Source organism: Lotus japonicus, chromosome 5, assembly GCF_012489685.1.
Source record: "Lotus japonicus ecotype B-129 chromosome 5, LjGifu_v1.2".
Taxonomy (NCBI): domain Eukaryota; kingdom Viridiplantae; phylum Streptophyta; class Magnoliopsida; order Fabales; family Fabaceae; genus Lotus; species Lotus japonicus.
Window position 1 is genome coordinate 16,609,360 of NC_080045.1, and position 72,089 is coordinate 16,681,448.

Sequence of the window (72,089 nt, forward strand, 5' to 3'; positions counted from 1 at the left end):
ATGCTATTGTTACTTAATATTTATAACCATATTTATATGGCACTGACATAGTCTTTGTTTTTTATTTCTAAGAAAAAAAACCATTGCCAGCAAGTACGAGAGAATAAATGTATGGTAATTTTCCGCCTGCCATAATAAAAGATCTCATTGAAGCGGCTAATCTCATGCATAAAAGATTTTTTAAAATATTTATTTCAGCTTTTGAAAAAAATCATTATTTAAAAAAATGAAAAAAGATTATTTAGAAAATCTACTTGGTTAACTTATAAGATAAATATATTATAATAGATGAGAGAGAAAATAAAAAAGTTGACTTTAATTAGTGTTGGGAAACACAAATTAGGTTTTTCTTTTCTTAAAATCTCTAAAACATAATATATTTTTTAATCAAGTGAGAAACACTATTATTTTAATCTAAAACAAACACATTCAATATTCATAATATGGGCTTTCTTGGAAATTTAAGTACGAGATTAGAGTTTTACATTTGTTAAGTTACTACAAGAATGTGCTCATTTAGCATCCAAACCTAGTGTTGGCCACGACATTGACGCTAACTTTGGCTAATTTGCATTGGTTCCAACAACACAATGTCAACGTAAAGAGAGAAAAAAACTACTTAAAGATTGAATCAGTCAAGCCAACACAACATTGCATCAACTTAATGATCATTAGTGCCAGTTAACGTCGTTGCTAAGTTCACCGACCAACTTAGTATTGACATTTTGACACGGCGGCGAATTAAATGTGAGACTACTTTTGCAAGTGAATTATGCATTGGCCGCGTAAGTGTACGGTTTCATTGGACGATGCTTGAGGTTTAGCTTCGGCTTTGACCAGCTTTAATGTGACGTCGTGCTCTAAGCAACACATCTTTATGGTTACCGTCGGCTAGGCCGAGGCTACCTGCTATTGGTTTCTCAACCGCCCCACCCCTATTATAAGCCTTCCTACTTCTTCTCTCCGCTATCTCTCAAACCCTACTTTTAACTTTTGAGCTATCTTCCTCCACGACCCAAACCTCGTGTTTTTTTCATCGGCCGCATCTTCAGCCCCACACCGCCCTCACCCTCTTCCATCACCATCATGCTTTGCCCCTCCATCCATATTTTCTCCCATCCTAACCATCTTCCCTCTAATGTTGATCCATTTGCCGCCCTCACCCTCTTCTATCACCCTCTGACGACCCCTCCATCGTTTCCCCTCCGTCCTCCACCTCCCTGACTTTCATCCACCACCTTCTCACTTCGCCTCTTTGTCATTCACCATCAGTTCCATCATCTCTCTGTTGCTTCTTTTATCGCAACCGCTTTTTTACGCTACTTCCGCCCATTGCTATCGTCGCTGCTGTTGTTGCCACCCAAGTACCATTAATATTTTTCATTTATGTAAGTCACTTATAATATAATATTTGTTGTTGTTTTAGTTTAAATGTGTAATACTCACTGTATAGTGTTAGATGTTATAATATGTTAAGATTGTGATTATGTATGATATAATTATTTGTTATTAGTAACTTAGGCATACGTTATTAGATTGTCCGCAGAGTAATGGAAGGACCTAATAGAGACAATGTTTTTTGAGGACCTGAAATTCAATGAGCAGAAGAAACTTCCCAAACTGCCTTTACCCTTGAGAAACAGATTGCAAATTTGGAGAAAATTATTAATAGGCTTAAAAGTGTTAGAGCTGCAAAAAACAAAAGATGTGGGTATTGGTACAAGATATCTTTATAACACATTTTCATAATTTTGTATGGATACATAAATATTATATTAAGTTTTAGGCTTAATTGCACTTTTGGTCCCCCACGATTACAAAATTCACGATTCTAGTCCCCAACAAAATTTTATTGCATGGAAGGTCCCACGTTATGCTCCGTTAGCAACTTTAGTCCGGAGCGTCTATTCCGTTAGTTTTCTAACGTTTCTCTCTCCTAGTGGCCATTAACTCATGACATGGAAATTTTAAAACCCAGACATCTATCATCTTCATCTTCTCCCCATGATCTTCATCTTCTTCTTCATTGTATTCAACCAAAAACCCTGGAAAAAAATAAAAATAAAAAACACACACACTCGGACAAGAAGAAAAGTTTTGTAAATGAAAATAAATAAATTTAAAAAGCACAAATTCTACAATTAATGAAGCAATCATTACCAAAAAAATTGAAACAACAAAATTCAATAACAAATTTGGATCTGGGCATTGGGCCAGTAAATCCATGGGAAGCCATCTCAACATTCAAAAGTCAAAACCCCACTTACTCAATTTCCTTGCCTTAATTTCTCAGATTAGAACTATCAAGAAACAACATATATAGTAGCAAAGTAGCGATACTGCTGATGAAAAAACCCCATAAGGATTTCTGGCCAGCTTCGTCACTTGCGGCCATAACCGGTGAAACTTTAAGCTTGAAATCTGGTGTCACTTGGTCCAAATACATGGGTCGATGCGCCTTCGAAGCAGATCGAAGCTTGCTGGGTTGGGTTCCCATAGATCGAAGCAGATCGGAGCTTACTTGGTTGGGTTCCCATAGATCAAAGCAGAGCAACCTCTACCTCGAAGCAGATCCCTTTGTTCCTTTGCATCTTCTTCCCCAAAGCGCTAACCTTTCCCCCTTCCCAGTCGCACCTATTTGTTCCACCGTGTCTCTTTACCCTTATTCTCTCAGAAAACCCCAAAGCTGAAGCTCGTCATCGAAATTGAAGCTCCATCTCCCTCAAAGTTCCTTCCTTTCTGTTGTGGGTTTTATTTTTTTTGGGTTTCTAAGTCTGTGTAGGGATTTCTGAGTGTGTGTTCCGTGGTTGAGAGAGAGTGAGAGAGTTTGTGTTCTAGGTTTTTGGATTTGGGGTTTTTGGGTTTGAGGTGTGAATTCTTTAATGGTGGATAAAGAAGTGGAAAAATCAGAGGCTGGAGGAAGTGACTCATAGACATCTGGAACTCCTTTTGTTGCACTTGTAATGGTTCTTCTGGGAAACCATGTGGCTGTTCTTTCAGGGATAACCTTCTCACGTGTTGTGTTTATTTTTAGAATCCTGGAACAATGAGTATAATTTAATTAGTGTGAATGGTTGAGCTAAAGGGTAGCCAACATGTTTGAAAAACTTGATAGTGCAGTGGAGGAAATGAATAAAGCCATGAATAAGAGAAATGTCAATAGTTGGAAAGGAGGACCAAAGGTTTCGTAAAGAAGGAGTAAAGGTCTGATTAAATTTAATTAATTTATGAATTAGATTGTTTAATTTATGGGTTAAGAATTGCAATGATGAAGAAGAGAGAAAAATTCTGGGTTTTTAAATTTTAAGGGTTGAAGATGAAAGAAGATGATGATGAACATGTTTGAAGAAGATGAAGATCTGGGTTTTTAAATTTATTTTCATTTACAAAACTTTTCTTCTTGTCTGAGTGTGGGTGTGTTTTTTATTTTTATTTTTTTCCTGGGTTTTTGGTTGTATGCAATGAAGAAGAAGATGAAGATCATGGGGAGAAGATGAAGATGATAGATTTCTGGGTTTTAAAATTTCCATGTCATGAGTTAATGGCCACTAGGAGAGAGAAACGTTAGAAAACTAATGGAATAGACGCTCCGGACTAAAGTTGCTAACGGAGCATAACGTGGGGACCTTCCAATGCAATAAAATTTTGTTGGGGACCAGAATCGTGGCTTTTGTAATCGTGGGGGACCAAAAGTACAATTAAGCCTAAGTTTTATGAAATAGAAAATAAATTTAGATTATTTAATAATGCTCGGATGTCGGATGAAATTCATTTAATAATAAAAATATATGAAAAAAGTTTTAAATTTCCAACAATTTTTTTAGACTCTAACCAACTCAATCTATTTACTTACATTTTGTTTGGTTGAGGAGGAAAAAAAAAGAGAGAAAGACAGAAGAGTGAAAATGAGTGGAGAGAAAGATGTAAGACATAATATATTTTGTAAGTTGTTTAGTATGATATCAATGCAAAAGAAAGAGAGGAAAAAGAATGAGGTAAAATCTCTCTCAGTTTCCTTGGTTGAGTAGAGAGTGGAATAAAAGTTTCTTTATATATGAAAAAATAATTTTACCCTCAACTAAGTTATTAATATTATTACAGAAATTACAAAGGGAAAAAATGACAAAGGCAAAACATATTTTCAAGTCTTTCGAGTTTCTTCCTAACTTAGCTTTGAGCAGATTATTGATTTTATAGTGTAAGTGGTTTAGATTTTAATTCCAACCCATATTGGTTCTGTTGGTAAAAATAAATTACTTCACCTCAAAATATTAAGTGTCCATTTTTTGCTATTAATGTTAGAGTTGTGTAAGTAAACTATTTATATGCACCTCTGTAATTAACTAGTAATCATGTAGGCATGCTTTGACCTGTGATCGTGACCGAAGCCGAAGCACCCAAACATTGTATTAAAAACAAAAATTCAAATTGTAATTGGGTAGATGAATGTGTATAGCCGTTAAGGATGAAACAATAATTTCCCCAATAGCTAGGCAATCGATTGTGTCCCCATAATTAGACAAAACAGATTGATGCAAGCAAATTCCTACACAGGGGATTGAAATGGAGGAGCCCGGGGGGGACACTCATGAACTGGTTGACAATTTCACTCAGAGAAGCAAATTAGACACATCCAAATTACCCTCTGTCAACCATCATGTTTCACGTTATGCCACTTATAATCCATGAGGGAATTCAGAGTTTCGCTGGCCCCAACTCTCATCCAACCCCTATTCTCCCCCAACAATTCGTCCAAACCTCATCTCCTGAATTTGGCAAGAAAAAGTCTTTTTTTAAGAAAAATCATAATTTTGTGCAAACTGGATAGAATCGCTAAGAGCAATGAAAAAAGTATTTTTAAAAATCAACACATGCTTCTAGCTTAGGTGAAGATTTGGATTCACGAACGTGTGTTGTGATAAAAAGGGCGATCAGCCAATCGACCCAAAGAGGAAAATATTTTTCATAGAATATTTAAATGTTATATTTGTCTCTCGAACATATTTTATATATTGTTTCCTTCTATTAACAAAACATTAATTTTACTTAATAGGTTAAATTTTCGTCTTTCTCAAATCAATTTCCATTGATGGTTAAAAACATGTTGATCTTTAGTTAGCTCATTAGTCACAAGCTAAAGGTGAGTACTGAGATTAGTCACTTTGGATAAATGGAAACCCCCATTAGGAGTAAAAGTAGATTCCCATAAGGAGCTTGTGCTAATTGCTAAAACAAGCTTGCATCAGTATAATGACAATAATGCATAACACTCTCCACATCTTTTTTTTCTTTTTTACCCTTTTTGTGGAACCCTTTTAATGATTTCCCATTTGGTTTGTTAAAAAGCACTCTCCTTAGCATATGGAAAAACAAAGATGAGCAAGCTCTCCAGCTAAGATAAAGCGACTTATGGCATCCAACGCAATAACTCATATGAATCATATATCCTACTACTACACACAAGAACGAAATTTCGTATCAATTATCATCACAAAAATGCAAAATGAGAGATTATTTATTAGAGGAAACCATGATGAACACAAGTAATTAATAAAAGAGCAGTGTCGTGTAGTGGAGACAAGTAGTCCACAAACAAACACTCTCAAAACTCAGGTCTCAATGCACAAAAGTTGCCATCTTCAATATAACATTACGGCAAGGAGAATGATTACAGCCAACACTTCCCAACACATGAAAATTACAAAAAACTGAAAGTGAGAATTATGGAGGCCTAAAAATAGAAGAACCACCACCACAGCATAAATAAAAACAAAAGAGTAATTGATGATAGATGGGAGAGGGTAAGGAGAAGATGGTGGTTTTGGACCCAATCCAAACCATCATTGCAAATCTTGGGACGGCCTAGCCCATCATCATTTGAGAGAAAACCCTAACTGAAACCTCCATTATGCCCATTTTAATTAATTCCCACTGTGCCCTCATTTTTTCCGATGAATAAAAGTTTAAATGAGTTCAGTTCCAGTCATCATCATGCGAGACAAAGCATGTTTTTAGTACCACAAGTAAGGTACTTACATATCTGCTATCAACACAGTCTCACATCCACAACGAAAATCGAACACACGATTTTCTCATGGTCAGGAAGTGATAAGTCATTACCAACAAACCTAACATGTATTTATCTATTGTGTAGGCTAAATTAATACATGTTGGCTCAATGAGTATCGACAAATCCTCACCACACAAGAGAAGAACCACTATTAACATTTATATATGAAAGTAACTTGTTTGAAACTTTATGTACATGCTTTTAGGTATCATCCCTCGACAAGTGAAGTCTTAAAACAGAGTATATGAGAAAATGGAAAAAAAGAAAAGGTGAAGGAAGTAAGCATCATGATTCACATGACGCCATAAGAGCCATCATGGAACCGAAACATAAAATCTTTTAGGCTACTAACCGGCCGCCTTCCATGCTTACACATGCATGATTGTTGTGTCAGAGAGGGGCACCCTCTTTTCATCATCCTTCATTTGTGTCTCTCTTCTCTCTTTTCTTCTCCTGCTTCTTCTATAAATTCACACCTTCTTTGTTCCCTTTGATCCTCACTTCTCTTCTCTAATTCTCCTTCTTCTATATACATTCCAGAGTACTTTGCTGCTCCATTTCCACCAAATTAAGTCTCTCTTCAAAAGGTGATCTTTTTTTAAAAGTTCAAGAGTACCCCACCTCTCTTTTTCTTCATCTTTATATATCTCTTGTATTGCTTGGTTTAATTCCCCCCTTACATTCACATAGAAATGTGGATTATGGTCATGGTATTGTAGTTGGTTTTATCTTGATTCCAGATTCTCTAGCTTTCTTCTTCATAATGTTTACATAGTTTCATATATACCAACTTTTTCTGTTGGGAATTTTGGGATGTCCACTCTTTTTTCATAATGGATTTTTTATTTCCAATTTTTTATTATAATTTTAGAAAGACACCCGCTCAATGGTTTCTTTGTCTTTCTCTAGCAATAACCTTCCTTTCTTTATGAGTCATGGATTTTATGTTTATTTAATTTATTTATTCATTTTCTCCATTTTACTTTTGGCTCTACTAGTGGCATAAAAAATTGTTCTTATTATATGCATCTAGAACTGAGTTTATACACATAGACATACAACAAACACAGAGAAGATCTTTGGTACGAAGCTTGTTTGTCTCTTTTACTACCTAGGAAGGACCTTTATCCTTTTCTTCCTTCTCGGGATAGCCAAAAGAAAGAAACTTGTATTTTTCTTCTTTCTTTTTTTTTTCTCTGCTTTCAAGTGAGTGCAACTGTTATTCCCCCTCTGTTTCTTCCCCTTGTTTAGTTGTTGAGACAACCCCATATGCTCTATTTATTTGATAGGGTGGTCCTAATAACTCAATTGTTCTGTTCTGCCCTCCACCCACCATGCTTATTGCCATCTCATCATTATATCTACCAAAACAATTCATAAAGCAGGAATAGTATAATTTTTTTTTCCCATTTGGTTTTCACTCATTTATTAAGGTGGTTATGTTTCTTCATTTATTTTCATGGTCACATTTTTTTTATCATATGGTATTTCAATCATATAATATACAATATTGTTTTGTGGTTTCAGGGTTAAGAGTGAAAGTGATCATGGAAAGGTTGAACTCAAAGCTGTACTTGCAGAACTGTTACATAATGAAGGAAAATGAGAGGCTGAGGAAGAAAGCACAGCTTCTGAACCAAGAGAATCAAGCACTCTTGTCTGAGCTCAAACAGAAACTCTCTTCCAAGGGAAATCAGAAACCCAATAATAATAATGCTCCAAATACTATGCTTGACCTCAGTCTCAGCTCAAGTGCCACTCATCAAAACCCTTCCACTTCTAGCAATTAATCTGCTTAGTCATGAATGATATGAAGAAGCATCTTGATGACCCCACTAGCTAGTGACTGTGTTTCTTTTTTCCTTCTTTTGTGTAAAATCAATGTGGGAACCAGTAGTTGTAGGTTCTGTTCCATAGGACAGAAAATACTAGCAATTAATCCTCTCCTCTCTACTATGACTTCTATTTCCATGTTTAAATTAATCAATCTTCTTTTTTTTATGGGTTTTAGTCTTTTAGATATCAATTTCTGAACTACAAGGTTGTATGGTGTATCAGGCCTATCTTCTAGAAATGAATATATAACTAGTTATTATATGTTTAGTCTCATTGCTATCTCTCTCTGGTTGATTATGAAATTTTATATACTAATATAACATAATTTCTTGTGGGGGTTATGTAAATCACCTATGTGGGTAATTTTCACGTCTAATGGACCAATAACATTATTTATAAAAAAAAAATTTAAAATTTAAAATTCACTTATCTTAAATATCATGAATCTATTATGTTTGGATAAAAGTACCCATATGAGTGATTTAGACAATCTCATTTCTTGTTCAACTTAATTTGAGCTCAAGATTCGGATGATCTAAAAAAATAAATATGTAAGTGGTGCATGTTATGAACCAAGCTGCTCATGTTTTTTGTTTTTTGATCACATGAAGCAGAGCAATGATGATCCCAACGAGTTGATTAACAACATTAAGTTCATGAAACAAGCTGCTCATGTTTTTTTTTTATAATAGTTTGAACATTTTATATGTAATAGGACTCATAAGTTGAATGCCTTTAAGTTTTGGTGTCCAATACGTGTTGTTTTTCAATGGTTATATTTATAATTTTGATTTGATGAAAAACAAAATTGAATACGAAGGATGACGGAGAGGGCTTATCATTCAGCTTCTGTTGGGACTTAGAAGAGAGAACCTAATCAGAATAAAAGTGAAGTCAATGAGGATTCATTAGAGTTGGTGAAGAAGAGACAAAGAGGTAAAACTTTATTTGAATGTGTGTGTCTAACGTTTGCAGGAACGTGTGACACCGTTTAAGTATTGGAACTTTGCTGCTTCTTTCTTTCAATTAAATTAATTAAGGCTAAAATGCATTTTGTGCCCCTGATGTTTCAGGGGCGTGCAAATGATACCCCTCTTCTAATTTTGTCAACGTTTGTACCTTCCATGAAACAAAAGAGTGTAGTGTTTACCCTTCCGTCAATTCAACGTTAGTAAACTAACGGAGGGGCTGACGTGGTTTTTTTTTTTTCTTTTTTCTGGCATGCCACGTGGATAATAGTAAAACAAATGGAAAAAAGAGATGAGGGGGATTTGAACTCGGGACCTAGAAGTAGCAAAACACCGATTTAACCAGTTGAGCTACATACATAATTAATATATGTTGTACGAAAATTAAATTTATATCATCTCCTTCATCATCATCAATTTTATATCCTCTTCTCCTTCCTCCTCCTTCTCCATCACAACACACACAGACTCTTTACATTCCTCACCTGGAATGTCACTCCAGTCTTCTTCTTCTCTTTACATTCCTCACAAGCAACATGCTGCGATTCTACACCGATGACGCTCCCGGCCTGAAGATCTCGCTGACGGTGGTGCCGCCTCTCCCCCTTTCGTTCTCTCTGGCCAGCCGCGAGCACCACCGCGCCTTCATCACCATCAAACGACCCTGAACGCGCCCCATGGCCACCACAACAGAGAAACTTTGAAACCCTAACCACCGCACCTTCAAGCTTCGATCTCCGGCGAACCCCTTAGCTTTTGGAGAAACGAATACTACCACTGAACTCCCCTCATCATCAGCTGCAAAACCCATAAAGAAATTCTCCATTCCAACAACCTCCGCCGTAAACCGCCGCCAGCCGCCGCCATCCACCGTCTTCTCCGGCCAACCCTCGCCGGAGGACTCACTGAGCTCAGAACCGTGGAGCTCTCCTTCCCCTCTTGTCAAATTGATAATCAATTTTTGGTAAGGAACTCTAATTTCTTCCAATTTTGGTTTGCCCCTTCCTAAACCCTAACTTTACTAGCTAATCATGTTTTAAAAGCCTAATTTATCATGTAGAAGGAGGAATGTAAAGAGTCTGTGTGTGTTGTGATGGAGAAGGAGGAGGAAGGAGAAGAGGATATAAAATTGATGATGATGAAGGAGATGATATAAATTTAATTTTCGTACAACATATATTAATTATGTATGTAGCTCAACTGGTTAAATCGGTGTTTTGCTACTTCTAGGTCCCGAGTTCAAATCCCCCTCATCTCTTTTTTCCATTTGTTTTACTATTATCCACGTGGCATGCCAGAAAAAAGAAAAAAAAAAAGCCACGTCAGCCCCTCCGTTAGTTTACTAACGTTGAACTGACGGAAGGGTAAACACTACACTCTTTTGTTTCATGGAGGGTACAAACGTTGACAAAATTAGAAGAGGGGTATCATTTGCACGCCCCTGAAACATCAGGGGCACAAAATGCATTTAAGCCATTAATTAAATAGTGTCTAATCAAAATTTGAATGGAAGTTCTAAAAAATTTCTCTCTGTAACCCTGCATCGAACTGAAACTGACTTCTTAAGGTCACCAAACCAAGTCAGAAGCTCAGAATGTCAATTTTGATATAGAATTAAGACCAGGGTATGATGACTGAGATTCCCTTTCAAGACCCACAAGTCAGCAAAAATCTAAAATTAATAATGGGACAAATAATGACCAAAGATACCGAATAATTATATATACCTCATGTATGTACATATATATATATGCAAAACAATGAATAATTTAACAAATAGTAATGTGGAGTTGGAGTATAACATAACCATATGGGTGAACAAAGAGGTGCCTCACATGAGGACCCAACATGTCCCAGCAATTTTACCACTGCTCCTCTTGGATTTAACTCACTTGTATTAAATGTTTGTTGAAAATATATTCTCTTTGTTACAGAGTATCTGCACCCTGGAGATTTGGCCATCATAACCATATCTAATACTAAATACTATGAAGAAAATTAGAAACAACGGCAATGAATATATAAGTGTTTCTAGATAAATATTAAGTTTTTATTGTCAAACATTTTATAATATGATCTTATATGGAAAATCACACCTACTTCATTACCTTTTATAGACAAAATTACATAACTTAAGTTAGATGTGATTGTCAATTATACATCTTTTAGCTTTCCTTAAAATAATTGTTAGGCGCAAAGTTGGAAATTACCTAAAATGGAATTTCAAGAACACAAAAAGTTGAATTTTGGGTATCTAAAATGGATTTGTCCTAGGTCACAATGTGATTAGTTTGACATGAATAAGGTTAACTCTAACCACCAAAGAAGATTGATGACATGTGATTCGAGGTTTGTTTTTAGAAGGTCAAATTGTACTTAAGGGTCCTTAAAAAAAACAATTGTACTTAAGGGATCCACCATGATACGTATTACGTGGATTTGAATAATGTGAAGCGATGAGTTATTTTCGATGCTTATGCCATCAGAGCCGTTAATTAAAAAATTAAACGTTAGCATTGTGATTATATATTTTTATATGTATGATAAATTATGGTAAATTATAACTATTATAGGATCCATAATAAAGTGGACTTAATGTTGGGTAACCAACACGATCGGAAGCGAGTTTCATCTCGTCCAACTTACAGTTGGGCGGACTCAAGATAACACATTCAAAGATTACTTACAGACAATTTTTATCTCGGAAGACTTATACAACTTAAGCAGTGACGGATTTATGTGTAAGGGTATGAGGGCAAATGCCCTCACTTACTTTTAGAAAAAACATTAGAAAAAAAAAATTAGTGGTAAAAGTATGTGATTTTTTATGACACCTTTGATAAAAAAAATGTCCTCACTTATGTTTCACATTGCTCACTTGTGTCCCACATTGTTAAATGTCCTCACTTGAGTAGTAAAAGTATGTGGTTTTTGATAGCTCATTTGGTCAAAAAAGTCTTCACTTGTGTTCCATTTGGTAAAAAATGTATTCACTCATAATAATATATCTTAATTCTTTTTGTTCGAATTTATATGTATATATTGCCCCCACTAAATCAAATTTCTGGATCCGTCACTGAACTTAAGTATCTTCGCAGGTACTTCTCCCCGTTGTGTCAAGGCATCACCACCGTATTGGAAGATCTTCCAGGACCGTACACCACTATAAGAGATCCAAAGCATTTTGCAACTCAAATTTTGGTAGAATATTTTGGTGCGTATGTAGGAAATAATTCAATTCCAATCGCAAATGGAAAAGTCACATTCCAAACAATTTGCGTTTTTTGACAATTACCAAAAGTTTGCTAGACAATATCTACACTCCATTTTCAGAGGACAATCGTACTTTGAATCTTCCACCAAGCTTTTTGGAACAAATGAACAATTGAATGTGGAGTCATTTTTTGGGAAAACTGATCCTACATAACACTTACATAAATTTGCCATGTATAAGGGGCTCATGGATGCCTCAAGTATCTTAGCTAGCAAAGTCTTCTTATCAGCCTTAAAAAGGGATGGTTTGTTCTGGTTCAAATATCTTATTCAAAACTTTACCATGCACCGACATCCAAGTGGTAATGAACATTTGGAAATTCATGTAATAGCAAGAAGACGAATCACTGCAGGATTTTCTTCCAAGATTTCATAAAGAGATTATAAAAATTCCAAACTAGGAAATAAAAGAGATAATAGAACTGATGTGATGTCGTGCTTCATGGAACTTCATTCCATCGATCATTGTTGGATTCACCACGAATCAATCTCCTCTGTTTTGGAGGCAAGTTATTCAGCTAGATTGATTCGTGTTATTCTTCAAGTTATTCTTCACATAACTTGACTATACTAGTACATGCTTTTACCAGTAGAAATCTACCTATTGAGAAGTAGTTATTATTATTCTCAAGCATGTTAAGAATCCATACTACAATTGATTATAAGAGCTAAGAGCATGTTTGTAAACTACAATCAATTCTATAGAATATAAATGATATTTGGATGCACCACTAAAACAACATAATCAATTCTACTTGACACAACAAATAGTTAGTTTTGCGTTAAAAACAATTGAGATTTCCAACTAAATTTCATAACATTACTATACAAAACCACTTTTTTCATAATGGTATCTAAGCATAAACTACATCAATTTAACTCACTTTTACTCTACGCAATTTTAGTAGAATCAATTTTGTCCAGAAAAAATTCTGCTAACGCCAAGCCAAACACACTCAATAACCATAATTAAGTTTGTGAAAAAATTTACGTTAGTAGCTTATGAGTTTCAAAATTAATTATTAAAAAAATAAATTGATCCATATATGATATAAATAACTTTCATTTATCAATCAAATCCTCAACTTAAAGTTCTTTAATCAAGGATAGCTCAAGTGGTAAGAGCTTGAGACATATGGGTTGGAAGGCGCTTCAGGGATCAATCCTTGGAGGATGTAATTTATCTTTAAGATGTACCAAAAAAATGTGACTTCAAATTTTAATTTTTTTTATCTAATTCATAAAATAATGTCAAGGTAACATATAATATACTTTCTAAAATACACGTACATTCGATTAAAATTACCTTCTTAATAATATTCAATTCTACAAAATGTAAGAGCAGCTTATGCAGTAGGTAGATCTAGGAATCTTGTATTCTTTCTTTCCATGAGCAGTACCCCTGCCAACAATTGCAGTTATCTATTCTATCATTGTACAAATCTGGGCCCGTCACCGGGTAAAGAAGCCACAAGAAGCCCAGGAATCCCATTATGAATCCTATACTTACAATCCCTGAAACACAAACAGAAACCAATGAGTATGAGTAAGTCCAAAAAGACATTTACATGGAAATGAATGCGAAAATCCCACAGCCACAGTTTCATGACAAAAAATGAGCAGACAGTGAGTACCAGCTAATCATACTATCAAAACTCCCCCTCAAAGCTTTCACCTTGTCTTCAAGGTGAAAACCAAGTAAACTCTCTGAAACTAAGTAAATTGCCCCCATGAATTCTCTCAAGCTGGAAATCCCCTTGCAATTTGATCAACAACTCAGCTTCTCCTCTGTCATTGTACCCCATGTCTAAAACACGTGGTGGTTTAGCTTGCAACTCCCGTTCTTTGGTCCACTACGGTGGTAAAGGTTGTGGTTGAATGCACCTGAAACAGTCCTTTACAAGAGACATTAAACATAGGATGCACTCTACTACGTAGGGTAGCGCTAAATGACAAGCATCCTATCACAACCTTTCTACAATAGGGTCCATTTAATTGTGGAGCCAACTTCTCTTTCCATTTCTTAGCTAATGATTTCAATCTATTAGGTTGAATCTTCAGATACACCCATTACCCAACTTTATATTCTAAATCTCAACTTTTTGAGTTTCATGTGTTGGTGGGCTCTTTCCAATTTCATTTTTAGCTGCTAAAGCATACCACCCGGGTCATTGGTCAACAGATGTCCCAGTCCTTTGTCAACTGATTTATCTCCTCCACTTTAGAAGGAAAAGTTTCCACATGATAAATACTAGGTGGATCGTGGCCATATAGAGCCTGAATGGGGTCATCTTGATTGAGCTGTTGAAAATTGGTGTTAAACCAAAATTCAGCCTAGATTAACTAAAGGGGCACTGCTTAGGATTATGATAAGCATCATACTAACTTACTCGGTTAGTTAGTTTGGGTGAGTTAGTTAGAGAGTGAGAGAAAATATTGTTTCTAAGAGAGGGCTAGAGAGAATTAGCATCTTTTGGATCATTTGTAATTGAGAACTTGGCAGTGACCTAGATCTTTAGAGTATTCACGAGTTCTATCCAATATTCATCAATTAACTCACTTTTCCTTTCTTCCTTAGTGCTGGTTCTCATCAAATGGTATCAAAGCTGTATCCAAGAGCTATGGATACCAATTGAGAGCAGATGGCTGGCGAGTGGCGAGAAAAAGGAAGGATTCATGAGCTTTACATTGTCACCAGAAGTGAGGAAGGAATTCGTACCTTCTTGGAGAAATGAAGAAAGAGAAGACAGATTGGAGGAAAGATATAGAGAAGAACAAATGGAAGCATAAAGTTTCATTAGGCAGGGAAGCGATCTAGTAGAAATGATCAAGGGGGGTGTAGAAAGTAATGGGTCGAGTCTCAAATAACCAACCACCAACACAAAACGTGAAGATGGAAGGCCGACATGGTGGAAATGTTGGACATCGCCAAGTTAGGTGGCCACGTGACTACGAGCAGAAGATCTAATATATCTCTAACATCCAACTCATTCTTGCATTCCCTCTGCCCTCTCCAGCCTCTCTTCATCGATAAAAAGCCCTAATTGCAGCCTTCTTCCACTCTGTTTTCTGCATTTTGTTTCCGACTTGTGGTTCTTCCTTGCGGTAGAGTGTGCAATAGAGAACCCTTTACCTCATGCCACTTACCACCTGAAGCTACGTCCTCTTCATTCTGTTCTTGTTCGAACAAGGCCTGATAACATCCATTGTCACACTTGACCAATTTCTCCATCATCTCCTTTAATAGCTCTATGTTCTGTTCCATTGCATCCATTGGCGTTTCCATGGACTACATATGCTCCTGTATATATTCCATGCGTGTTTCCAGCTCCGTGTTCAACACCATCTTCGTAGCACAACCAAGTTCAGTATTGCTCACCTTCAAGAATTTCGCAAACCCACAGCTCAAAGACCAGAGCTCTGATACCAATTGATACAACTGGTTCAGAAAATAGAAGAGAATCTATTATCTTCATTGCAGAAAAGAAAAAATCACTCAACTCTGATCCCGGGCAGGTGCAGACTAAGATGATTACAAGAATGATGAAATTGACACTTCACTAGGCCTGGACTCTCCTAACAAGCAAGCACTTTCTGTGGTAACTTGGGCCTTATCACAAGCTAGCCCAGCAAAGAAACCTAACTGATACCCATTTCGCCTAATATAGTTACAGCTAATTACTTATAGTAACAGCCCTCCAACAAACCTAACTACGTTCTGTGCTAACTTGGGCCTTATCACAAGCTGGCCCAGTGTCTCTCCTATAAACTCTTTTATCACTGGTCTACTATCATTTTTCACATTTGGAATTCATTTCATAGGAAACTTACCACTTCTCTCTGAATACAATACAGGCAGTCCCATAAAATTACAATATATATGAGCAACTAATGGAGCGGCAAGATGTCCTGCAAAGTACAAGCAGAAAAAAAATATAAGGGACAGAAAACAAAGACCAGGCCACCAAACACAGAGCGGACTACGCTGAATTGACATTAGAACTAAGCCAATCCCCAAAAATCACTTTTGAAAGTTATCAATTTGCTAACTACAGCCATATAGATCAAAGAAAAATAGGGTTAAATGAAGAGTGAGGAGAACGATACCATGCCATGATATCATACTTACCCCTCTTTCCTATCTTTTCAACCTATGTAACAGATAAACTTTCTGCACATGCATGGGAACTATTTTGATCCACCAAATGATAAATTAATAATTTAGTTTTATTATAGTTTTTTTGTAAAAGTCACTTCAAAAGAGAAAGGGAAGTTATACTAATTTTTATATTTAATACTTATCTTCTTGATTTCAACATAGTTGGCAAGCATATAAGTGTAGAAAAACCAGTTGTCTTTAATACTTAAGATTAAATTTACTTTCCGGCCTAAAGTCTAAAATGCAGTGGCACTTTAACTTTCAACTTCTACTATGTCAACATATGACACCATTGTCCAATCATTATTCTTATGCAATGTTGTATGTATCTTAATTTGTATTTAAGAAGCACATTCCATCATTATGAATAGAAGTCAGACCAAATACATCATAGCCATGACCTATAACATAAAACAAGGATTACACATCACATACCAGTTCGAATGAAAAGAAAAGAGGCATATGACCCGAAGATAACAGTGTAGCCAAGCTGGAGACCTGTAGACATAATTCATTTTGTGGTGAGATTATTATCCAACAATACTAAGTTTAGAATTTTTGAAATACCAAAACTCTCACATTCTCAGTAAAAGGGACAGCAACCTTGCAGTCAAAACTTTGACAAAACAAAATCCAGGAACTTGATAAATAACGTTAGCATTGACTATACCTATAATCATAACAGCCTTCTTTATTCTGTAGTTTTGCTTGATGTAAATCTCCATGAAATGATTTAGATGTGCTGCAAACCAATCATGCGGTAAAACATCTCAATAAACCTTGCATTTGAAAAGGAAAATAAAATTTGCTCATTATTTTCTTTAGTCTGCAGCCAAACAGAAGCTTATTGAATATTTTAGGGGATTTGGGGCCCGTTTGAAAGAGCTTATTTGAGCTTATCTTAAAGTATAAACACTTATGCATGTGTTTGGGAGAGCTTATGTAAATAACTTATGGCCTACCTATAAGCTGCTTTGAGCTTATTTTCATAAACTATTTAGATTACGTTGTAAGCTTCTCCATAACCTATTTTCAGGTTATTTCAATAAGTTTCTGAAACTAGCTTATGAATAAGTGCTTATGCGATAAGCACTTATTGCTATAAGTTCTTAATTAAGCTATTTACGCAAATTCACCCTTAGTTCACAATCACAAATATTACCTTACATATTTTCTATGCAAAACTACCATGATTATCAATCTCTAGTTATACCTCGACTCGTAATCTCGTCAGGTAGCAAAATCGTGATATGTAGGGTGTGATCTCATTTTTTATCAATCTCGGATGATCTTGAGCAATCTCCCTCAGTCTTACGAGATTTTCAGAGAGATGGCAAGATTACAAGATGTGGTCCGATGATAAAAAAATGTTTGGCGCAGGGACATTATGGACATTTTGCGCACCCTATTAGGGTTTTCAATTCACTCTTATCACTTCACTTCTATGATTCTCTCTGTCAAAGACCACTAGCCCCCTCTTCTCACTCTCGAAGACCACCACCACAAGGTTGATTCTTCGTGAGTCTCCGACGAGTCTCTGGCGTAGCGCTCCTGCTCTTCATTTGAGGAAGAAGAACTTGATGATGATTCTAGGGGTGATGAACTTGATAATGTTGGTGGAAGGGAAATTTGAAGATTATGACTTACTTGTTCTTGTGTTAAATTTAGCATAACTTGTGTTTGTCTCGTTATGACTTATGAACCTTAGATTTGGATATTTGGTAATTTTATGCATGCTTTTAATTGTTATTGTTGGATGATTTGGATAATTTTGAATATTATTAGTGTGTCTTTATCATTATTATGGTTTTTTAAATATTATTTTTGCATGAGGTAATCTCTTACAAGATTACGATACGAGATTACCTACCCTCCACGAGATTAGGTAAATTCTCAAGATTTACAACCTTCAAACGTACGATAAATTCATCTACCCAAAATATGCAATAATTTTATATAAGTGTATAGAACTACCAAACCCCACCTAATTGGAAAAGGCTTTGTAGCTGTTGTAAGGAACTACGAAGCCGTGCAGCAGTTTACAAACTTTATATAATTACATCTTAAGACACACCATTGAAAAGGAGTATGTGTGTGGAGATTTCTCTTGACTTTTTTCATGATGTACCGGTACCCTTACCAATGAGTAGTTAATATTTATTGAATTCATTGTCTCACTTGTTCAAAATATAAATGCAGCAAGATATTTTTGTTCATAAATATTTTAGCTCAATTAGCCCAGTATTAAATGTTGGCAACCAATCGCTCATATTACAGATACACTCATATATACTAAAGGTTCCAAAGTAGTCTCCTACATCCTGTTGAATGACAAGAAAAAGACGAGGAATTTGGTGAATTTGATGAGAACCAAAATACAGAAATAGAGAACAAGGTATGAGAATAAGGAAACACTTTGATTAATACTGAAATAGAAGAAACAGAAATGCAATAGCTACTGCTATTGCCCCAGAGTAAGACTCCTGTAGAAGAAGAGACTCTCTTCACTCTACTCTTAACAACCTATTTCTCATCATAGTCCTTCTCATTCTAACAGAAAGCTTATATGAGAATCTCCACTCAGCCTTACGCACCTCTCACACCCTTCCTACCCGCAAAGGCCGTAACTAACTTGTGCCAGCTCACCCTCCTAAGATTCCCCTCTCTTATTCTTTCTCACATATACTTTCCATCCTTTGGGCCTGGTCTCATTGGCTGTGGCCCCACCCTCACTAAGAGCTCTATCAATTCCACCGGCTTGAGGAACAACCTTGTCCTCAAGGTTGAAGGCGGGAAACTGATTTAAAATAGTCAACTCATCTTCCCAAGTGGCTTCATCTGCAGACTTGCCATTCCACTGAACGAGATATTGCTTCACAGTTTCCCCTTGTTGTTGGATGGTGCGGGCAGCGAGCACCGTGCTGGGTTCCACTGATGGTGGCAATTCTCCCGCAAGGCCCTCTGGAAGTTCTTTCTCAACCTGATAATTCCCGATTGCTTTCTTTAGAAGAGACACATGAAACACGGGATGGATGCGAGATGTTTGGGGAAGGCGAAGCTTGTAAGCCACAGCTCCTATGCGCTCAAGCACTTCAAAAGGGCCATAATACCGTGGGGATAGCTTTGGGTTGATGCGTTGTGCCACAGATTGTTGGCGGTGGGGTCGAAGTTTCACAAAGACCCACTCACCCACGTCGAAGTGCTTCTCTGTGCGCTTCTTATCAGCCTGAGATTTCATATATCCTTGAGCTCGAAGGAGGTGACTTTTCAATTGACGCAGTGCCTCATCTCTGTCCAACAGCTCTCGAGCTACAGCTTCCACTTTCGTTTCCCCAACAGTAAAACGGAGCAAGGTGGGAGGGGCACGACCATAGACTACCTCGAAAGGAGTCACTCCCGTGGACGCATGGTAGGTGGTATTGTACCAATACTCCGCCCAGGGTAGCCAGTAGAGCCATGTGCGCGGTTGGTCCGCGATGAAACAACGAAGATACGTCTCTAAGCAACGATTAATGACTTCAGTTTGTCCATCCGTCTCAGGATGGTACGCGGTACTCATAGTCAGATGTGTCCCTTGTAACTTAGAAAGCTCAACCCAGAAGTTGCTGACAAAGATGGGGTCCCGGTCGCTTACTATGGATCGAGGAACTCCATGTAAATGCACGACCTCTTTGGCAAAAGCTTCTGCCACACCTCTGGCAGAGAAAGGGTGGCGCAAAGGAATGAAATGTGCATACTTGGACAGTCGATCAACCACCACAAACACTGTATCAGTTCCTCTGACCTTGGGCAAACCTGTTATGAAATCCATGGAAAGCTCCTCCCATATCTTCTCCGGAATTGGTAGCGGTTGGAGCAGACCCCCTGGTGAGGTAGCTAAGTATTTTTGCCTTTGACACACATCACAGGCCTTGACAAACTGTTGAACCCTCCCCTTCATGCCAATCCAATACATATTTGCAGCAATCCTGCGATATGTGCGGTAGAAACCCGAATGCCCACCCTGCGGTGTGGCATGAAATTCGCTGAGGAGTTGAGGGATCCAGCGAGATGAAGCAGAGATTACAAGGCGATTTTCATAATACAAAACCCCCTGATCATAAGTATAGCCAGGTTTACTGGAAGGATCCAATTGTATCGCAGCAATGATCGAGGCCAACTTAGCATCTTGATGGGCCTCTTGAACCAATTCTTTGCCTTCTGACCATTGAGGATAGGAGACAATGGACTGGAATTCACCGTCTTCAAATCTACGAGACAAAGCATCTGCTCCCTTATTCGTTGGGCCGGGTTTGTACACAATGTCAAAACGATATCCTAGGAGCTTGGCGGCCCAATTCTGCTGGTCTACGGTTGTGATTCTTTGGTGGAGCAATTGGCGTAGACTCTTTTGATCAGTATATACAGTAAACTGTCTCCCCAACAAATATGGTCGCCAATGTTGCACTGCTAGAACGATGGCCATCAATTCTTTCTCATAAGCAGATTTGGACAGATTGCGAGCACTCAAGGCTTTACTAAAGTAGGCTATGGGTCTGCCTTGCTGGAGAAGTATGGCTCCTACCTCATTCCCGGAAGCATCACTCTCTATAGTGAAAGGTTGAGAGAAATTTGGTAATGCAAGTACAGGTTCAGTCACCATTCGTGCTTTGAGTGTGTCAAATGCCTGCTGAGCTTGTGAAGTCCATTTGAAACCTTCTTTTTTTGTAAGTTCAGTCAGTGGCCTAGCGATCTTACCATAATCTCGCACAAACTTGCGATAGTATCCAGTCAACCCGAGAAAACCACGTACCCCTTTTACATTCTTAGGTACTGGCCATGAGGTGATGCTTTGCACCTTGCTAGGGTCCATTGCCACTCCCTCCTGTGAAACCACATGACCCAGATACTCTACAGAATTCTGGGCAAAAGTGCACTTTTTACGATTCGCCACCAAACGCTGTGCACGTAGTCTCTCAAATACCATGGTCAAATGTTGCAAGTGCAGATCCCAATCCGAGCTGTACACGAGGATGTCATCGAAGAAAACAAGTACACTCCGACGCAAAAGGTCACGGAAGACTTCATTCATCAACGCTTGAAAGGTGGAAGGGGCATTCATCAAACCGAAGGGCATCACAAGGTATTCATAGTGCCCTTCATGGGTACGGAATGCAGTTTTGTGTACATCTTCCTCTTTCACCAACACTTGGTGATAACCCGACTTGAGGTCAAGCTTGGAGAAGTAGCGAGCCCCATGAAGTTCATCCAATAACTCGTCTATCACTGGAATTGGGAATTTGTCAGGGATCGTTGCCTTGTTCAACTCGCGGTAGTCCACACACATGCGCCATGACCCATCCTTTTTCTTCACTAAGATGACGGGGCTGGAGAAGGCGCTTTGACTGTGTCTAATGATTCCTGATTTCAACATGTCCCTGACTTGTTTTTCTATCTCGTCCTTATGGTGATGGGAGTACCTGTATGGCCTCACATTCACCGGCCCTTGTCCTGCTACAAGATTAATCTGGTGATCTTTCTGCCGCCTTGGAGGTAATCCCATGGTCTCCATAAAAATGTCCTCAAAACGACTGAGGAGTGATTCCAACTGATGAAGCTGTTTCTCAGAGAGTCCTGAAACTTCTTTGGTGTTCTTAGTAGTATGCGCTGCTTGCAGCTCTTTGCTCTCACCTTCGTGCTCCTCATTTTGGCCAAAAATGCTCTGCAAAGCCCACTGTTTATGCTGTATTCCCTTCTGTCCTTGCAAAAAGAACCACTTCCCAGCAAGCTGAAATTTCATGGTTTGTCTCCCCCAATTGACTAGCATGTCTCCAAGGGTAATCAGCCACGTTACTCCCAAAACCAAGTCAATACCATCCAAATCAAATAGGATTGTCTCTACCGTGGTTGTGTAATCACCAATTTCCACTCCCACATGTTCAACCTTACCGCTGGCCATCACCTTGCTTCCATCTCCCAACAGAATTCGCATCTCTGGTGTGGCTTGAATTTCCCACCCCATCGCTGTTGCTACTCGTTTGGACAAGAAATTGTGCGTTGCCCCGCTATCAACCAAGATGAGGATTGGAACGCCCTGGACTGTTCCCTGCAGCTTCATCGTGTGGGCTTGAAGTGGCTCGGCTCCCAATTTCATGATGCTTAGCTCACCGTCCACAGCCGCCGCGTCGTCCTCTTCTGCTTCCAGCGACATATTCCCCTCTTCTCCTCCGTCGTCTCCTTCCTCTATCAACATGATGCGGAGCTGCTTGTCGGGGCACTGGTGAAGTGGGTGGTACTTGCCGCTGCATTTGAAGCAGAGCCCCTTCTGACGCCGGTCAAGGAGCTCTTGATATGGCAGATGCCTTATCCCTTTGTCGCGATGGGTGGGACGCTTGTCTTCATGTCGATCTCCTTTGTCATCTCGGTTCTTCACCATTACCCAACCTTGGGTTGAGTCACGACCCGCTAGAACTGGGCCTGATGCTGTTTGGTGGGCCGGTCGGTTATATGACCCCGATCCATATCCATATCGTGGGCCTCCGTTTTTTGACCCGGTTGAGCTGCGACCCGCTCCGTGGAGCTCCGTCTCTATTGCCCGAGCTAGAGGAATCAATCGTGAACGAGGTAGCGTCGTCAGAGCCCGCATACTGCGAACCCGTGCTCGATGTCCTCACGCAACCCATGGATGAAGTACCCAAAGTACTGTTCATCGGGCAGATTTGGCGTCTGCGAGAGCAAACGCTCGAAATCAACCACATAATCGTCAACGGTCCCCTGTTGCTGGAGATCCGAGAGCTGTTCGAAGACGTCACCCTTGTTGGCGGTGCCATAGCGCTCCAACAACTCGTTGGTGAGTCGTTCCCAGGTTAATCCGGGGTCCAAGTGCAGCAAAGAGTTGAAATAATGGATCGTGGATCCTTCCATGCATAAGTGAGCCAAGTTCACCTTGACTTCTGGGCTTGTACCCATGACATGGAAGTAGACCTCAGCACGGGCAATCCAACCCGCCGGGTCTTCTCCATTGAAAAGAGGAAGCTCTACCTTCTTGGCAGACTTGCGGAATTCATCCAACTGTCCTCCATCGAGCTTAGTCCAACCAGATACACCAGATGGACTTCCCTTCTCAGCTCCAGATCTTGCTGGTGTGTCTAGATTTCGCACACTCCCCGAATCATCTTGCTCCTGAGTCTGCTTGGATAATTTCTGGGTTAAAAGATCAATCAAGCGAGCCTGATTGTTCTCCGCTTGCTCCTGCATAGTGACAAGAGTTGATCGGAGATTTGCCACTTCAGTTTCCAGTGCTGCTACCTTCGCTTCCATCTTCTTCGCTGGTGGCATTCGTTGTCAGATTCAACGAAGATGAACGCTGGCTTCCGTCTCGTAAATGATCCGGTAGGTCGGACCAATTTGATGAGAACCAAAATACAGAAATAGAGAACAAGGTATGAAAATAAGGAAACACTTTGATTAATACTGAAATAGAAGAAACAGAAATGCAATAGCTACTGCTATTGCCCCAGAGTAAGACTCCTGTAGAAGAAGAGACTCTCTTCACTCTACTCTTAACAACCTATTTCTCATCATAGTCCTTCTCATTCTAACAGAAAGCTTATATGAGAATCTCCACTCAGCCTTACGCACCTCTCACACCCTTCCTACCCGCAAAGGCCGTAACTAACTTGTGCCAGCTCACCCTCCTAAGATTCCCCTCTCTTATTCTTTCTCACATATACTTTCCATCCTTTGGGCCTGGTCTCATTGGCTGTGGCCCCACCCTCACTAAGAGCTCTATCAGAATCTGTGTGTTTCAACTACACAGCGGAGTTCATTATATATAATAGGTACCAATGTACCATAAATGAACAATAAATACAAAAATATCCTATTTCCCTAATTACATGATTATGCTACCTATTTACAATTTTAATAAAAGATATCCTACTTATTTACAAGATATCTAACACGTCCAAAAAATGAATTTATTATGTACCCTTCTGCTTGGTCTAAAAACAGTTTATTGACAGTCTATTATCAAAAGTAGCACTTCAAAAGGACAACGAATTTGAGCTTTAAGAAAAATTGTTAGAACGCCATTGTTCAAATCACTAACAATGGTCTGTATTACTATGGATGTTTGATGACTTCTCTTGAAATTTTTTGAATTAAATGCCAAAATGAAAAAGATTCTCATTTACACATAAGAATGGAAAATTCTACTCTATAACCATAGAAAACAGATGCATCGTCTAGAATTGAAGAACTTACCCAGGCTGAAGAAAATGGGGCAAAGAAGCATAACATTGTATGGTTTAAATCCTCCACAGAGAAGTAAAGGTATCATGCACGCCCTAAACACCAACTCCTCCGTAAGGGGTGCCTGTTCAATTTATCGTAACAAAGAATTCCCATATTTCGTGTGAGATATGAAAATAAACACATAAAACAGACATCACCTAAACTGCATTTACAACTCAGCAAATAGTTTTTATTTCTACGATTTCAGTTCCCCTTATAAGCACAGGAGAAAAATAAGGCACAAGCTCAGTGGCATGCCTTCAGAAGAATGTCCACAAACACGCACGGTGGTGAAAATGGTACTAACCACAACATAGAATCGCCACGTCAAAACATCTGATGAAATTGCAGCCAACCAGCCAAGAAACCTCGTCAAGGCACATTTACATGAATGAAATGAAAGGCCACCACCAGAAGCTGTGTGTTCCATCCAAGAATCAAAGAGCAAAAGAAACTTGTTGAACATAGAGCCAGCATACATTAGAGAGGTCAAGGAAAGAGGAAGGACCACAGCCTGCCACTGTTTCATACAGAAAATCGTATTTCAGCAAAGGGAAATTTAGGATCCCAGTGACCCGGTTTTCCCAATCTGCATACCAATAACAAGAGCACAATTTGACATCACATACACAAGACAAAAATGTTCTTCTACTCTATCCCTCAATTGGACATGTAAATGTAGTAGTGATACTGATACTCACAATGTGATCCCCTCGGATGCCATAAGCACCAAAAATGTATGGCAGCTCCTTCGTCACCTGCCCCACATGGTAAAACAAACATGATGACGATGATTATTCTGATTATTAACATCACACATGACATGAGAGTACAAATTAAAATGGGTGGTTGCATACATTTTTTTTTGTTTACCCAAGAGTGCGTCTCCTGAGGAGAGAACTCTCGACCTCAGGGTTCAAACAATCACTTTTAACCACTGCGACCAGCACACATTGGGTAAAATATTATTTTTTATCTAAATATTGTGGTATATCAAAAGAATAAAAAACATAAATTAATATATATATATAAATATATGAGCACAGATACCATACAACTGGACTACTGATATTTCTCAAGAACTTAAAAATTGTGATAATTAAACCTAAATATGCTAATTTTTTCCAAAATGCGCAAAAATCAAAAAACAAAAATGGGAGAGGGAGCGTACATACAGGGAGGATGAGAGCGGAGAGGAAGAGGGAGAGAACGGTTGAGACGGCGGCGCATAGGAAGCGGCGGATCATGAAGCTGTTGAGAGAAGAAGGAGGTGGAAGACGGAAGAGCACGGTGGGAGCGTATAAGGAAGCAACGTAGAGCAACGCCATGGCTACGCAAGCGGAAACCGCGACCGGTTTGGAAACGACACCGTCTTGCAGGTCCATTGCTGAAGCTTGTTGTTGCAGTAGTGGAAACCCTAGGGAGGAAGAGGGAGAGAAGGACATAATAAGAGAAATAGAATAGAAACTCAATTTGGAATCTGAATTTGGGGAGTTGGTTTTGGCACCCCACCTATGGGGCTTGGCACCCCACTTTATCAAATACGGAATTTAAAGTTCCGTATTCTTCATATTGAATACGGAACTTAAAATTCCGTACTGTATTTAAGCATGCGTGTCACATTTTCAACCACTCATTATATACTAAAACAGATACGGAATTTTATTTTCCGTATTGATACGGAAATTTAAATTCCGTATCTGTTTTAATGGGGTGCAAAGCTTAAGGGGTGGGGCTCCATACCCAACTCCCTGAATTTGGTATTGGGAATTTAGGTGGACTCCTTCAGTACAATTGTGATCTTTCTCTCCATACTATTTCAAGAGTAAGGAAGCAATCAGACTTGAATAATTTTCTGTAAGTTTATGTTTATGAGTTTTTTTTTTCAAGAGGAAAGGTATTTTTACAATATGAGTATGGGAGTGAATATCAATATATAATACTTATCAATATCATGTTATATTTTTACACTAAAAAAATTATTTTTAATTTCAGTACAATAGTTTTGTTTGTACAACTTCCATGATTAGTTTGTTTTATCTTTTGACTTTGATGTATGGTTTCACAAGATATATCATATAGAAAGTCTTTATTCTATTGTGGTAATCAACCGCATGATACCCTTCCTCTACTTTCTCTAGCTCTTGCTTTGTTGTCTCATGCCCCCGCCCACCATTTTGAACCCTTTGTATGCCTTCGAAGCCCTACATCACAATCTCCTCAATGTGTTCCTGCGCTCTCATCATGATGCAATCGTATGACGACTAATCATCTCTTTTGTGTTGAGTGGAAGCACTTTATTTCCCTGTGATTCAAAACTTCATATGGACCAATCAACTCCTTTGGCGTTGCTATAGAAAAAGGTGCACACAATGGATTATGGTGGAGGAAGGGAACGTCAAGGTTGGTTTAGGAGGGAGAAGGATGGGCAAAGGTGCGATTGAAGAGTTGTAGTCGACGATTTGGTAAGGAAGAAGAACCTGGAAGGGGGAGGAGAGAAGAAGCGCCAATAGTTTGGTGGGGAGTGGAAGAGAGAAGCAGTTAGGGCTAGATGTAGGATATTTTAGTCATTTCAGAGATTTAATCTCAATCGTTTGATATTTTAATATCATATAAGTGGTAACATTTGGTGGTGTATGCATGATGCCCTACATGCCACATCACATGCCACCTCAACTTCTAAGGGGCTTATGTTGAATTTTGGACGAAACATTGAAAGAATGATCATTATTGTAATTTTGGACCCAATTTGCACAACTATTATACTTAGAAAACTAAAAGTGCAACATAGCCCTAATATTTTTACAATTTTTTCGATTAAGTTCGATCTTGAGCATTTAGTCGGTACTTTTTTATCGATTTTTCGTTTATAGTAGTATGTGGATAACATTTACATTTAACTAATTTTTTCAAACAAACATATTATTGGAAATCATGTTAAGTTAACTGCAAATATTGAGTTTAACTCACTATTTTTTCCAAAAAGAGGATCAAAATAGGGTGTTTTGAAATATATGGATTAAAATCAAAACTCGTTTATTTTATAGGGACTGGAAGTCTAGTTGATTGTAAAAGCTTCATAAATCATATGCATGAAATTCTCACTTTTCTAACCATAAGTTATATGCTAATTAATTTTGGTGCTTGCTGTGGTACCTTAAGCCAGACTAAGGTGTGGTACACAAAATGAGTCGGTTCAACAATAATGACTCATGTACCGGTTAAAATTTTGATTGTGTTCTATCATAATAATGCAGCATCTCATTCTTAGGGACGTGAGATTTGAAAGTTGTGTTTTCTGAGCTTTGTGCATCCATCAACCATGGTCTTTTTACGCGCATCTCCATCACCATCATTCGTTTCCACCACTCGTACATTTTTCATCAAAAAATGAATTTTATAAGATAAAGTTAATTGACAAGTAAAGTAAAATCTAAAAATGTAGTATTTACCTTAAATAACATGATAATAATCTATAGAATTACTTAATGGGGTACCATACCCAAAAGAAATTGAGGGTACCACATAATTTACCATTAATTTTAGGTGGAGGCAATCTTGAAGGCAAGTTTGTTGGTTGTTGTTACAGCCAAATGCAAATTATAGTGATTAATTTTTCCTTTCTACTCTCATAAACGTGCTTATTATCTAAATAAGAGGATGTCAACATTTTTCTATTTCTGTTGGGTAGTTAGCTCTAAGTTTGACTTCATGTTATGATTTTGGTGATAGTGAATCAAACATTACACAATTGGATTCAACACTTAAGACAAAACTAGGCATATGTCATCTGCAAGAGCGTTGAATTATGGTGGAGCTGCTATGAGAGGAGTTGCTACATCCTCTGAAAAAGTGAAAAATATCACCCAATTGGTCCTCTTTGACCGTTGCATATTTGTTGGGAAGCGTTCAACTTGACACCATCCACCTGAAAATCCAAATTGCCACTATAAATTACATTAACACAACATTATGATATCACTAGATAAATAAACCATGAGTTCTTCAGTTGAAGACTGTAAAGAGAACAGAGAGGTTTGTTACCAAGATTTTGGAATGGAAGAAGAGGATGAAGATTTATTTGAGATTGACCTGGAGGCAGTGAACTGCATTCCACCACCACCAAGTTATTGGGAAAGCTGCTTCACTTCCACAGGGAATGTTGCACTTTTGGCAAATTGTTTGATGCCAATTTCCCACATCTCTAGTGCTATTCCAGCAGTATCTTTTGACAGTGTTGTGCTCATTCCAGAGCCAATATCGTTGGGGGAATATCTTAGGCTACCATTTTTGGGAGGTTTTGGGTTCATTGATCATGAGAAAATGAAAGCACGATTTCAGTTCCAGTTTCAGCGTTAGTGACTTCAATTTCTGCGTTTATGTTCTGCAGCTAGTGGCTTCTCTTTCTCTTATGATCAGTTATCAAGTAGTAATTGGTTACTTCCATTTTTTTTACCTTTACAAATTAATCACTTTGTACCACGTTTTTCTATTGGCAAAGAAAGGAAATTTTATTCCATTATCCACCACAAGAAACGCCTAAACCTTTCACAACAACTATATATAGCATCCAGATTACAGATTTAAAGCAACCAAATTATAAATTATCCTGTAAATTCCAAACAAATTGCCCCATGAATACTATATTAAAAAAGCATGAACCAATATTAGTGGCTTGAGGAGCACAGCCGTATATATATATATATATATTTTGGTCGAAAGCACAGCCGTATATAAGTGCATGTGTTACAAGTTTAAAATGTCTTATGGCATGTTTAGACAGACCAATGCTATATGTTTTTTTTTTGTCAATGATACTTGGAATTAAAGCCCCAAAGGGTTGCCAAACGACATTTACAACATGTGAGACTAAATCTCAAGGAGTGCTACAACAATGCACTAAAACATAAGAAAATGAAGCTCAAACATGCACACTCAGCTGACTCAATCAGCATAAATCATGAAGTAAACCCCTAAAAGGCCAGACAGAAACCTCTCAAAGCCCAAATTAACAGAAAGCTAAATAACTTCTAAGCAGTTAAAATCTATCTTGTTTGATCGGTGCTCCCAAAGCAACAACACAACCGGCTCTGCCGGTGTTGCAAGTAGTGCAGGCTTCAACTGCAACAAACGGGGGTCATTCAGCAGATCTGACAACAAAGAGAAGGGAAAAGCTTATGCAGATCCCAAGCAAAACAACAACAAAGGCTGCGCTATATGTTGTGAAGGAAAATTGTAATATATGGCCTCAGAGTGTTATGGGCTTAGTTGGAGGTGGTGTGCGGTCCATATTCCACACCAAACCCTATGATTCACAATTCAACCCTTGAATTGCTTTTGACAAAAAAAAAAACCCTTGAATTGCTTAATAGAAAAGAAAGATTTGTAGGCAACAATGAAATTCATCCTCAAACAAAGTGTTTGACCAAAAAAAAATCCTCAAACAAAGTGAGAGAGAAGATCAAACATGAAGAATACTTGGAATCATTTAGAAAATAAGCTCTCAAATCTCAAAACTCAAAGTAAAATGTGTTGTTATGTGTTAATTGCTGAGAGAAACTCTAATATATTCGTGCCCAACTCTTCACACATACAGATCCAACTTAAGATGAAATCCAAGTGTGAAAGAGAAGGTTATTTTTTAATAAAAAACGCGAGCTGAAAATTGATTTCCCATAAGTGGTAATCGATTTCCCAATGTAAAAACACAACATAGTAATCTGTTACCCATATTTGATATTTTTACTATGAAAACCTTTTAGAAAAACACTTTTTAAGCCAATTTTTCATAGGGTTTTCAAAGCTTTTAATTTTAAAATCATTAAACCTCAAACTAAACACATTTTAAAGATTTGACAGAACATATTAACTAAAGAACATAGGTGTTATTCCTAAGAAATAAAGACCTAACTAGAAAGCAATAAAGAAAGCAATAAACCTAGCTATTAAAATCTTCACATCTCCAGTCTAAGGCCTTCATTTTTCTTCTTCTTTTGTAGTGTTGTTGTAATTATCAAAACCATGTCCAAGATTGTAGGAGAAAGAATTCATTTTCTTAGCAGCATCAGAAGTGACAATAACATTGGAGGCTGATGCAGGCATCAATGACCATGGTGGGCGGTGGATCATTGGGGGCGGCATCGATGGAGGGGGCGAATGAGAGAGATGAAGGTGAGGGGATGTCAAATCTGGTGGAGTCAAGGGAAGGACTAGAAATTTTGGTGGATGAGGCGGACATGGTGGTAAAAAGGGCTGATCTATTGGTGGAGAAAGGAAATCTAGTGTTGGCAAAAGGGGAAAATATGATGATGGAGGGGGCAGTGGGATAAGTGGCAACAAACAATGAGTTTGTGAGTGCGATGGGAGATGTGGGGCAGGGGAAAACGTGGGTTAGTGGGGTGGGGGAGGAGAGGCAGAGGTTAGGGTTTGTGAAAACTGTGATGGAGAATTTGGAGATGGGATGGACTTATATAAAATTAAGGTGGGGAAAAACAATGAGATGTAGCATCTGTAACACCCCGATTTCCAGGTGTCACTTTAGTAACCAAAAATAGACTTTACGCTGAAAACAGGTAATTTTTTTGTTTGATACCTTTTAAATCAAGCAATAGAAAATAAAGACAAAACCCAACCAACACACAAATATATACACATGTACAGCCTCAGCTGCACTCCCATGTCACGCGCACTCGCAGTGACTCCAAAGTAGTGTGCCCGTAGGCAAATAGTTACAGATCCAGAAGTGTGAGTGAAAAGGTTATAATTACAATCCACTGGGAGAAAGTCGGCCTCAAAATGGCCTAAGCAAAGACTCCTATAGTCCGACTGACTCACTGTGATCCCTCAATAAGAGAACCACACAAAAGCCATGCGTCGGGAACCTACCCCGTCCCAAAAGCAAAACGAATCAGAGCTCTACACAAATATGACGCCTGCCTAACTCTACCAACCCATAACTGCTCACACATCCGAGTCCTCGGCGAACTGAAGACGGCAAGTTGAAGCTCAGCTCCATGCGTCGTAGAACTTCTTTCGTCAGATGTTCACACTCGTCAGTCCGGTCCTCCATGACCCTTCCCCGGTACGTCGCTCGATGACCCACAACATCGATCACCCAAGCGGTGGGGGCATCCCGATCCACAAGCTCATATCTGATCCCCCCCCCGAGGGAGAGACCATCGAACACCAGTCGGCCATCGACATCTGGCAGCAGGCCGACCGCCCAAACACAAACATACAAACAAAGCCAAGGCGCTAGGGTCAACTCACAGCAATAAGTAGATATACACTCAACATGTGATATGGGGTATAGATATATGTTGATATATATACATATAAACAATCCTAGCATGTTATGGCTCTAACATTGCTTCAATAAACAAACAGCACACAATCTCAGTCAGCATGAATGTATGCGTGAAATGCACAATATGTATCCGGATTTGTGACGCGTTCCCGTTCGCCACAAGTGAAGCATTTTCACTATGGATGGACCATTCCCGTTATCCATCCTGGATGAAATCCATCCTGGATGAACCATTCCCGTTATTCATCCTTGGTGAACCATTCCCGTTATTCACCGAATGATGAACCATTCCCGTTATTCATCATTAATGCAAGGTGAACCATTCCCGTTATTCACCATGATATGCACAGGTGAACCATTCCCGTTATTCACCCGATTGAATGCAACGTGGTTAGCCAAACAACGAATCGTCCTTACCACGAAAGTGTTTAGCTCACAACCCAATCTCAACAAACCCATGAGTTAGTGTCGGTCAATACAACACAACTCGGAGTAAGTGTCGGTCAATACAACACAACTCCATCCACAGAATACACAAGGGTCTAGTGTCGGTCAATACAACACAGCCCAAACAACAAGAGCACTAGGTGTCGGTCAATACAACACGGCTCCACAACACTCCCCAAGAGTACTAGAGTACTCGGTGACTTTCAATCATCACCATAGCTCACCTTAGTGGCTTCCCCCAATTCCGATAACTCTCCAAACCCACAACAAAGTCGACTTTTCCCCGTCTTTCGTAAATATTTTCCCCTTCAGTTCTCCTATGCTTAAACGTTAATAAAAATTGTTTCAATTCGAATTAGTCAAGTTATGAGTTTATTTCTCAAAGTCTAAGTTTCCCAAGTCTTTAGATTTTCAAAGCTCTATCATTCTAAGTTTTCAAAGATCAACCACCCAAAATAAATTTCCCGGGGAAAGTCTAAGAATTCCAACATATGGCTAAGTCTCAAACCCCACATTTGGACTTGCCTAGGGTTGTTCATCCAACCCGAAATATCAAAGATCACCAAATCAATGAATCTCCACTCCGAAATTGCGTCAAAACGCTCAATCCAACAAAAGCACAACATCACAAGTATGGAAAAGCATCATAACATCAACTCATCATCAAAAACAACATCAGATAAAACATAAGTCGAATTTATCGACGCCTATCATGCAGTCATAGCTAATATATAGTAAGTTGCCCTAACCTCGAGCTGATCCAGCTTCGCAAATCAAATCTCCTTCACAGGAATGCCTTGAAACTTCCAAAGTTCCTTCAACTGAACCTCGGAGGAAAAACAAAGCAGAATCCACACAAAATCGATTAGTTCGATCGCAATACAATACATAAACGATAGACAAAGCATCAAAGCTTCAGAATACGACAAACAGGTACGAAAGGACAAGTTTTCGAAAACGAAAAACTCCCCTCCCCTTAGGAAAAACCCACGGCCAAAAGGAGAAAAGGGCTTCGGCTCTTTTTCTTCGATCAAATCAGTTTACAAGGTAGTTTTAGGGTAAAACTAAGGCAAAGAAACTGTCAGAACAATTTTCGGACAATCGGGCCGAAATACGACTACGCAGGGGCATTTTGGTCCAAAATAAAGGCTCAAAACTTCAAAGTTATCAGTTCTGAAAACAAATTTGACAGCAACGATCCTCATGATATCCGTGACAACAAATCCTAAAGGCACGAAGTCATATTAAGTCTTTTCGACAATAAAGTTTCGAAATGTGAGACAAAAAGAGTTTTGAGTCAATTTTTCAGATCCTGGACAACTGAATCGCAATCAGAGTTTACTGACAGAGGTTTTAGACTCAGGGGAACATAAGGAACATAACCCAAGCGAGAAATCAGAGAAATCGGACAATTTTAGAAAAAGCTCAAAACTTAGAGCACAGAAACGACTTCAGAAACTCAGCAGAAACAGAAATCAGAGGCAGGATTCATGATAGTTACCTCGATACCTAGAAGTAGGGACGAACTGCACGAAGATTGGTCAAGTTTTCGCGGAAATCCCCTCCCCCCTTGCTCCCCACGAAATCAGCCACAAATGGAAAGAAAATGAGAGGATTTTGCTTTTTCGCGCTATTTATAGGCGGGTGAAATCGCGGGAAAATGAAAATTTCGCGATTCCGATTTTTGCAGCACGATCACCGAGAAATTCTAAGAGAGATTCTGGCGTCGGAATTCCAGAACTCAAAACAAATATCTAGGATTTGGGAAAAACGATATCGAAAAACTCAAAAGCGGTGTCGGTTAATCTGCCCCGAAAAACTACTTTTTGCTGTGATGCTCAAACGACAAAACTTCCAACTGAAGAAAGATTGGAAACGTCGAAACAAGTCTGGCAACGCGGACGGAATCTTCGTTAGAAGTCCCGAATAGAAAAAGTATTCATCCATTGCTCGAAAATAGGGTTTCGAAGCAAAGAAATTAGCGTCGGCGGACATCCGAAAAGTGAAACCTATCGTGCGTACAGTCCAGAGTTCCGAAATGAAACGCTGGTCGATGGAAAAATAAAAAGAATCTTTAAATTTTCCGAGAGTTCGAAATCTCACTCAAAACGTTGCTTTAAGAGCGAAATAGCCTATTCTGGACACGCTTGCCATAAGGCAGGTGTGCAGACGACTCGCACTAACTCCGAAAACAGCTACGCAACATTCCTCAAGCAATTCCTGAACTTTCTTCTTCATTAATCTTTCTCAAATGTCAAACTCCTGTCACGCTTACACTATTTCTACGTGTGAGTCGGAAACTTAACTTGTTCTGAAAATCCAGGTCTTACAATACTCCCCTCCAAAAAGAAAGTTTCGTCCTCGAAACTCAGAGCTCTGCAAAAAGTTCGGAATACAGTTCCTTGATCTTATCTTCCAATTCCCATGTAGTAGTGCCTGTGTCATTGTTCCTCAAAATCTTTACTTAAGCAATCTGCCTTCCCCTTAACTGTTTCACTCTTCTATCCCCACTGCTAACTATCGGCGTCTCAAAAGACAAAACATCATTCAACCTCATGTCGTCTGACTCGATTACTTGCGTCGGACCTCTGCTTGAAATGATACCGGTTGGCATTCCGTGCAGTCGCACAACCTTAGCCACTTACTTCTTTACTTTCGGTCGTCCGGAATTCTTCTTAAACTCAGTGCCTCTCTGTCATCTCAAAGTAGATACTCAACTTGTCCTCGTGATCTTCATCTACAGTCCATCACTTGTTCGTTCGATAACTCTTAGACGAAACATTGCGTTGGAATCTAATAGTCCATTAACGTCACATCCAACTTCGTAACTATCATCACTCGCACAATGAAATCAATCTCCTACTTAGTCACCATTCGAATTAAAAATCGACTTATGTCCTTATTTCTTGTCCTTCACTAATCTTATCCCCTTCAACATCAAGTTACCAACAACTTATAAGATAATCCTCTTCTTAATATCTAACAATCCATTATTATCGTCTTCTTCCTTAGAACTTCCCTCACTCAAACCTATTTACACTTACTGAAATCCCTAACACTTCGCATAAATCGAGACTTATCCTCTAGTAGATTACATCATAACTATACCTCAAGGGACTTAACTAGCCATCTTATCATCCGATCCTTCAACATTCTGAGATTTAACTCTATCGTAACCGCTAACACCACTAAATCTCGTATGTGTACATGAATCTCAGCTCACTAGGTCAACCTTAGCCCTAGGATTCTCATTCAACCTTAGTAAAATTCACTTGTTAACCGTAATATGCATCATCAAAATCCATAACAAAGTTTCATCCACTCTTAAGCTCTAAGAAACTTGTCCAAACATAACAACTTCAAGTATTCATCTTAACACCAACACCCTCCTTTTGGGACTCAACCACCATCTCGTCAATCAACTTCTTAATCTCCCAATCAAATTCTGACAAACTTTGAGTCCTTCACACCTTAGACAGACATTCATAGATTTAAAACCTAAACCTTCTCCAAGTTTGGTCCTCTAATGTCCTTTAATCCTTCAATACTTCTTAAATGAATATCCGTTTCTTAAAAACTATAACTCCTTCACTTACCCAAACGACCTGATAAGTGTCGTCATGCTTCCACACTCACCACTTGATCCTGCTATCCATAATCATAACTTATTATGCTAACATCATTCAAATCTTATCACATGGTCATGATGTCCGCAACCTCATAATCAACATCAATCGATCACCAACCTTAACACTCCACACAACCCAGAATTCCCTTACTTCAAGATCTCTCTTATACTACACCTCAATGGTCTTAACCCGAAACTCACCTTCAGGTCTTCAATCTTCTAAGATTCAACTCCTATTGTCACACCTACAACCATAAGATCTCCTACTCGTACGTGATTCTCGGCTCTCAAGATTCAATCTTAACCCTAAGATTTCAATCCAACTTAGTAAATCTCACTTAGTAATCTCAGCATATTTCCTTGGAATCCATATCACCAACCTCAAGTATTCAACTTATGCTAAAACTTTCTTTCTCCAACTTAATCATTAATTCAACACTTTTCAAGCGAAAATTCATCTCTTAAGACTATAATGTCTCCACATATTAATCCAACGCTTAGCAAAACTTATTCCTCGAACTCGACTATAACAATCTAGTTCAGAGTTAATTCTTCTCAATCTCGCTACCATCAAACAATCATCTATAACCGGATATTAAATCCAACCTATCTAATCTCTAATAATCCCACGTCAGAAATCACATAACCTATGACTTCATAACTTCCGAGAAAATACTTAAAGATTTTCCAACATCAATTCTATTGGCTTAGTCTACCTCTACTTGGAGTAATCACACGAACTAACCAATCAATGTCTATACGAAAATCATCAACTTCCAAAGGTTCAAATCTTAATCTTGTACAATCAAATGCTTAACACGAACTTTCCTCCCAAATCCGACTAATCCTCAATCAATTCAAATTCATCTTACACATCCTTCTATCAAGGTCCATTATCAGCTGTGATTCCGAATATCACCCCCTCAATATTAGGTTGATCAGGCCTAATACATCGAAGGTGGAAATTTAGAAAAACCCACTGGAACAGACAATGAGTTCCTGACATCCAGTAACCACAAATATCCTGATATCAAGTTCCTAACGATTCCGCTACGGAACCACACACCCTCAATCCATGTAAAAGATTAATCCTTCCTCGTCAATTGAGTCAAAGGTCCAACAATCTTGGCAAATCCCTCAATGAAGCGTCTATAATATCCAGCTAAATCCACAGAACTTCTGATCTCTGTCACCATCTTCGGTTGCTCCCAAGCCAAAACAGTCTCCACTTTCGCTGGATCCACAGCTATGCCCTCCTTCGAGATAGCATGGCCTAAGAAATTGACTTCCTCCAGCCAGAATTCACACTTGGAAGGGTTCTCATACAGCTTTTTCTCTCTCAACAATTGTAAAACTTGGCGCAAATGTCCTTCATGTTTATTCGCGTCCTTCGAATAGATCAATATGTCCTCAATAAACACCACCACACGCCGATCTAAGAACTCCTGAAAGATGCGGTTCATGTAATCCATGAAAACAGCAGGTACATTCGTCACTCCAAACGGCATCACTAGGTACTCGTAGTGTCCTTAACGTGTCCTGAAAGCAGTCTTCGGTATATCCTCAATCTTCACTCTGATCCGACGATAGCCTGACCTCAAATCTATCTTGGAAAATACGGTAGCCCCTCGTAGTTGGTCCATCAAATCATCTATCCTCGGCAACGGGTATCTGTTCTTGATCGTCGCCTTGTTCAATTGTCGATAATCCACCCACGATCTCGACCTTCCGTCCTTCTTCTTGACTAACAACACTGGCGCTCCCCACGGTGAAACACTCGGTCGAATGAATCCCTTTTGCCGAAAGATCCTCTAACGACTCCGCTTCAAAACTAAACGCCCTAAAATCCTACGATTCGTACCCATAAGGAATTTCCCTGAGATCCTAGCTTCCTTATCAACGCCTCGGTAAAACAACTCCCTAGCTCCGCGTGCTATTCTAGATCTCGTGTAACCTCTATAGTTAAATCACGAGCAACTTCGAATAAGGTCCTACTAGGGATAATAATCATAGGATCATAGTCTAAGTAGTAAATACAAGTTAGGCGCGTCACACTCGCTTGAATATAAAAGAGTAAGTTATTCTAGAATACGAGAACAGTTAAAATATTACCATCGTTCCCACGTTCTTCCTCGTTCGACTCCTCAACTCTTGCTCCTCCCTTGATATGAATCCTTTCCTCTGTAGTAAGTTGTTTTCCTTTCCCAACATTCCCTGATGATTCGCCCCTGAGTGCCTTGCAATCTTGGGAGAAATGTCCCGGTTGGTTGCAATTGAAGCATAGACTTTCTTTGGTCTTGCAGTTCACAGCTAGATGCCCCTCTCGGTTACACTTGAAGCATCTCCGTCCAATCACTGAGCATTTGTTAGCAAAATGCCCAAACTTTCTGCAACGAGTACATGTCACTCCTTTGTCACCAACTGGCTTCCCCCCCAGTATCAGCAGTCGTCGGTTTGTACTCTCTTGAGATAAGATTTCTTCCCTCGGAACGCTGATATGGTCCCCACTTATGGTAACTCTTCCTTCCGTTGTAGCCTTGGGAACCTGACCTCATTGGTCCCCCAGCTCCAGTTCGGTTCATTCCTCTTTGTTGATACATTGCTGTCGCCATCAGTCGTTGATGATGCTCACATGTAGCCTCCGCCATCCGGTTAAGATCCACCATCCTATATCCCATCGAACGTCCGATTAGTACTAACCATACGGTAGCACTAGACAAACCACTCAATCCGATTGAGTAGTAACGCAAGCAATTAGAGCGAAAATCGCTCTGCAGACAATCAATTTTCACTCTTTGCAGAGTCACACAACCTAGCACAGAAGACCTATTCCCCAAAGACTCCCAAAAGACTCGACTAAGCTCTGATACCACAATGTAACACCCCGATTTCCAGGTGTCACTTTAGTAACCAAAAATAGACTTTACGCTGAAAACAGGTAATTTTTTTGTTTGATACCTTTTAAATCAAGCAATAGAAAATAAAGACAAAACCCAACCAACACACAAATATATACACATGTACAGCCTCAGCTGCACTCCCATGTCACGCGCACTCGCAGTGACTCCAAAGTAGTGTGCCCGTAGGCAAATAGTTACAGATCCAGAAGTGTGAGTGAAAAGGTTATAATTACAATCCACTGGGAGAAAGTCGGCCTCAAAATGGCCTAAGCAAAGACTCCTATAGTCCGACTGACTCACTGTGATCCCTCAATAAGAGAACCACACAAAAGCCATGCGTCGGGAACCTACCCCGTCCCAAAAGCAAAACGAATCAGAGCTCTACACAAATATGACGCCTGCCTAACTCTACCAACCCATAACTGCTCACACATCCGAGTCCTCGGCGAACTGAAGACGGCAAGTTGAAGCTCAGCTCCATGCGTCGTAGAACTTCTTTCGTCAGATGTTCACACTCGTCAGTCCGGTCCTCCATGACCCTTCCCCGGTACGTCGCTCGATGACCCACAACATCGATCACCCAAGCGGTGGGGGCATCCCGATCCACAAGCTCATATCTGATCCCCCCCCGAGGGAGAGACCATCGAACACCAGTCGGCCATCGACATCTGGCAGCAGGCCGACCGCCCAAACACAAACATACAAACAAAGCCAAGGCGCTAGGGTCAACTCACAGCAATAAGTAGATATACACTCAACATGTGATATGGGGTATAGATATATGTTGATATATATACATATAAACAATCCTAGCATGTTATGGCTCTAACATTGCTTCAATAAACAAACAGCACACAATCTCAGTCAGCATGAATGTATGCGTGAAATGCACAATATGTATCCGGATTTGTGACGCGTTCCCGTTCGCCACAAGTGAAGCATTTTCACTATGGATGGACCATTCCCGTTATCCATCCTGGATGAAATCCATCCTGGATGAACCATTCCCGTTATTCATCCTTGGTGAACCATTCCCGTTATTCACCGAATGATGAACCATTCCCGTTATTCATCATTAATGCAAGGTGAACCATTCCCGTTATTCACCATGATATGCACAGGTGAACCATTCCCGTTATTCACCCGATTGAATGCAACGTGGTTAGCCAAACAACGAATCGTCCTTACCACGAAAGTGTTTAGCTCACAACCCAATCTCAACAAACCCATGAGTTAGTGTCGGTCAATACAACACAACTCGGAGTAAGTGTCGGTCAATACAACACAACTCCATCCACAGAATACACAAGGGTCTAGTGTCGGTCAATACAACACAGCCCAAACAACAAGAGCACTAGGTGTCGGTCAATACAACACGGCTCCACAACACTCCCCAAGAGTACTAGAGTACTCGGTGACTTTCAATCATCACCATAGCTCACCTTAGTGGCTTCCCCCAATTCCGATAACTCTCCAAACCCACAACAAAGTCGACTTTTCCCCGTCTTTCGTAAATATTTTCCCCTTCAGTTCTCCTATGCTTAAACGTTAATAAAAATTGTTTCAATTCGAATTAGTCAAGTTATGAGTTTATTTCTCAAAGTCTAAGTTTCCCAAGTCTTTAGATTTTCAAAGCTCTATCATTCTAAGTTTTCAAAGATCAACCACCCAAAATAAATTTCCCGGGGAAAGTCTAAGAATTCCAACATATGGCTAAGTCTCAAACCCCACATTTGGACTTGCCTAGGGTTGTTCATCCAACCCGAAATATCAAAGATCACCAAATCAATGAATCTCCACTCCGAAATTGCGTCAAAACGCTCAATCCAACAAAAGCACAACATCACAAGTATGGAAAAGCATCATAACATCAACTCATCATCAAAAACAACATCAGATAAAACATAAGTCGAATTTATCGACGCCTATCATGCAGTCATAGCTAATATATAGTAAGTTGCCCTAACCTCGAGCTGATCCAGCTTCGCAAATCAAATCTCCTTCACAGGAATGCCTTGAAACTTCCAAAGTTCCTTCAACTGAACCTCGGAGGAAAAACAAAGCAGAATCCACACAAAATCGATTAGTTCGATCGCAATACAATACATAAACGATAGACAAAGCATCAAAGCTTCAGAATACGACAAACAGGTACGAAAGGACAAGTTTTCGAAAACGAAAAACTCCCCTCCCCTTAGGAAAAACCCACGGCCAAAAGGAGAAAAGGGCTTCGGCTCTTTTTCTTCGATCAAATCAGTTTACAAGGTAGTTTTAGGGTAAAACTAAGGCAAAGAAACTGTCAGAACAATTTTCGGACAATCGGGCCGAAATACGACTACGCAGGGGCATTTTGGTCCAAAATAAAGGCTCAAAACTTCAAAGTTATCAGTTCTGAAAACAAATTTGACAGCAACGATCCTCATGATATCCGTGACAACAAATCCTAAAGGCACGAAGTCATATTAAGTCTTTTCGACAATAAAGTTTCGAAATGTGAGACAAAAAGAGTTTTGAGTCAATTTTTCAGATCCTGGACAACTGAATCGCAATCAGAGTTTACTGACAGAGGTTTTAGACTCAGGGGAACATAAGGAACATAACCCAAGCGAGAAATCAGAGAAATCGGACAATTTTAGAAAAAGCTCAAAACTTAGAGCACAGAAACGACTTCAGAAACTCAGCAGAAACAGAAATCAGAGGCAGGATTCATGATAGTTACCTCGATACCTAGAAGTAGGGACGAACTGCACGAAGATTGGTCAAGTTTTCGCGGAAATCCCCTCCCCCCTTGCTCCCCACGAAATCAGCCACAAATGGAAAGAAAATGAGAGGATTTTGCTTTTTCGCGCTATTTATAGGCGGGTGAAATCGCGGGAAAATGAAAATTTCGCGATTCCGATTTTTGCAGCACGATCACCGAGAAATTCTAAGAGAGATTCTGGCGTCGGAATTCCAGAACTCAAAACAAATATCTAGGATTTGGGAAAAACGATATCGAAAAACTCAAAAGCGGTGTCGGTTAATCTGCCCCGAAAAACTACTTTTTGCTGTGATGCTCAAACGACAAAACTTCCAACTGAAGAAAGATTGGAAACGTCGAAACAAGTCTGGCAACGCGGACGGAATCTTCGTTAGAAGTCCCGAATAGAAAAAGTATTCATCCATTGCTCGAAAATAGGGTTTCGAAGCAAAGAAATTAGCGTCGGCGGACATCCGAAAAGTGAAACCTATCGTGCGTACAGTCCAGAGTTCCGAAATGAAACGCTGGTCGATGGAAAAATAAAAAGAATCTTTAAATTTTCCGAGAGTTCGAAATCTCACTCAAAACGTTGCTTTAAGAGCGAAATAGCCTATTCTGGACACGCTTGCCATAAGGCAGGTGTGCAGACGACTCGCACTAACTCCGAAAACAGCTACGCAACATTCCTCAAGCAATTCCTGAACTTTCTTCTTCATTAATCTTTCTCAAATGTCAAACTCCTGTCACGCTTACACTATTTCTACGTGTGAGTCGGAAACTTAACTTGTTCTGAAAATCCAGGTCTTACAGCATCGGTCTGACCCATGCTAAGATTTGAACCTACGAAGTAGTTGGGACGATTTCAAATTAGTATCGGTTGTGACCGACACTGTCTTGGTCGGTACTTAGAATCAGACCTACTCTGCCGCTAAAATCAACGCCAGGTATACGCTAACATCACCGATAATTGTAACCTCAACTATAACCGACGCTAATTACGGCTACAACGCTAAGTAGTGTCGGCCCATCTGACGCTAAACTTAATCATTAACAATTTTCAATTTGACGTTTTGTCTCGGCTTAGAGTCGATCTGACCGACCTCATTGTGGGAAAAATATATAGCATGAGTGTTGTGGTTTTTTTTTGGAAGGCCAATAAAGAATTAAATAAATAAGAGCAACATTAAGGGGTGTTGCACCCACTGTACAAAGAAAAGAAGAAAATGGACAGAAACAAATGAGCAGGGACAGCCCATACTGTCCGTGAAAAACAAAGCCCACCTAGCAGTAAGGGAAAAAACATAGAAGATTGCAAGTCTAAAGTAGAAGACACCAGCAATGCCAGTTACAGACTACTGAATTCCAACACTAGACCCATCGCCCACAGAGATTAATCTTTCCATCCAGTATTCAGTCCCAAACAGATATGTGGATTTGAGGACCAATCATAAAATGAATGCTTAAAATTTTTTCTTTTGCACGTCAGCCATTTCCAGGAACGAAATTTGATTAGTTCCAATACCTGTTCCACATTCGGATTTGCAGCTTTAAAAGTGACATCATTTCTATGTAGCCAGACATACCAAGTAACCGCTGTCCAGACCGTTCGCCACAAGCGTTCAGCTGCTGCTGGGAGAAGATGACTATGGAGTCGGTAATGCTCATTTGGATTTTCTGCCAAGGCTGTGCGAATTCCGATCCAATTGTAGCATCGCATCCACACCTTCCATGCAAACGTGCAAGAGAACAACAGATGGTTCAAATTCTATTCTTTTTCTGAACATAACACAGACATGCCCACTGCACCTTGCAGAATTATTCCTCTCTTGCTAAGATTATCCTTTGTCTGTACACGATTAAGAAAGACTCTCCAGCAAAAAGCCAACACATTGGAGGGTGCTGCAGAAAACCACATCTTGTTAAAAATGTCACTTTCCTCTGATTTAATTGGGGGACATTGAACCTCGTACGCTGATTTAACTGAGAATGTGCCATCCATCGAGGCTGCCCACACCCACCGGTCAGCACTCCCTTGTCTGAATTGGGAGGTGGCCAGGTCACGGGTCAAATCCTCTAGCAGTCTATTTTCCCATTCAAACATGGTTCTTCTCCAAGTTAACCTCCAATTCCAAACCCCCCCCCCCCGCCCTCAGTAACCCCCACTTCCTTAATCGAGCAATCTTGTTGAGTCGACATAGCAAAGAGCCTTCTGTACTTATGCCTTAGGATCCCTACATTTCTTAGCCACCGATCGTGCCAAAATGAAGTTTTGTTACCATCGCCCAACTTTACTCTTGCATTTTCAGCAAACAGACCCTCCTCCCCCCTCCAACCTTTCCTAAATCTTTCCACCACCAAGAACCCCTGTCAAAGATTGTTCCTTCTCTACTTCTATTTCCCAGGTCATATTTAGCCTTTAAATTTTACTCCAAAGGCCACCTTCCTTTACTAAGAGCCTCCATCTCCACTTAAGAAGAAGTGCATTGTTAAAGGCTTCAATGTCCTTAACTCCTAACCCCCCTTCCGACTTAGACTTACAAACTTGTTCCCATTTGACCCAAGCAACCTTTCTCTCCCCACTTGGACCCCCCCACAAGAAAGATTTTTGGATCTTCTTACAAAGCAAAGAGACCCCTTTTGGCAATTTAAAGAAGGATAAGTAAAAAAGCGGGATTGAGGAAAGAACACTCCTTAGCAGACAGATCTTACCCCCAAAAGAAATTGTCTTAGACTTCAAAGAGGCAAGTTTCTTCTCCAATCTCTTGATGAGAGGTTCCCACAAGGCCTTCTTTTGGGGATTAGCTCCTACTGGCATTCCAAGATAAACAAAAGACACTTCCATCGTTTTACAGTTAAGTAGCAACGCCAATCTCTGCAAATCTCCCCTTTCCATCGAGATATATGCCCGCCAACTTACTTTTTGAGAAGTTCACCTTTAGCCCCGACATAACTTCAAAGCATCTCAGCACACTCTTCGTAACCAACACATTTTGGATGGAGGGTAGTCCAATAAACAATGTGTCATCCGCAAACTGGAAGAGAGATACCTCAACCTCTTCACCCCCACCTTGAAGCCCTGAAACAGATGCAAACGAATCGCCTGTCGCATCAAGCCACTCAAACCTTCTGCCACCATCAAGAACAAGAGTGGGGCTAATGGGTCACCTTGCCGAAGGCCTCTCCCCATTTTAAATTCTTCCGTTGGGCTACCGTTCACAAGGATAGAGACCGAGGCCGATTCCACGCAGCCTTTGATCCATTTTATCCATTTATCACAGAAACCTAGCCTCTGCATCATGTAGTAGAGAAAGCTCCAATTAACCGAGTCATAAGCCTTTTCGAAATCAACTTTGAAAACAAGGCAAGCCTTCTTCTTGGACTTAGCCTCATCAATGGTCTCATTAGCCACCAACACGCTATCCAACATCTGTCTACCCCCAATGAAAGCAGATTGGTTGATATCAATAATGTGATTCATGACTCCCCGAAGTCTATTAGCTAGAAGCTTCGCCACAATTTTATACATGCAACCAATAAGTGAGATAGGGCAGAAGTCATTAAGAGCTACATGATTTTCCACTTTCGGAATGAGAGCAATAAAAGAAGAGTTACCCCCTTTGGCCAAGAAGCATTCCTATGAAAATCATCCACTACTCTCTTTATGTCATTCTTCATCTCTTTGCTTTTCCTTTCGAGATTGCCCACATTCTCTTTGTCCCACTGTTTAATATGCTGCTTAAGAGCTTTCAGCTTCTCCTTAAACGCAAATGCACCCCACCCTTGAGGAGAGGCAGAATTCCAACCAGATTTGACAAGTTCTACAAAAGATGGCTCGAGTAACCAACAATTTCTGCTCTTGAAAGGTTTAGGGCCCCAATCAACATTTTGGCATCTAATCATGAGAGGGCAATGATCGGAAATGTCTCTATTCAAAGCATACAAAGCGCTATTTGGCCAACTATTCCACCACTCATGAGAAACCATAACTCTATCCAATCTACTCTTTGATTGTCCATTCGGGCGATACCACGTGAACTTTCTGAAATTCGTATTCACCTAGGACAGATGTGATACACAATGTTGCAACAATGTGTATAACAACAAAACACAATCAGAGTACCAAAATTTAAATAAACAGTTAAACAAAAGCACGCAACGAGTTGTTAACCCAGTTCGGTGAACATCACCTACGTCTGGAGGGCTTCAGCCCGAGAAAGATAATCCACTATAATAGTCAAGCACGTACAAAAGGTTCACCAAGAACAGACACAGTTCTAAACCTTTCTACCTATTGCTACCAGTGGCTTAATACTTAAGTTTCCCCCTAAGTGTGAGAACCCCTTCTCTCTTTCTCTCAATCACTGCCTCAGTGATCTCACTTGTCAAAAGCAATAACAAGTTTTGCTGAGACTAGCACTCAACTAAACATATCGACTTAGTATTTGCAATAGCACATGAAGCACTAAGTTGTTACAATACTCACAACAAGACTCAAATAATAAACCCTAAGATCAATATCTCACGCTCAGAATCCCTGTATAGCTAGGGTTTATAAGCTCCTTTATATAGACGTTCAAACGAGGCTTGGATCTTCAATGGGCCGCACGTCAAAGAGTCCACAAAAGCACTTCTGGACAGAATCTTCAAGGAATCAAATCTTACCAGAATAAAATAACAGAACCAAGTAAATTGAAGTTCAAACTTTGAGATAGACTTGGTTCACATGTTATCAATCTTGTTACTTCAGCCATGATTAAAACAAACACGCCTTCAGAAGATAAAACGCACAGCATAGAATAAATCTTCCGAATCCCCATACAGTCAGCAGCCCAACAAACAACTTGATTTCAGCGATTGAACTACCAACATACGTAAACGCAACATGTTGCTCCAGATGTTGGAACATATGGTTGCACATCATGTTTTGAGCAAAATGCAGCCAATCAAAAGAACTACAATCTCCCCCCTTTGGCAAATTTTGGCTAAAACATGAACTGAAGGCCAACCATGCACAAACAGCAGTACTCAAACAGCAGTACTCAACCACTAACACAAAACATCACACAACATACTGAACACAATACTGAGTCAGAATAACAAAGTACACAACGGAACCATTCTCCCCCTTATTAGCACAATTTGACAAAGGTAGCTAGATGAAACCAGCTTACCAGAGATGTCCATTGTGGGCAGCCAAAGTGCACATAACAGATAGTCATAGAGTTATGACAACCCAACATCATCAAGAAAGTCCATGATATCCTTGCACTCCATAGCTTCTTGACCACACTCTTCCTCACAGGCAATCTTTTCCTGACAAACATATTTCCACTTCTGAACATTCGCTTCATGATGGAATGACACATTATCCAGAGGAGCAGGGGGAACATTAACAGGAACTCCCTTGCCACTTATCTGTTTTCTAGCAGAGGGCACAATGTTCTGCACATCTGGTTCAACATTTGTCTCTGAATCATTAACATAAACTTTCTTCCACTTCAGAGATCTTTGTAAGATCAAGTTTTGATCATGTAGTACAACTTTATGTTTTGATGATTATAAGTTAACGTTTTAGTATGAACAATTATGGTACTCTAACATGTTTTCTGAGTGTGTTCATGACAAGCTCTAACCTTGATATAATCTCACACAAATCAGAAGCAATTTGCTTAAAGAGTGACCCTAGCAACGCTTTCGCAATCTCTATGTTCAAATTGAACAGTAGAAAAGCTTCAGAAGATCTGAAGATAGTCAAGCTCTGATGTGGACTCAGCTCACTTGAAGTTCTGAAGATCCAGACGTTCTGATAACCCAGACACTCTGAAGGCTCAGAAGCTCTGATGGTTTAGAAGACTCTGAAAGTCCAGAAGCTGAAAAGTGAAGTCTCTGAAGTCCAAAAGCAAACTGGCTCTGAAGACCAAGTACTTCTCCTTTGAGTTAAGAATCAGAAGCTACAACGGTCAGAGGATCCATGCTTCCCTCTAACTCTGATCAACAAGCTTCACAAGTTCCAACACGAAGCATTCCTCTGATCAGAAGTCAACAAGGATAAAGGTCACGTCACTATCCAAAGTACAAAAGCAGTGTACTATCCTGACAACCTAATCTAACATTCTCAGCCACAGCAGAAGCTGGAAATCCTAGATCTTCCCTCCAACGGTAGCATTTCCATGCAATGTTCAAACCCTAATTCTTGGAGTATATATAGAGGCTGAAAACTGAAAGATGTTGTTGAAGAAACTTATACGCGCAAGCAATATTCAAATCTTCTTAGCAAACTTTCTTCATCGAATTCATTGTGTTTACTACAAGCTTTTCAGAAGCAATCTCATTGTAAACAATACTTTTTAAACAGTTGTTTATTTTTACCTTTAGGAGATCAAGGTTGATCGGATCCTAGAGAAGACTAAGAGAGTGAATCTTAGTGTGAGCTAAGTCAGTGTATTGTTAGTCATTTGTAGGTCTCAAGTGCAGTTGTAACAAATCTCTGATTAGTGAATTGCCTTCATTCTAAGAAGGAAGAAATCACCTTCACGGGTGGACTGGACTAGCTTGAGTGATTCATCAAGTGAACCAGGATAAAATCCTTGTGTGCTTTTCTCATCTCTTATCTTAAGCACTTTACTTGTGTTTCGAAAGATTTGCTAAAATCTTAAGTGGGAAGTTTTATTCTGAAAATGCTATTCAACCCCCCCCCCCTTTCTATCGTTTTTCATACCTTCAATTGGTATCAGAGCGCAAGTTCTGATTACCACACCTAACAATGTTCAGTGATCCGGGCCGGTGTGAAAAACAAATGGCTACCACCAGTGAAACGCAAAAAGATGGTTACAATGCAAAGCCTCCTATGTTCGATGGTCAAAGGTTTGAATATGGGAAAGACAGAATCGAAAGTTTCTTTTTGGGCTTTGACGCAGATCTCTGGGATATCATTGTGGATGGCTATGAGCGTCCAGTTGATGCTGATGGCAAGAAGATCTCCAGATCAGAGATGACTGCTGAGCAAAAGAAGCTTTACTCACAGCACCACAAAGCTAGAGCTATTCTTCTTAGTGCTATTTCCTATGAAGAGTACCAGAAGATTACAGATCGTGAGTTTGTCAAGGGTATCTTTGAATCCTTGAAAATGTCCCATGAAGGAAACAAGAAGGTGAAAGAATCAAAGGCGCTGTCCTTGATCCAGAAGTATGAATCCTTCATCATGGAACCTAACGAGTCCATTGAGGATATGTTTTCCATATTTCAGTTGCTTGTAGCTGGAATAAGACCTCTCAACAAAAGCTACACTACAAAAGATCATGTCATAAGGGTTATTAGAAGTCTTCCTGAAAGCTGGATGCATTTAGTGACTTCAATAGAGCTTACAAGAGATGTTGAGCATATGAGTTTAGAAGAACTCATCAGCTTACTGAAATGTCATGAACTGAAGCGCTAAAAAATGCAGGATCTGAGGAAGAAATCTATAGCTTTGAAATCCAAATCTGAAAATGCTAAATCTGAGAAGTCGAAAGCTCTCCAAGCTGAAGCAGTAGAATCTGAAGAAGCATCAGAAGATTCTGATGAAGATGGGCTAACTCTGATCTCCAAAAGGCTCAACCGCATCTGGAAGCACAGGCAGAGCAAGTACAGAGGCTCTGGAAAGGCCAAAGGAAAGTTTGAATCCTTATCTGGCCAGAAGAAGTCCTCAGTCAAGGAAGTCACTTGTTTTGAATGCAAAGAATCAGAGCACTACAAGAGTGATTGTCCAAAGCTGAAAAAGGACAAAAAGCCAAAGAAGCACTTCAAAACTAAGAAAAGTCTGATGGTGACTTTTGATGAATCAGAGTCAGAAGATGTTGACTCTGATGGTGAAGTTCAAGGACTCATGGCTATTGTCAAAGACAAAGAAGCAGAGTCAAAAGATGCAACTAACTCTGAATCAGCATTAGAGGAAGATCCTAACTCAGATGATGAAAATGAGGTATTCGCTTCTTTCTCAACCTCTGAACTAAAACATGCTTTGTCTGATATTATGGATAAGTATAACTATTTATTGACTAAGCATAAAAAGTTGAAAAAGGATTTCTCTGCTACTTCTAAGACTTCTGCTGAACATGAGAAAATTATTTCTGAAATGAAAAATAATAATCATGCTTTAGTAAATTCTAACTCTGTGCTTAAGAACCAGATTGCTAAGTTAGAAGAAGTGGTTGCTTGTGAGGCCTCTGATAGTAAGAATGAATCTAAATATGAAAAATCCTTTCAAAGATTCCTAGCTAAAAGCGTAGACAGAAGCTTGATGGCTTCAATGATCTATGGCGTAAGCAGAAATGGAATGTATGGCATTGGCTATTCTAGACCCAGTAGAAATGAGCCTCCTATGCCTAAGGCTAAATCCTTGTATGAACATTTTGTACCCTCTGGTACTATATTACCTGAACTGTTACCTGTTAAAGTTGCTAACCCCCTTCTCAAAAAGGGAACCTTCTCCATGTCTAAATATCATGCTAAAATTCCTTTACACTATCATGTTGAGAAACCCAAGGTGATCAGAACCTCTGAGGTAACTAACAAGAGAGGACCCAGAAGTGGGTACCTAAGGATAAGATTATCTATGTTGCAGATATCCTTGATCGCTCAACTGAAACACCAATCATGGTATCTGGACAGTGGATGCTCGCGTCACATGACGGGAGAAAGGCGTATGTCCAAGAGCTAAAACTTAAGCCTGGAGGCGAAGTTGGCTTTGGTGGCAACGAGAAGGGTAAAATTGTTGGTACTGGTACTATTTGTGTTGATAGTAGTCCATGCATTGATAATGTTTTATTGGTAGATGGCTTAACTCACAACTTTTTGTCTATAAGTCAATTAGCTGACAAGGGTTATGATGTTATTTTCAATCAAAAGTCTTGCAGGGCTGTAAGTCAGATTGATGGCTCTGTTCTGTTTAACAGTAAGAGGAAGAACAACATTTATAAGATCAGATTATCTGAGTTGGAATCTCAGAATGTGAAGTGCCTTCTTTCTGTTAATGAGGAGCAATGGGTATGACATAGACGGTTAGGACATGCCAGTATGAGAAAAATTTCTCAGCTGAGTAAGCTCAACCTTTTCAGGGGCTTACCCGCTCTGAAGTTCTCTTCAGATGCTCTTTGTGAAGCATGTCAGAAAGGAAAATTCACAAAAGTCCCGTTCAAGGCAAAGAATGTTGTCTCAACCTCAATGCCGTTGGAACTTCTGCATATCGACCTGTTTGGAGAAGTGAAAACTGAGTCTATAGGTGGCAAAAGATATGGGATGGTCATTGTTGACGATTATAGCCGCTGGACATGGGTAAAATTTATATCCCGCAAGGATGAGTCTCATTCTGTGTTCTCTACCTTCATTGCCCAAGTGCAAAACGAGAAGGCTTGTAGGATTGTGCGTGTCAGAAGTGATCATGGTGGAGAGTTTGAGAATGACAAGTTTGAGAGTCTGTTTGATTCCTATGGAATTGCACATGATTTCTCTTGTCCCAGAACTCCTCAACAAAATGGAGTTGTTGAGAGGAAGAACAGAACTCTTCAGGAGATGGCTAGAACCCTGCTCCAAGAAACTGACATGACAAAGCACTTTTGGGCAGAGGCAGTAAACACAGCATGTTACATTCAGAACAGAATCTCTGTGAGACCAATTCTGAATAAGGCTCCTTATGAATTGTGGAAGAATATAAAACCCAACATTTCTTATTTTCATCCTTTTGGTTGTGTTTGCTATGTTCTAAACACTAAGGATAGATTGCATAAGTTTGATGCTAAATCTTCTAAATGTCTATTACTTGGTTACTCTGATCGATCTAAAGGTTTCAGATTTTATAATACTGATGCTAAAACTATTGAAGAATCTATTCATGTTAGATTTGATGATAAGCTTGACTCTGATCAGTCAAAGCTAGTTGAAAAGTTTGCAGATTTGAGTATAAATGTTTCTGACAAAGGCAAAGCTCCAGAGGAAGCTGAGCTAGAGGAAGATGAACCAGAAGAAGCTGGTCCCTCTGATTCACAACCTCAGAAGAAGAGCAGAATCACTGTGTCTCATCCTAAGGAATTGATTCTGGGTAACAAAGATGAACCAGTCAGAACCAGATCAGCCTTCAGACCCTCTGAAGAGACTCTGCTCAGTCTGAAAGGATTGGTGTCCTTAATTGAACCTAAGTCAATTGATGAAGCTCTTCAAGACAAGGACTGGATTCTGGCTATGGAAGAAGAACTAAATCAGTTTTCAAAGAATGATGTTTGGAGCCTAGTGAAGAAACCTCAAAGCGTTCACGTGATTGGAACCAAATGGGTTTTCAGAAACAAGCTGAATGAGAAAGGAGATGTAGTCAGAAACAAGGCAAGGCTAGTTGCTCAAGGCTACAGTCAGCAAGAAGGAATAGACTATACTGAAACGTTTGCTCCGGTAGCAAGACTGGAAGCTATCAGACTACTGATCTCATTCTCAGTGAATCACAACATAATTCTTCATCAGATGGATGTTAAGAGTGCCTTCCTAAATGGTTACATCTCAGAGGAAGTCTATGTTCATCAACCTCTAGGTTTTGAAGATGAGAAGAACCCTGACCATGTTTTCAAATTGAAGAAATCTCTCTATGGTCTGAATCAAGCTCCCAGAGCATGGTATGAGAGACTCAACTCATTCCTTCTGGAAAATAAGTTTGTAAGGGGTAAAGTAGATACAACTCTCTTTTGCAAAACTTACAAAGATGATATCTTAATTGTGCAAATTTATGTTGATGATATTATATTTGGATCTGCTAGTCCATCTCTATGCAAAGAGTTTTCTGAGATGATGCAGGCTGAATTTGAAATGAGTATGATGGGAGAACTCAAGTACTTTCTGGGTATACAAGTTGATCAGACACCAGAAGGTGTAAGATCAAGTTTTGATCTAGTAGTACAACTCTATGTTTTGATGATTACAAGTTAACCTTTTGATATGAACAATTGTGGTACTCTAACGTGTTTTTCTGAGTGTGCTATTTGCAGGTTCTGACCTCAACTCAATCTCACACAAATCAGAAGCACTGTGTATAAAGAGTGACCCAAGCAACGCTTTCGCATTCACCATGTTCAGTATGAACAGTGGAAAAGCTTCAGAAGTTCTGAAGCTATACAAACTCTGATGTGGACTCAGTCGCTAGAAGCTCTGAAGATCCAGAAGTTCTGATAACCAAGAAACACTGAAGGTTCAGATGTTCTGATGGTGTAGAAGACTCTGAAGATCCAGAAGCTGAATAGTGGAAACTCTGAAGTCCAGAAGCAAGAAAATCTGAAGGCCATGTTCTTCCCTCTGAGTTCAGAATCAGAAGATACAATGGTCAGAGGATCTGTGCTTTCCCTCTGACTCTGATCAACCGGCTTCACAAGCTCCAATACGAAGCATTCCTCTGATCAGAAGTCTCCTAGGTTTAAAGGTCGCGTCGCTATCCAAGTACAAAAGCAACTGTACCTTCCTGACGACCTACCTAACGTTCTCAGCCACAGCAGAAGCTGGATTTTCCAGAACTGCCCTCCAACGGTAGCATTTCCCATGCATCGCTCAACCCTAATCCTTGGAGTATATAAAGAGGCTGAAGACTGAAAGAAACGGCAAGAAGCAAGAAGCATTCACATACGCAAGACATATTCAAAATCTTCTAAGTTTTCTTTCATCTGAAATTCATTGAGTTTACTATTAGCTTTTTAGAAGCAAATCTCTTGTAAACGATTCTTTGATAAACAGTTTGTTTAGTTCCTTTAGGAGATCAAGGTTGATCGGATCCTAGAGAAGACTAAGAGAGTGAATCTTAGTGTAAGCTAAGTCAGTGTAATTGTTAGTCACTTGTAGGTTTCAAGTGCAGTTGTAACTCTTACCTGATTAGTGGATTGCCTTCATTCTAAGAAGGAAGAAATCACCTTAACGGGTGGACTGGAGTAGCTTGAGTGATTTATCAAGTGAACCAGGATAAAATCCTTGTGTGCTTTTCTATCTCTTATCTTTTGCACTTAAGTTCTCGAAAGATTTGTCAAAATCTTTAAGGTGGAAGTTTTATACTGAAAACGTTATTCAAACCCCCCCTTTCTACCGTTTTTCATACCTTCAATTGGTATCAGAGCGCAAGTTCTGATTACCACACCTAACAGTGTTCAGTGATCCGGGCCGGTGTGAAAAACAATGGCTGCCACCACCAGTGAAACTCAAAGAGATGGTTACAACGCAAAGCCTCCTATGTTCGATGGTCAAAGGTTCGAATATTGGAAAGATAGACTGGAAAGTTTCTTTCTGGGTTTCGATGCAGATCTCTGGGATATTATTGTGGATGGCTATGAGCGTCCAGTTGATGCAGATGGCAAGAAGATCCCAAGGTCAGAGATGACTGCAGAACAAAAGAAGCTGTACTCACAACATCACAAAGCAAGAGCAATTCTTCTAAGTGCTATTTCCTATGAGGAGTACCAGAAGATTACCGATCGTGAGTTTGCAAAAGGCATTTTCGAATCTCTGAAGATGTCTCATGAAGGAAACAAGAAAGTCAAAGAATCAAAGGCATTGTCTTTGATCCAAAAGTATGAATCCTTCATCATGGAGCCAAATGAGTCCATTGAAGAAATGTTCTCCAGATTTCAGTTGCTTGTAGCTGGCATACGACCTCTCAACAAGAGCTACACAACAAAAGATCATGTCATAAGGGTCATCAGGTGTCTTCCTGAAAGTTGGATGCCTTTGGTGACTTCAATAGAGCTCACGAGAGACGTTGAGAATATGAGTTTAGAAGAACTCATCAGCATTTTAAAATGCCATGAGCTGAAGCGCTCAGAGATGCAAGATCTGAGGAAAAAGTCCATAGCCTTGAAATCCAAATCTGAAAAGGCTAAGGTTGAGAAGTCAAAGGCTCTTCAAGCTGAAGAAGAGGAATCTGAAGAAGCATCAGAAGATTCTGATGAAGATGAGCTGACTCTGATCTCCAAGAGACTCAACCGCATCTGGAAGCACAGGCAGAGCAAGTTCAAAGGCTCTGGAAAGGCAAAAGGAAAGTATGAGTCCTCAGGCCAGAAGAAGTCTTCAATCAAGGAAGTCACATGTTTTGAGTGCAAAGAATCTGGGCACTACAAAAGTGATTGTCCAAAGTTGAAGAAAGACAAGAAGCCAAAGAAGCACTTCAAGACGAAGAAGAGTCTGATGGTGACATTTGATGAATCAGAGTCAGAGGATGTTGACTCTGATGGTGAAGTCCAAGGACTCATGGCAATTGTCAAAGACAAGGAAGCAGAGTCAAAGGAAGCTGTTGACTCTGACTCAGAATCAGAAGGAGATCCTAACTCAGACGATGAAAACGAGGTATTCGCTTCTTTCTCTACCTCTGAACTGAAACATGCATTGTCTGATATCATGGATAAGTATAACTCCTTATTGTCTAAGCATAAGAAGCTGAAAAAGAACTTATCTGCTGTTTCCAAAACTCCTTCCGAACATGAGAAAATTATTTCTGATTTGAAAAATGATAATCATGCTTTGATCAATTCTAACTCTGTGCTTAAGAACCAGATTGCTAAGTTAGAAGAAATTGTTGCCTGTGATGCCTCTGATTGTAGAAATGAATCTAAGTATGAAAAGTCTTTTCAAAGATTCCTAGCTAAAAGCGTGGATAGAAGCTTAATGGCTTCAATGATCTATGGCGTAAGCAGAAATGGAATGCATGGCATTGGCTATTCTAAACCAATTAGAAATGAGCCCTCTGTATCTAAAGCTAAATCCTTGTATGAATGCTTTGTTCCCTCTGGTACCATATTGCCTGATCCTGTACCTGCTAAAGTTGCTAAAAACCCTCTTAAAAAGGGATCTTTCTCTATGACTAAATATTATGCAAATATTCCTTTAAAATATCATGTTGAGACACCCAAGGTGATCAGAACCTCTGGGGTAACTAACAAGAAAGGACCCAGAAAGTGGGTACCTAAGGACAAGATTATCTATGTTGCAGATATCCTTGATAGCTCCACTGAAACACCAATCATGGTATCTGGACAGTGGATGCTCGCGTCACATGACGGGAGAAAGGCGTATGTTCCGAGAGCTGAAACTTAAGCCTGGAGGCGAAGTTGGCTTTGGAGGAAATGAAAAGGGTAAAATTGTTGGTTTTGGTACTATTTGTGTATATAGTAGTCCATGCATTGATAATGTGTTATTGGTAGACGGCTTAACACATAACTTATTGTCTATAAGTCAATTAGCTGACAAGGGTTATGATGTTATATTCAATCAAAAGTCCTGTCGGGCTGTAAGTCAGATCGATGGCTCTGTTCTGTTTAACAGCAAGAGGAAGAACAACATTTATAAGATCAGATTATCTGAGTTGGAGGCTCAGAATGTGAAGTGCCTTCTGTCTGTTAATGAAGAGCAGTGGGTATGGCATAGACGGTTAGGGCATGCCAGTATGAGAAAGATTTCTCAGCTGAGCAAGCTAAACCTTGTCAGGGGCTTACCCAATCTGAAGTTCGCTTCAGACGCTCTTTGTGAAGCATGTCAGAAAGGCAAATTCACAAAAGTCCCTTTCAAGGCAAAGAATGTTGTCTCAACCTCAAGGCCGTTGGAACTTCTGCATATCGACCTTTTTTTACCAGTGAAAACTGAGTCTATAGGTGGCAAGAGATATGGGATGGTTATCGTTGATGACTATAGCCGCTGGACATGGGTAAAGTTTCTAACCCGCAAGGATGAGTCTCATGCTGTGTTCTCTACCTTCATTGCTCAAGTGCAAAACGAGAAGGCTTGTAGGATTGTGCGTGTCAGAAGTGACCATGGTGGAGAGTTTGAGAATGACAAGTTTGAGAGTCTGTTTGATTCCTATGGAATTGCACATGATTTCTCTTGTCCCAGAACTCCTCAACAAAATGGTGTTGTTGAGAGGAAGAACAGAACTCTTCAGGAGATGGCTAGAACCATGCTCCAAGAAACTGGCATGGCTAAGCACTTTTGGGCAGAGGCAGTAAATACAGTATGTTACATTCAGAACAGAATCTCTGTGAGACCAATTCTGAATAAGACTCCTTATGAATTGTGGAAGAACATAAAACCCAACATTTCTTATTTTCATCCTTTTGGCTGTGTTTGTTATGTTCTCAATACGAAGGATAGATTGCATAAATTTGATGCTAAGTCTTCTAAGTGTCTATTACTCGGTTACTCTGAGAGATCTAAAGGTTTTAGATTTTATAATACTGATGCTAAGACTATTGAAGAATCTATTCATGTTAGATTTGACGATAAGCTTGACTCTGACCAGTCAAAGCTAGTTGAAAAGTTTGCAGATTTAAGCATTAATGTTTCTGACAAAGGCAAAGCTCCAGAGGAAGATGAGCCAGAGGAAGATGAACCAGAGGAAGAAGCTGGTCCCTCTAACTCACAAACTCTGAAGAAGAGCAGAATCACTGCAGCTCACCCTAAGGAATTGATTCTGGGCAACAAAGACGAACCAGTCAGAACCAGATCTGCCTTCAGACCTTCTGAAGAGACCTTGCTCAGTCTGAAAGGATTGGTGTCCTTAATTGAACCCAAGTCCATAGATGAAGCTCTTCAGGACAAGGATTGGATTCTGGCCATGGAAGAAGAACTGAATCAATTTTCCAAGAATGATGTTTGGAGCTTAGTGAAGAAGCCTGAGAATGTCCATGTTATTGGAACGAAGTGGGTATTCAGAAACAAGCTGAATGAGAAAGGAGATGTAGTCAGAAACAAGGCAAGGCTAGTTGCTCAAGGCTACAGCCAGCAGGAAGGAATAGACTACACTGAAACATTTGCTCCAGTAGCAAGACTGGAGGCAATCAGACTGTTGATCTCTTTCTCAGTAAATCACAACATAGTTCTACATCAGATGGACGTAAAGAGTGCCTTCCTAAATGGTTATATCTCAGAGGAAGTCTATGTTCATCAACCCCCAGGTTTTGAAGATGAGAAGAAACCAGACCATGTGTTCAAATTGAAGAAATCACTCTACGGTCTGAAGCAAGCTCCCAGAGCATGGTATGAGAGACTTAGCTCATTCCTTCTGGAGAATGAGTTTGTAAGGGGTAAAGTAGATACAACTCTTTTTTGCAAGACTTATAAAGATGATATCTTAATTGTGCAAATCTATGTTGATGATATTATATTTGGTTCTGCTAATCAATCTCTATGCAAAGAATTTTCTGAGATGATGCAGGCTGAATTTGAGATGAGTATGATGGGAGAATTAAAGTACTTTCTGGGAATACAAGTTGATCAAACACCAGAAGGAACATATATCCATCAGAGCAAGTACACTAAAGAACTTCTGAAGAAGTTCAATATGCTGGAATCTACAGTGGCCAAGACTCCAATGCATCCTACATGCATTCTGGAGAAAGAAGATAAAAGTGGTAAAGTATGTCAGAAGCTCTATCGTGGCATGATAGGTTCACTTCTATACTTAACTGCATCTAGGCCAGACATATTATTTAGTGTTCACTTATGTGCTCGTTTCCAATCAGATCCAAGGGAAACCCACTTAACTGCTGTTAAGAGGATCCTAAGGTATCTGAAAGGCACCACTAACCTTGGCTTGATGTATAAGAAAACATCAGAGTATAAGCTTTCAGGTTACTGTGATGCTGATTATGCTGGAGATAGAACAGAGAGAAAAAGTACTTCTGGAAATTGTCAATTTCTGGGAAGCAATCTAGTCTCATGGGCAAGCAAGAGGCAATCAACCATTGCACTATCAACTGAAGAGGCAGAATATATCTCAGCAGCAATATGCAGCACTCAGATGCTCTGGATGAAACATCAGCTGGAGGATTATCAGATCCTTGAGAGCAATATCCCAATCTATTGTGATAACACTGCTGCAATCTCATTGAGTAAGAATCCTATCTTGCATTCAAGGGCAAAGCACATTGAGGTAAAGTATCACTTTATTAGAGATTATGTACAGAAGGGCGTACTTCTTCTGAAGTTTGTTGATACTGACCATCAATGGGCAGATATCTTTACAAAGCCCTTAGCAGAGGATAGATTTAATTTTATTCTGAAAAATCTAAACATGGACTTTTGTCCAGAGTGAAGATGGATCAGAACCTCTGACTATGATACTTCTTGATCAGAAGATGTCTAGTCCAGAAGGTAACTCAATCAGAGTGTGTGTGCCCACTGGTACTGACTCTGAAGCTGAGACAACAACGCGTGTGTCAGTTTTTCTGATGCATAGTTCCTTGTGCCTGTGTGACAGTCTGTTATGATTGCGTGTAGATGAGCTTCTCTCCTGTGTGTGATTGTGTATTTTACTGTTACTATCTATCTTTAATTTTCAACCGTTGATCTTAAAGTGCTTTTTGAATCAACAACGGTTATTTGATAAAACCCACTATACACACACGTTCTCTTTCACTTCCGGTTTTTGCTCTCGCTCTCTCTGCTTTTCAAAACCGCTCTTCTCGATTTCTCTCTCGATCTTTCTTCATCTTCCAACCTTCATCTTCTACCTCAAACCTTCAACCTCTTCAAAAATGGTGAGACAAACCAGAAGATCTACTGCAGATGCACCTCAGTTCCCTCACATGGAAGTTGGTCTGGCAACGGGTCAAAGGGGCCCTGAGAATCCGACACCCGATCAAGGTCAAGCTCAAGAGCAGATTTTTCCAATTGCAGAACGGGGCTGTGCCGTTCACTGTGTATATCCTCCTGAGGAACTCCAAGTCCTGGCAGAATGGAGATTCAGCCTCGACAACTTGGCTACAAATGGGTATGATCTTCGTCCTGAAGTCCAAGCTCAAGGTTGGGGAAATTACTTCAACAGACTTTGAGGACCGGTGTATGATAGATTGGTCAAGGAATTCTGGAAGCACGCCGACTGCGATGATACTCAGGTAGTATCTCATATTCTTGGCAGAAAGATCATCATCACGGAGAAGTCCTTCGTGAACTTGCTGGGTGCAGATACTGCTTATGGGTATCGTTTCCAACTGACAGAATCGAAGCTGAAACCCAGCACCAAGGACACAATCAACCAGGCCCTGTACACCACTTTCAAACCGGGCAAGACGAGTTACAAGGTGATGGATCTTCACCCCAAACTCAGGATCTGGCACAAGATCCTGCTTCACTGCATAAACCAGAGACCGAAGGGCAGTTCTCCAGACTACATCAACTTCAACCAGAAGGTGATGTTGTTCTTCATCCAAGATCAGAAGAAGATCTGCCTTCCCTACTTCCTGTTCTCCTACTTGAAGGAATGCATCCGGAAGTCTCGCACCACTGCCTCCATCAAGTCTGCAATCAAATATATCCCCTTTGGAAGGCTGCTCTCAGACTTTCTCATTGAAAGCAACTTGGTGCAAGATCTGGTCAATGCTGGATGTGTAGAGGATCTGAGCACCATAGTCAGTGATGTCTTCACTGCAAACTCTCTGAAGAAGATGGGTTTGGTCCAGAAGAAGATTGCTCCTGCTCATGAAGACACATCTTCTGAGATCAGAGGTAGAAGGATGCCTTTGAATGACTACCCTCTGTGGACACAGGCAGACAATCCTGACGCCATCAGATGCTATGTTGAAGACCTCAGGGCTCAAGGATTCGAAATTGACCTTGATGATTTCGTCAGCAGACTACCACCAGCTCCAGAGTTTCCTTCTCCTCCCAAGAGGAAAGCTCAGAGGAAGATGGTTCTCCCAAGAAGAAGAAGAAGAAAGTCAGAATCGTGGTGAAGCCTACTCGGGTGGAACCAGCTGCTGAGGTGGTCAGAAGGACTGAACCTCCTGTCAGAGTGACTCGATCATCAGCACATTCAAGTAAGCCTGCACTTGCTTCTGATGATGATTTGAATTTATTTGATGCACTCCCTATTTCTGTCTTGCTCCAACACTCCTCAAATCCCCTCACTCCTATTCCTGAATCCCAACCAGCCGCACAAACCACCTCTCCACCACATTCCCCAAGATCTTCTTTCTTTCAACCTTCCCCTACTGAAGCACCTCTCTGGAACTTGCTTCAGAATCAACCCTCTAGGTCAGAAGAACCAACCTCTCTCCTCACCATTCCGTACGACCCATTATCCTCTGAGCCCATCATCCATGAACAACCAGAACCCAACCAGACAGAACCACAACCCAGAACGTCTGATCACTCTGTTCCCAGAGCATCAGCACGTCCTGCTGCCAGAACCACGGATACAGATTCTTCAACAGCCTTTACACCTGTATCCTTCCCAACCAATGTTGCTGATTCTTCTCCCTCCAATAACTCTGAATCCATTAGAAACTTCTTGGAGGTTAGAAAAGAAAAGGTGTCTACCTTAGAGGAATATTACCTTACATGTCCAAGCCCTAGGAGATATCCTGGCCCTAGACCTGAACGTCTAGTTGACCCAGATGAACCTATCTTGGCCAATCCTTTACAAGAGGCAGACCCTTTGGCTCAACAAGCTCACCCTGTCCCTGACCAACAAGAGCCTATTCAACCAGAACCTGAACCCGAACATTCAGTGTCTAACCAATCCTCGGTTAGATCACCCCATCCTCTGGTTGAAACTTCAGATCCTCACCTTGGAACCTCTGAACCCAATGCTCAACTGATTAACATTGGTTCTCCACAAGGTGCCTCTGAAGCCCATAGCAGCAATCACCCAGCCTCTCCTGAACCCAACCTCTCCATAATTCCTTATACTCACCTCCAACCCACATCTCTCTCTGAGTGCATCAATATTTTCTATCATGAAGCCTCTTTGAGGCTCCGCAATGTGCACGGTCAGACTAACCTCAGTGAGAATGCTGAACATGTGGCTGATGAGTGGAACAATCTGGGCACTTGGCTGGTGGCTCAAGTTCCAATTATGATGCAGCTCCTGCATGCAGAGGGAAGTCAGAGCATTGAGGCTGCCAAGCAAAGGTTTGCTCGAAGGGTGGCTCTTCATGAACAAGAACAGAGAAATAAGCTTCTTGAAGCCATTGAAGAAGCCAAGAGAAAGAAGGCTCAAGCAGAAGAAGCTGCACGTCAAGCAGCAGCTCAAGCTGAACAAGCCAGACTTGAGGCAGAGCGACTTGAAGCTGAGGCTGAAGCTCTTAGATGCCAAGCACTTGCACCAGTTGTGTTTACTCCTGCTGCTTCTGCTTCCATTCCAGATCCTCAAGCTGCTCAGAATGTTCCTTCCAGTTCAACTCAGCCAAGCTCATCCAGACTCGACATCATGGAACAGCGTCTTGACATTCATGAATCCATGCTGATTGAGATGAAGCACATGATGATGGAACTTCTGCGACGATCTGACAAACCTTAATCTTAGGATCTCTTCTTTTTCTTTCTTTTTCGTTAACTTTTTTATTTTTGTTAAACTCTGTTTCTTTTTACTTATTTATGCTACTTTATTCGTTTGTGAATCTATGCATATCTATATATAATTGTGTCCCATATGTTTGCAAAACTCTTTTTATTCATAATAACTTTATGTTTACATCATACATTCTTTCCCTAAGTCTAGAATGGAGGATCCCTCCTCATTCTTCTGCACTCCTGGCGCTGCTCAGACCTATCCTTCTCCAGACGCTCCAGTACATGCTGGATGTTGCTGAGTCTGACCTTTAGCTCATCCGTCTCCAGAATCTCTTCTGAAGTCCTGAGCTTCTCTTCCAAACTTTCTTTTTCTTCCAGCAGCTTGAGTTCAAGCCGGCCGAGTTCTTGCACCTCCTCAACGAAGGCAAGAAATTCTTTCAGGTCTCTCTCCAACTCTGGACGCAGGTCCTCTTCCAGCAGTGTCCGTGTTAGCTCCGAGATGGTCGCTGTACCCTCTGGATGCCTGATGTTCAGGAACAAGTCCTCCTCGAAGGCCTTCTTCCTCAGCTCTTCTAGTGCTACGCTGTATGATGCCATTTTTTTTCTTTACTGAAAATTGTTCGAGGTGTGAAGCTTACCCTTCTCTCCAACGCTTTATATAGGCTTCACTTTCTCTCTGAAAGTTAATGCTCCTACGGTTTCTCGAGGTTAAGTTCTTGGTAACTGACCCTTCTCTTTACTCACTTGACCGGTGGTAAACGTTCTTCTCTTGCATTAACTCTTCCATTTATATTCGCCTAACTCTGATTCTTGCATCTTTTTCTTTTTCTTTAAACTTAGACCTTTTCTAAGGGGGAGTACCTTGTACTTCAAGCTAAGTTTTTCACACCCCAAGCTTTTTGCTTATGACAAAAAGGGGGAGTAAACCCAGTTTTTGATGTGTAAGATGTGTTAGTGTGATTTATTTTTCTTTTGGAGATTTTAAGAGTTCCACCTTCATGACCATAGATGTGTCACTGGGCAAATACAAGGAATACATTTCACTTCTTCTGAAGTGATTATAAGTTGACTCTGATACCCAAGACTCTGATACCTTGTCCATGACTCTGATTACTTATGCGCTCTGATTACTCGATTTTCATCTATGTCATAAGTTTTTCACTCTGAACTCTTATATTATTTAGCTCAGAATCTAGACTTTACTAACGTTTTCATCAAGTATTAGATTCAGGGGGAGCTAAGCTCAGAATCAAGCAGTGACTTGAATTCAGAATGAGCAAGATAAACTATTCACATCAGGATAAGTATTATTCTATATCTCTAAACTCTGAGTGAATTCAGTTTAATGTTTAAGAATTGTTCATCAAAAATCTTAGTTTTGTCATCATCAAAAAGGGGGAGATTGTAAGATCAAGTTTTGATCTAGTAGTACAACTCTATGTTTTGATGATTACAAGTTAACCTTTTGATATGAACAATTGTGGTACTCTAACGTGTTTTTCTGAGTGTGCTATTTGCAGGTTCTGACCTCAACTCAATCTCACACAAATCAGAAGCACTGTGTATAAAGAGTGACCCAAGCAACGCTTTCGCATTCACCATGTTCAGTATGAACAGTGGAAAAGCTTCAGAAGTTCTGAAGCTATACAAACTCTGATGTGGACTCAGTCGCTAGAAGCTCTGAAGATCCAGAAGTTCTGATAACCAAGAAACACTGAAGGTTCAGATGTTCTGATGGTGTAGAAGACTCTGAAGATCCAGAAGCTGAATAGTGGAAACTCTGAAGTCCAGAAGCAAGAAACTCTGAAGGCCATGTTCTTCCCTCTGAGTTCAGAATCAGAAGATACAATGGTCAGAGGATCTGTGCTTTCCCTCTGACTCTGATCAACCGGCTTCACAAGCTCCAATACGAAGCATTCCTCTGATCAGAAGTCTCCTAGGTTTAAAGGTCGCGTCGCTATCCAAGTACAAAAGCAACTGTACCTTCCTGACGACCTACCTAACGTTCTCAGCCACAGCAGAAGCTGGATTTTCCAGAACTGCCCTCCAACGGTAGCATTTCCCATGCATCGCTCAACCCTAATCCTTGGAGTATATAAAGAGGCTGAAGACTGAAAGAAACGGCAAGAAGCAAGAAGCATTCACATACGCAAGACATATTCAAAATCTTCTAAGTTTTCTTTCATCTGAAATTCATTGAGTTTACTATTAGCTTTTTAGAAGCAAATCTCTTGTAAACGATTCTTTGATAAACAGTTTGTTTAGTTCCTTTAGGAGATCAAGGTTGATCGGATCCTAGAGAAGACTAAGAGAGTGAATCTTAGTGTGAGCTAAGTCAGTGTAATTGTTAGTCACTTGTAGGTTTCAAGTGTAGTTGTAACTCTTACCTGATTAGTGGATTGCCTTCATTCTAAGAAGGAAGAAATCACCTTAACGGGTGGACTGGAGTAGCTTGAGTGATTTATCAAGTGAACCAGGATAAAATCCTTGTGTGCTTTTCTATCTCTTATCTTTTGCACTTAAGTTCTCGAAAGATTTGTCAAAATCTTTAAGGTGGAAGTTTTATACTGAAAACGTTATTCAAACCCCCCCTTTCTACCGTTTTTCATACCTTCAGAAGGAACGTACATCCATCAGAGCAAGTACACTAAAGAACTTCTGAAGAAGTTCAACATGACAGAATCTACAATTGCTAAGACTCCAATGCATCCTACATGCATCCTGGAGAAAGAAGATGCAAGTGGTAAAGTTTGTCAGAAGCTCTATCGTGGTATGATAGGATCACTAATATACTTAACTGCATCTAGGCCAGATATTCTGTTTAGTGTTCATCTATGCGCTCGTTTCCAATCAGATCCGAGGGAAACCCACTTAATTGCTGTTAAGAGGATCCTGAGATATCTGAAAGGTACCACTAACCTTGGCTTGATGTATAAGAAAACATCAGAGTATAAGCTTTCAGGTTACTGTGATGCTGATTATGCTGGAGATAGAACTGAGAGAAAAAAGCACTTCTGGAAATTGTCAATTTCTGGGAAGTAACTTAGTCTCATGGGCAAGCAAGAGGCAATCAACCATTGCACTATTCACTGCAGAGGCAGAATATATCTCAGCAGCCATTTGCAGCACCCAGATGCTCTGGATGAAACATCAGCTAGAGGATTATCAAATCCTTGAGAGCAACATCCCAATCTATTGTGATAACACTACTGCAATTTCACTGAGTAAGAATCCTATCTTACACTCAAGGGCAAAACACATTGAGGTAAAGTATCATTTTATTAGAGACTATGTTCAGAAGGGCGTACTTCTTCTGAAGTTTGTTGATACTGACCATCAATGGGCAGATATCTTTACAAAGCCCTTAGCAGAGGATAGATTTAATTTCATTCTGAAAAATCTGAATATGGACTTTTGTCCAGCATGAAGATGGATCAGAACCTCTGGCTACGATGCTTCTCTATCAGAAGATGTCTAGTTCAGAAGGTAACTCTATCAGAGGTTAAGTACCCATTGGTGCCTACTCTGAAGTTGAGACTGTAAACGTGTGTCAGTTGCTATGATACATCGTTCCTTGTGCCCGTGCTGACAATCTGTTGTAATGAGTGTAGATGTGCTTCTCTCCACCGTGTGATATGTGTATTAACTGTTTGTAATGATGTCTTTAATTTTTAACTGTTGATTTTACTTTGCTTTTTAATCAACAACGATTACCTTCTAAAACCACTACGCACACACGTTTCCGATCACTTTCGGTTTTACCTTCTCTCTCCTGCTTTTGCAAAACCCTTATCTTCTTCAATTCTCTCTCGCTCTCAACCTCTTCTCTTCTACCCAAACCTTCATCCTCAACAATGGTGAATCAAGAAAGAGCTGACTCCGGTGACAAGTCTGATTCCGCCAGTGGCGAAAGCACAGGGGTGACTTCCCTGTGCTTAGTCACCCCTGGCTTCCAATCATTTCTAAGGAAAAAAAATTTGAGGCTGAATTTAGTCACCCCCCATGGGACACAATACGTGAGTGAGAGGGAAGGCAACACGGCACCCTTTGTTTTCTTATATATCCATTTACTGCACCGCTGCACGTGACTACCTGAGCACTTCTTCTTATATTTTTTTTTCTTTTAATAACATGTATGTGGGTCTCACTCACTAGTATATAATTTAAAACAAAGACACTACCATCTAAAAAAGAAACAGAAGCGTGGGAAGGAAACAGGAAGAACAGAGAAAGGAAAGAAACAAAAGAAAAGGCCAAAGGCAAGGATAATAAAACTTCATTGTCTCATTGGATTTATGACATTGAAGAAACAACTCAAATAAAGCAAAGAGAAAGAACAAGAGATTTTGCTGGTATAACATTTAGAACCTCTCTATAATCTACTTTCTTTCTTGCTAATACTTTTTCATATATCACTTTCTATGGATATTCAAATTTTCATGTGTTCAAACTCAAATTTATTGGTTTAATTCTCTTTTTTGTTGCTTAATTGGTCTGATTATATGACATTGGATTTGTGGTGCTTGTGTTTTGCTTAAAAAAAGTGATAAAATATATGCACACCAAGTGTTTGTAAAAAGTCTCCTTTAAGATTTAACTTTCAATAAAGAGTTTTTGCTTTCATTGCTTCCTTCTTGTTATGTTATTGCTTTAATTTGTTGTTTTTTGATGAATTTGTTAGTGTTAATTGTTTATTTGAATGTTAAGAAAAGGATTAAATATAGAAAGAACTTCGAAGTTATAATCAAAGTCATGTATTGTGTTATTATAATCAATTTTGTTCCACTAGTGATAACTTTACTATATAATTCATTTTTTATTTGCACATTCTATTGTTTTATTTAAACTTTATTGTTTTACTCAAATTGTTTATTTTATTAGCTTGAAAAATGAAGAAGAAGAAAATGATTGACTTTTACTTTAAGAGAAAAGAGAGAGATGATGAAGAAGCACAACCTTCACTTGTTTCACCAACTTCAATAGATATTAATGTTTCAAATATCGTTGAAGTTGGACAACCAACACAATCAACCGTAGAGGAACTTGTCCAACCACCTCCTTCAAAAGCTTTGAGAATTGAACAAGAAAGAATCAATATTGATGCTTTGATTCGTGAAACCGTAGAGCAACTTGTCCAACCACCTCTTACTAAAATACACCATCCGGTCACATATATAAGCAAAAAAGATATTTTAGGTTCATTCATTTAATGAATGTATCTAGTTATTAATAATGACTAGATACATTCATTAAATGAATGAACCTAAAATGTTTTTTTTGCTTATATATGTGACCGGAGGGTGTACTTATGAGCCGGTTAGTATCTTTTTCACCCAAACTAATCTTATATTTCTTATGCTTTTATTAAATATGTCTTGCACTTAAACTAATTTTTTGTTCACACCAAAATACCTATGTGTTTTTTTTGGCAAATTTTTTATTTTATAAGAATTGAAATTTTCATACAAATTATATTCCTTTGCATCCTAGTCCCCCCCTAATGAAATTCCTGGCTACGCCCCTGGATTCCGCCGATGGAAGAGTTTTTCCCAATTTGGTTGTGGGTCTTCCAACAGGGCAAGTGGGTCCTGTTCTGCGTCCTCGTTCGACTGAGAGTGCCCAACATGAAGTGCAAGATGCTGAAGATGTTGTCCCACTTTCTCAGAGACAATGTCTGGTTACCTGCTGCTTTGCTCCTGAAGAACTCCAGGTTCTTGCTGAATGGAAATTTGATTTTGATGTCATTGCTGCAAATGGGTTTGACCTGCGTCCTGAGATTCAAGCACAAGGCTGGGAATGGTATTTTCAAAGGATCAGTGGTCCTGTGTATGATAAGCTTGTGAAGGAATTCTGGAAACACGCAGATTGCAATGAGCACCAAGTGGTATCCTTCATTCTGGGAAAAAGGATCATCATAACTGAGAAAACAATTGCAAGGCTTCTGGGTCCAGAATCGAGTAAGGGCTACAGGTTTCAGTTGCAAGATTCAAAGGTCTCAACCAACACCAAGGAGAAAGTCAACATGGCTCTCTACTCTACATGGAAGCCAGGAAAGAATGATTGCAAGACCAAGGAGCTTCACCCTGATTTGAGAATCTGGCACAAGATTCTTCTGCACTGCATCAACCAAAGATCAAAGGGAAGCTCTCCTGATTACATCAACTTCACCCAGAAGGTGTTGTTGTTCTTTGCCAAAGACCACAAAAAGGTGTGCCTGCCTTACTTCATCTTTTCTTATCTGAAGGAGTGCATCAAGAAGTCCAGAACCACCTCTTCACCAAAATCTGCCATAAAATACATACCTTTTGGTAGTTTGCTTTCTGACTTCTTTGTGGAAAGCAAATTGGTGCATGCCCTGCGAAGGTTGGGATGTTCTGAAGACTTGACAACAATGGCTGGAGATACTTTCAATGCCACATCCTTGAAAAGAATGGGCATGATCGAAACCAAAGTTGATTCCAGCACTGCTGAAGGAAGGCCAAGGAAAAGGATTCCTCTAAAGGACTATCCTCTCTGGTCCAAGGCTGATGATCCAAAGGCAATCAGATACTATCTTGAGGATCTGAAGCAGCAAGGCTTTGAGATTGATGTGAACAAATTCTTCAGAAATCTCCCAGAGCCTCCGGACTTTGAGTCCCTAAGGAAGAAGAAGACCAAGAGGAAGCAAGTTGAAGCATCTGAGGAGAAGGATCCCTCTGATGGTGATGACAATGATGATGATGATGTTCGACCACCTAAGAAGAAGGCTAAGAAGGTCAGGATTGCACCTCAAGTAGTTATCATGGAAACTACTCAGGAACAAGCTAGACCTGCACCCTCCATCAGAATCACAAGATCTGCAGCAAGAGCTTCAAGTAAGTTTGCTGCCCTTTCTGATGATGATTTAAATTTGCTTGATGCAACCAATCCTGAACCATCACCAATTCATCAACAAACCTCTCACCCTTCACCCCCTAGAGACTCCTTCTTTCAACCTACCATTGAGGAAGAACCCCTTTGGAAAATGCTTCAAGCCAACAAAACCTCTGCCTCCACTACACCTATCATTCTTCCATACCATTCAGAAACCTCTAAACCACAAGCCTCTGATCAACAAACCTCCGCACCACAAGCCTCTGAACCTCAAGACTCTGATAAAACCACTACCAATCCACAATCACGTCATCCATCTGATCGTGACAACCTCTCTCCTATTCCATCTGTATCCTTTCCCACAAATGTTCCATTTTCTTCTCCATCCAACAAGTCAGAAGCCACTAGGAAATTCTTTCAAATTGCTAGAGAAATGTTCTCTGAAATCCCTGAGCATTTTATCAATGTTCCTAGTCCTCGCCGCTACCCTGGACCTAGGCCAGAACCTCTGGTTCCTCCTGATTTCCCCATCCAGGCAATTCCTATTGCCTCAATGCCTCCTCCTCCTCCTCCTCCTCTTCAAGAGAATGCTGAGTCAGTCTCCAACCATTCACCTAATAACACACAGAATCCTGAGACTGAAACTCTTCAACCAAACCCTGAGACCAATAACTCTGCACATCAGACTCTGCAGATTGGTTCTCCCTCTGAAATTGCCAGCAGAAACCACTCCTCATCACCTGAACCAAACCTTTCCCTTATTCCCTACACTTACTCTGGACCAACCACCCTTCTTGACTGCATCAATGCATTTAATCATGAAGCATCATTAAGGATCAGCAATGTGCATGGTCGCACTGACCTAAGTGCAAGTCCAGACCTGGTTGTTGACGAATGGGAACGTCTGTGTTCTTGGATGGTTGACCAAGTTCCTCTGATGATGGGGTTTCTCAACTCTGAGAAGGAAAAATGTATTGAAGCTGCTACTCAACGTCTAAGACGAAGAGAACTTCTGGCTGAACAGCAGATAAGGGAACAACTCTATTCTGCTATTGAAGAAGCACGAAAGAAGAAAGAACAAGAAGAAGAAGCTGCAAGGATTGAAGAAGAGCAACGTGAAGCTACAAGGTTGCAAACTCTGGAACAAGCTGCTCAACTTCAAGCTGAAGCTGAGGCTCTCAGAAATCAAGCCTTTAGCATTATTCCAGTTGCTTCTGCATCAGGTCAAGCTTCTCACTCTGATCAAGCTACAACATCTGTTCCACCTCAGTCAGATCCTAGGATTGATCTCATTGAACAACGCCTTGACTCTCATGATGCCATTCTTCAAGAGCTAAAGCAGATGTGCACAGAGCTTCTATGGAGAACACCCAATCCTTAGATTTTAGGAACTCTCTCTTCTTATATGTTTTTATTTTAATTTTCTTTCTTTTTAAACTATGTTTTCTTCTCTCTGCTTTTTATGTTATGTTTTTCTTTTATATTTCCCATTATGTGTTGCATATTAGTTGTTCATCATAAAATGTTTTAAAATTGACCAACAAACAACCGCTTTTTATTCATGGCAATATCATACATTTGCATCGTTACAATTAAAAAGGAGGATTTCTCCTCAAGTTCCTACATTCTCTACGCATCGCTGCTTTCTCTAGCTCCAGACGATGCTACTCATATTCCAGACGATTCAAGGTCAGACGAAGCTCCTGCTTCTCAGGACCCTCTGCCATGGACACCAGTGCGTCCCCCACTTCCTGTCTCCTCACCTTGTTATCCAGCTCCTGCTGGAAGAGGTCATGTAGCTTCTCTACAAAGGCAAGGAAGCCTCTGAGGATTGTGTCCATTTCTGGACTCAGATCCATTCCCAATAACCGGTTGGTCATATAATATACTGTTGGCTCTTCCGGATGGCGCACGTTAAAGAACAAACTCTCATCACATGCCTTCCTCCTCAACTCTTCGATACAATCTATGTATGAAGCCATTGCTAGTTATGTTCTTCTGTATCTGGGATGTGAAGACTATTATGCTTTAACCGCTATTTATAAGCTCAATTCAGTCTCCAGACGTTAATGCTGAAGCAGTTTCTCGAGGATAAGTTATTGGTAACTGAAGCTTACCTTTACTCCCTTGGCCGGTGGTAAACGCTCTGCAAATTCGCGAATTTTTTTTATTTATTTCCTTCTCCATCTTTTTGAAACTTAGACCTTCTCTAAGGGGGAGTACCTTGTACTTCAAGCTAAGTTTTTCACACCCCAAGCTTTTTGTGACAAAAAAGGGGAGTATAACCCAGTTTTTGATGTGTAAGCTGTGTTAGTGTGATTTCTTTTTCTCTTTGAGAATTTAAGAGTTCCACCTTTATGACCATAGATGTGTCACTGGGCAAATACAAGGAATACATTTCCACTTCTTTTTAAGTGATATTGGTTGACTCTGATACCTTACTCTGCTCATGACTCTGAATACTTATGCGCTCTGATTATTTCAATTCATCTATGTCATGCGTTTTCACTCTGAACTCTTCTATTATTTATGCTCAGAATCTAGATAGCACTTATGTTTTCATTAAGTCTTAGATTCAGGGGGAGCTAAGCTCAGAATCAAGCTGTGACTTGGATTCAGAATGAGCAAAATAAACCATTCACATCAGGATAAGTCTATTTCTATTCTCTAAACTCTGAGTGAATTCAGTTTATTGTTTAAGAATTGTTCATCAAAATACTTGGTTTTGTCATCATCAAAAAGGGGGAGTACAACTCTATGTAAGATCAAGTTTTGATCAAAATACATTGTAAGATCAAGTTTTGATCATGTAGTACAACTCTATGTTTTGATGATTACAAGTTAACGTTTTAGTATGAACAATTATGGTACTCTAACATGTTTTCTGAGTGTGTTCATGACAGGCTCTAACCTTGATATAATCTCACACAAATCAGAAGCAATTTGCTTAAAGAGTGACCCTAGCAACGCTTTCGCAATCTCTATGTTCAAATTGAACAGTAGAAAAGTTTCAGAAGATCTGAAGATAGTCAAGCTCTGATGTGGACTTAGCTCACTTGAAGTTCTGAAGATCCAGACGTTCTGATAACCCAGACACTCTGAAGGCTCAGAAGCTCTGATGGTTTAGAAGACTTTGAAAATCCAGAAGCTGAAAAGTGAAGTCTCTGAAGTCCAGAAGCAAACTGGCTCTGAAGACCAAGTACTTCTCCTCTGAGTTCAGAATCAGAAGCTACAACGGTAAGAGGATCCATGCTTCCCTCTAACTCTGATCAACAAGCTTCACAAGTTCCAACACGAAGCATTCCTCTGATCAGAAGTCAACAAGGTTAAAGGTCATGTCACTATCCAAAGTACAAAAG

General features: G+C 39.9%; 2 protein-coding genes across 3 annotated transcripts; one reads left to right on the top strand and one right to left on the bottom strand.

Moving 5' to 3' along the window:
* Positions 1-13,354: 13,354 nt before the first annotated feature.
* Positions 13,355-26,066, bottom strand: LOC130716908 (CAAX prenyl protease 2). 2 transcript variants are annotated; one of them, XM_057566947.1, is made up of 8 exons: positions 25,756-26,061; positions 25,282-25,338; positions 24,888-25,100; positions 24,551-24,662; positions 16,977-17,048; positions 16,742-16,804; positions 15,979-16,056; positions 13,355-13,662 (listed from the first exon to the last, which is right to left on the bottom strand). In XM_057566947.1, the coding sequence occupies exons 1-8, from the start codon at positions 26,023-26,025 to the stop codon at positions 13,511-13,513; spliced, it is 1,017 nt and encodes a 338-aa protein (XP_057422930.1). In that variant the 5' UTR covers positions 26,026-26,061; the 3' UTR covers positions 13,355-13,510. The 2 variants fall into 2 exon arrangements, with proteins under 2 accessions (XP_057422930.1, XP_057422931.1); XM_057566948.1 differs by lacking the exon at positions 16,977-17,048 and having other exon boundaries at positions 25,756-26,066.
* A 2,508-nt stretch (positions 26,067-28,574) lies between these two features.
* LOC130716909 (uncharacterized) lies at positions 28,575-29,104 on the top strand. Its single transcript, XM_057566949.1, has one exon. The coding sequence runs from the start codon at positions 28,577-28,579 to the stop codon at positions 28,937-28,939; it is 363 nt and encodes a 120-aa protein (XP_057422932.1). The 5' UTR covers positions 28,575-28,576; the 3' UTR covers positions 28,940-29,104.
* Positions 29,105-72,089: the final 42,985 nt, after the last annotated feature.

Excerpts from the sequence above, each read along its gene's own strand:
- LOC130716908 (XM_057566947.1), bottom strand. The coding sequence starts at position 26,025 with ATGTCCTTCTCTCCCTCTTCCTCCCTAGGGTTTCCACTACTGCAACAA. Across the intron at positions 25,339-25,755 it reads TCTCCGCTCTCATCCTCCCT|GTGACGAAGGAGCTGCCATA; the intron begins GTATGTACGCTC and ends CATGTGGGGCAG. Across the intron at positions 17,049-24,550 it reads CCCCATTTTCTTCAGCCTGG|CACATCTAAATCATTTCATG; the intron begins GTAAGTTCTTCA and ends ATTGGTTTGCAG.
- LOC130716909 (XM_057566949.1), top strand. The coding sequence starts at position 28,577 with ATGAGTTCTTCAGTTGAAGACTGTAAAGAGAACAGAGAGGTTTGTTAC.